General features: G+C 41.6%; 9 protein-coding genes across 12 annotated transcripts; 4 read left to right on the forward strand and 5 right to left on the reverse strand.

The window, feature by feature from the left end:
- Nucleotides 1-3972: 3972 nt before the first annotated feature.
- On the forward strand, nt 3973-8347 carry prss23 (serine protease 23). Its single transcript, XM_079556896.1, has 2 exons — nt 3973-4167; nt 7040-8347. Exon 2 carries the CDS (start codon nt 7056-7058, stop codon nt 8151-8153), a length of 1098 nt encoding a protein of 365 aa, XP_079413022.1. The 5' UTR covers nt 3973-4167; nt 7040-7055; the 3' UTR covers nt 8154-8347.
- A 2535-nt stretch (nt 8348-10882) lies between these two features.
- Nucleotides 10883-15118, reverse strand: cfl1 (cofilin 1). Its single transcript, XM_079556579.1, has 4 exons — nt 14997-15118; nt 11949-12259; nt 11796-11872; nt 10883-11715 (listed from the first exon to the last, which is right to left on the reverse strand). Exons 1-4 carry the CDS (start codon nt 14997-14999, stop codon nt 11603-11605), a joined length of 504 nt encoding a protein of 167 aa, XP_079412705.1. The 5' UTR covers nt 15000-15118; the 3' UTR covers nt 10883-11602.
- Nucleotides 15119-16679: 1561 nt separating this feature from the next.
- On the reverse strand, nt 16680-22543 carry LOC306963115 (atlastin-3-like). 3 transcript variants are annotated; one of them, XM_079556578.1, is made up of 14 exons: nt 22286-22543; nt 21376-21580; nt 20960-21094; nt 20773-20877; nt 20654-20704; nt 20450-20506; nt 20283-20375; nt 20036-20174; nt 19804-19931; nt 19675-19731; nt 19525-19596; nt 19258-19449; nt 18937-19176; nt 16680-17092 (listed from the first exon to the last, which is right to left on the reverse strand). In XM_079556578.1, exons 2-14 carry the CDS (start codon nt 21577-21579, stop codon nt 17030-17032), a joined length of 1536 nt encoding a protein of 511 aa, XP_079412704.1. In that variant the 5' UTR covers nt 21580; nt 22286-22543; the 3' UTR covers nt 16680-17029. The 3 variants fall into 3 exon arrangements, with proteins under 3 accessions (XP_079412704.1, XP_079412703.1, XP_079412702.1); XM_079556577.1 differs by having other exon boundaries at nt 21376-21617; XM_079556576.1 differs by having other exon boundaries at nt 16681-17092; nt 21376-21598; nt 22286-22542.
- A 596-nt stretch (nt 22544-23139) lies between these two features.
- On the reverse strand, nt 23140-25781 carry LOC306963353 (uncharacterized protein). The gene is made up of 4 exons (XM_079556898.1): nt 25140-25781; nt 24409-24530; nt 24239-24294; nt 23140-23944 (listed from the first exon to the last, which is right to left on the reverse strand). The coding sequence occupies exons 1-4, from the start codon at nt 25740-25742 to the stop codon at nt 23625-23627; spliced, it is 1101 nt and encodes a 366-aa protein (XP_079413024.1). The 5' UTR covers nt 25743-25781; the 3' UTR covers nt 23140-23624.
- Nucleotides 25782-27867: 2086 nt separating this feature from the next.
- Nucleotides 27868-31070, reverse strand: yif1a (Yip1 interacting factor homolog A). Its single transcript, XM_079557202.1, has 9 exons — nt 30965-31070; nt 30566-30617; nt 29755-29987; nt 29384-29488; nt 29170-29248; nt 28824-28881; nt 28590-28745; nt 28357-28450; nt 27868-28243 (listed from the first exon to the last, which is right to left on the reverse strand). The coding sequence occupies exons 2-9, from the start codon at nt 30594-30596 to the stop codon at nt 28094-28096; spliced, it is 906 nt and encodes a 301-aa protein (XP_079413328.1). The 5' UTR covers nt 30597-30617; nt 30965-31070; the 3' UTR covers nt 27868-28093.
- A 1932-nt stretch (nt 31071-33002) lies between these two features.
- Nucleotides 33003-35908, forward strand: fosl1a (FOS like 1, AP-1 transcription factor subunit a). Its single transcript, XM_079556667.1, has 5 exons — nt 33003-33180; nt 33285-33373; nt 33622-33879; nt 34541-34648; nt 34735-35908. Exons 2-5 carry the CDS (start codon nt 33290-33292, stop codon nt 35299-35301), a joined length of 1017 nt encoding a protein of 338 aa, XP_079412793.1. The 5' UTR covers nt 33003-33180; nt 33285-33289; the 3' UTR covers nt 35302-35908.
- A 465-nt stretch (nt 35909-36373) lies between these two features.
- On the reverse strand, nt 36374-38736 carry ccdc85b (coiled-coil domain containing 85B). The gene has a single exon (XM_079556461.1). It carries the CDS (start codon nt 38045-38047, stop codon nt 37445-37447), a length of 603 nt encoding a protein of 200 aa, XP_079412587.1. The 5' UTR covers nt 38048-38736; the 3' UTR covers nt 36374-37444.
- Nucleotides 38737-41532: 2796 nt separating this feature from the next.
- Nucleotides 41533-44694, forward strand: fibpa (fibroblast growth factor (acidic) intracellular binding protein a). 2 transcript variants are annotated; one of them, XM_079556459.1, is made up of 11 exons: nt 41533-41710; nt 41784-41868; nt 42084-42282; nt 42637-42763; nt 42876-42976; nt 43075-43208; nt 43515-43623; nt 43698-43761; nt 43832-43918; nt 43990-44087; nt 44559-44694. In XM_079556459.1, exons 2-11 carry the CDS (start codon nt 41784-41786, stop codon nt 44626-44628), a joined length of 1074 nt encoding a protein of 357 aa, XP_079412585.1. In that variant the 5' UTR covers nt 41533-41710; the 3' UTR covers nt 44629-44694. The 2 variants fall into 2 exon arrangements, with proteins under 2 accessions (XP_079412585.1, XP_079412586.1); XM_079556460.1 differs by lacking the exon at nt 41784-41868.
- A 1159-nt stretch (nt 44695-45853) lies between these two features.
- On the forward strand, nt 45854-53052 carry efemp2a (EGF containing fibulin extracellular matrix protein 2a). The gene is made up of 11 exons (XM_079556726.1): nt 45854-46035; nt 47826-48046; nt 48731-48779; nt 48843-49031; nt 49414-49536; nt 49625-49741; nt 50068-50187; nt 50255-50374; nt 50454-50580; nt 50821-51016; nt 52249-53052. Exons 2-11 carry the CDS (start codon nt 47951-47953, stop codon nt 52420-52422), a joined length of 1311 nt encoding a protein of 436 aa, XP_079412852.1. The 5' UTR covers nt 45854-46035; nt 47826-47950; the 3' UTR covers nt 52423-53052.
- The last annotated feature ends 1085 nt before the right edge of the window (nt 53053-54137 follow it).

Genomic DNA, 54137 nt, shown 5'->3' on the forward strand with positions numbered 1-54137 from the left:
TACTTGGATGGGAGACCGTTTGGTAACACCAGGAAGCCTAGCGAATGGAGTGAGTGGTTGGTGGTGGTCGGAGGGGCCGATGGCGCAGACTGGTTGCCTCGCTTCCCTCAGTCTACCCCAGGGCAGCTGTAGCTACAATAGTAGCTTACCACCACCGAGTACGGAGTGAACGAATAGTGCAATGTAAAGCGTCTTTGAGTGTCCAGAAAAGCGCTATATAAAACCAATGCACCATTATTATTATTATTATTATGTGACGACATCGCGATACAGGCGGCATCTCGTCATAGAAGGGGGCGTGGCCTTGGAGAGTGGGAAAATAGAATCTTTTGGGAAACACAATTTTTGACTCTTTTTAGCCATTTTCTGGCAAAATATAAACGTGTCTATCACATACAAATAAAGTCAAGTCTAAATCGGGTTCATATGGATGTTTATTGACAGCAGATTGTTCAGTAGAAGTGAAAAAAACGGCAGTCGTAGCTAGCGCTAGCTAGCGTTAGCATTAGCATGATGCTTACATGAAACACCATGTTAGCATTCTCTGTTATTTATGTATTTATGGGCTGTTGAACCGCTTCATTCCTCTCTATGTCTTTGTATCTTTATTTAGTAGAAAACTATATTCATAATTTAGAATAAGTTAAAGTAGTTTTTGAATAATTAGAGAAACTGTAGGTTTTTCTGCAATTTCCCCCCTTAACTGTTTTAAAAATGACCATATATGGGCGACTCCAGAGATGCCATCCGTATCTATGGGATTAGCAGCAATTGTAAACTAATGGAGATTTTAAAAGTTAAAATATTGGAGTTATTGTTCACATTACAACACTTGGACACCACAGTGTGTTAGATGTATTTACCAGCAGTAACTCAGCAGCTAACGGAGTTGTTCCACAGCTTTTTTCTCCACTTTTTGTAGCTACAGTTTTTAGCTAATGTTAAGTCTATGGAAATGTAAGCTAACAGCTGCAAAGATGGCGGATCTCCATAGTAACTGTGGAATTTCCTGAACTCTATAAGATTAAACTAAAAAAATAGCGATTATAAGTGTAAAAATGTAATTGAATCGTAAATAGAGTTTTTTTTATATAAAAAAGTCGCTTTGCTCTAGGTAAAAGCATATGTCAGTATGGAAAAACAGTGGCCTATTCCTTTAACCAAGTGCGTTTTCTCCGGTTGATCTTTACCCAAATCTAAAAGCTAAGTTTTTGTTTTGTTTTCTTCATCGCTTTTATTTCCTTGCTTTTTGACGCATTTTTATTTTGTTTTCGTCACATTTTCATCACTCTTTTTTGTAGCTCTATTTTTACCTTTCAGACCTGTTCCCGGTGCGTGTTGGTCTCCGCCAGGGCTGCCCTTTGTCACCGGTTCTGTTCATAACTTTTATGGACAGAATTTCTAGGCGCAGCCAGGGGCCGGAGGGTGTCCTGTTTGGGAGCCTCAGGATCTCATCTCTGCTGTTTGCAGACGATGTTGTTCTGTTGGCTTCAACGAACCAAGACCTTCAGCGGCTCTGGGGCGGTTTGCAGCCGAGTGTGTAGCGGCCGGGATGAGGATCAGCACCTCCAAATCTGAGACTGTTGGCCCCGCGACCCGGCCCCGGATAGAGCGGAAGAAAATGGATGGATGTTTTTACTTTTTCATCACTTTTTACTCATGTTTTGATGCTCTTTTTTTGCTCTTTTGTCATATTTTCAGACATGTATTTGTCGCTGTTTTGATACTTCGTTCAAGAAGCTTTTAGATTTGGGAAAATGTGCTCGGTTCAGGTGGGGGTAAAGAGGTTAAGTGGCCAAGCAAAGACAAGTGTGTGAGTGAACTGTGAAATGATTTCTTCTTATTAAAACAGTATTAGCCAAGTGTCTAAGTGATCCCTGCTTTGACTTTGAATCATGTAATCTTTACCCTTGTACGATTGTTCTCAACTTCCTGTTCAAGCCATAACTTTTCTCTCACCATGAGACTCTAAAAGCAAGGAATGAAAGGAGGAAAAATATGCAGATGAACCTGTGGTCATTCACACATACCTCCAGGCTGAATCACACACAAACTGTCCTGCTGTGGGAATATACTTTACACGTATCTGTCAGTGGTACCTTAGTGTCGGCGCACCACCAGCTGCAGTTTTCATTGTATTGAGAGAAGCATTTGTGAGAGAGGTGCAGGTCAGTGACTCTGGATCCTGGGACAGCCCGTGCATTGTGTGACAGCCTGGCTCAGTCCCTGTTGGGAGATTCCATAGCATTCCTAAACGTACAATGACTGTAAGTGACCAGAGCTCTGTTTCATCACCTCCAAAAACCTCTGGCCGCAAACTCCTTCACAAATTCCTCAATCATCTTCACATGGACCCTGAATGCGGCACAGGGGCCTGATGGAGAAATGAAGCCTACGTGTCCCAGCAGCCTTTCTGCCTGGAAGCTGCAAATACAGAGTCTGCTCTTGGCACGGCTGGTGATGCGTGTGCACTGAACAAGATGACACTTGCTCTGGTCTAACCAATGAGATGTGTCAAATGTTTGGATGGAATATAATTATCCACAATTATACAGTTGTAAATTTGAGAGGGGAGTTACAAAAACAACACCCTCAGTCATGTCAGTACATTATTTCAGGCTTGTAAACATTTTAAACACAATTTTAAAAACACTTACGGCTGAGTGAGCGTTTAAAGGTTTGAACTCACACCAGATGAACAATCATCTAAATATGTGTTTATGTAACTGTGGCATTATCAGTTTTATGCATTTTATTCCAATAAAACTTAATGTATTTTAAAATAACTATTGGACAGCAGATGGCGCCAGCGCGTAAAAGGTATAAAAGCCCACCCTGGCACTCACTGGCGTCTCCCGGCTGGTTGGGCTGTGCCCAGGCTGTGCCCAGGCTGTGCGTGTTGTTCCACGGGTCCAGCGTCGCGAGTGGCCGACAGCTTCACGCGCAACACCTCACGGCGTCCAGGGCTCTCTCGGTGTGTTTGGTCCGGGGTCTGCTGGGGCCCTCGCGTAACCGGGAGGCTATCGAAGCACCGCACCGGCCGAGTAGGGCTAGAGATGGGCGTGCGACGGTGGACCCATCTGCTGCTGTCCTGCTTTGCTTGTCTTGTTTCTTGTCCTGCTTCCTGTTTTCGTTTTGTTTGTACGAACTGAGAAGCGAGTGACCAAATGAAAATACTGTGAACCGACGGAGATCTAAAGTGTACAAACTGTCCAAGTGAATGTAACGAAAATGGTGCAATGTTTAATGAGAACAAAAAGTATGAAACAAGGAACTGAAAGATAAAAGAACCTCCATAGAAATAAACTAAACCTGTGAAAAGGAACATGATGCCTCTGTCCTTATGGGTCGAACCTGTGCACCTTAAAGCACATGTTTCCAGTTTTACTGGATGGCGTTGTCTGTTAATTTAATATAATAAAGGCTACCACTACCACTGTCATGTCACATAACGATGAAATACAGCAGTTTTCCAAAACCAGTCACAGGTGACGTTGGCTGATTGAGCCTTTTGCACAAATGAATAAAAATGTCAGATTTGACAGATTGGTCCATTTGACTCTTTACATGTCAGGTCTGGCCCCTTGTTCCAAAGTGCAATTATATGGATTTTATGCAATAAATAAACTGGACCGATAAACCCCTCTCGAGGCCTGGCAACTTATCATATCCTAGAGTTGTTTCGGGAAGCCCCCCCTGCACGAGCTGTAGTCAGACCGACCATGACTCTTTATTTATGAACTGAATGGTCTGAAACCACGATCTGAGGGAAGTAGATTTTTATATCCGCCCCGACATTGTAGCCCCGTCGCCTCCTGTGGCGGCTCGTGGCCGCAGGTCCGCTCCAGCGCATGGCGCATGAGGGGGCGGGGCGCCACCACAGAGAGGCAGGACCACTAGGACTCCCAGCCGCACTCGAGCAAATAGTTTTGCTTTTGAAACGAGGGCTTTTATTAGTGCCTTTCTCGGCGCCATGTGGATATTTCAACATCACAGTTTTATTTCTTGAACACTCAAGAGTTTGTGAGATATTTCTCTTCGTGCGTAACAGGAACTTCGCCGAGGAGCAACCTGTCACCGGGAGGATGAGAGGACTCTGGGACACAGAGATACAGTGGAGTCAGTGTGGAGAGTGAGCGATGTGAACACGACTCGATCCAGGAGGAGGTAACCCTCGTTCGTTTGTTGCCCGTATCCCATTTACCCATGAACTGTAGCTTAGACTGACTGTTAGAGAACCTTATAGATCTGCTCGCCTCATTGACCTACACGAGATGCTTGACATTCATGTCATAGTTTACCCTTTCACGCCTCAGAAAGCACAAAATAAGTTTCCTTTCACCAACATCCTTCTAGACCAAAATAAACTAAAGTCCATCTCTGTTCAGCAGCCAGAGCGAGTCATTCTTCTGGTTAATGTCTGTGGTTTGTGAGCTGAGCTGTGGCCTCTGGTTTTGAAATCCACACGTGTTTCCTCTATTTGTTTCTAAAGGATTTTGTTCTCAGCATGTAAATGCTGATGTTGTGATATTTAACTCTTTACACTTCAGAGGTATTTAGCCTGTCCAAGCTGTCAAGAAGACAGTGCTCGAGCCCCTCTTTCTCACTGTTTCCAGAAGTGGGATAAAGACTTTGAAGGCTTACGGACCCACCCTGGCTTTTGTCAGACATAATGCCTTGTTTAGGTGCTGTGCCTTGACTTGTTGCTTTTCACTTCTCCCACACACCTGCTCAGTTCGTGCCATGACCGCTCCAGGCTCCACAGTCTACTGAGGGGATTGAGTGTCTCCTCCCTGTTAATCTGCCCTAAAAGCCTGAGGACACTGAAAAGTGGTTAATGTTTGATGGGCCACGCTGTTGTAACACATACTTGACTGGAGCACACCTACTGTAAACTCTTGACTTTTCATTCACCTTCTCTGTGATTGTAGATACATGGTAAACGGTCACACTTTTCTACCTACATTGGCACTCAGAGCTCTTTACATTAAGGAACCACTCACTCATTCACTGTCTTTCATTCACTAGTGTCAGGCACTGGTAGCAAGGTGGGTGAAGTGTCTCAATGATCAACCCTTATTACACGTGTACAGCTCAGACATTACAGCAAGTCTTCAAACATGTCCAAATAATCAGTGAGTACTTTGTGGATGAAAACAGTGATTTGCTGCAGAAATTACATGTAGTGGTTGATTATAATACAACTAACCCCGTCGGCCCTTCTTTTGATTTCAACAAGACAACTCCTGCTCACTGGATAATTACATATTTTGGACCATTCTCTCCTCCTATCTAAAGCCTGTTTGCTCTGTGATCTGTTGATTAGTTTAGATGTGGATAAGATGAAATGACTCTGTGTTTATCAATTGACACAAATACACTTCTGTTGATTTATAAGCCCATTTTGCTGGTAACCTTCATGTGTGTATAGCTGGAACAAGGGGTTCATTGTTGCCCAGCTGCCCCAGATGAGACTCGGGCCTGCATTGCAACATTTAGGCCTGAAAGCTGACCTCGCTTGTATTCACTCATATTTACAGTGGATCTGTGAGAGGCCAGAGTTATTGGGGGTAGTGTTTGTGAGTTTGTCAGGTCTCTTGACCAAGCGCTAGTGAAGTATGCAGCACACAAGATTGTTTTCATCACTAACTTATTGTCTTTGTCATTTTTTGCCACTGTCTGTCCCGTCTTACCGTGAGACAGACAAATTTCCTCCGAGACGGACAATAAATTAAATCTAATTGTTGAAAATGTCTTTTTTGATACACACATATTAAGCTGCCTTTAAAAGCTTTTTATTTTTTGGCCTAGAAACAACATCTCTATTTTTACATTTATTTAAACAATTGGCTTTAAGCTGAACATTTTAGTTTCTTGACAGTGATCACACAGGGTTTTAAAAAAGAAGCAAATTACAATTACAACTGTTACTTTGTTTTTAATAATAACAAATGCTTATTTTGAGGTAATTCATGTTTTCACCTGCGGTTACTGTTTTATTCTAGCCATTAGAGCACCCGAGTAACAGGTCCCAAACCTAAAAGTGTGGATCAGCATTAGCCATAACATAGGTCTGCACAATGTAGCAAACAAATTATCATTATCACAATATTAGGTGATGCAATATCCACATTTAAAGAAGCTACAATGTTTCAAAGTCACTGAGGTCTCACATCTGACTCACATTCTAGGCAAGGAAAGTTTATTTGTAGAGCACAATTCATACACAAGGCAATTAAAAGTGCTTCACAGTTGCATAAATACAAGAAAACAAATAAAATCAATAAAAACATCAACATAAAATTAATCAATTACAGTAAAAGGCGAGAGTGCAGATAAAATACTTTCAGTCATATGCATCGGTAAAAAGAACTGTTTTCAGCCTGGATTTGAACATTGTCAGAGTTGAGGCCTGTCTCACATCCTCATGAAGACTGTTCCAGATTTTAGCTGCATGAAACTGAAACGCAGCCTCACCGTGTTTATTATTGACTCTGGGAACCACCAGGAGGCCCCTCCCTGAAGTTCTCTGGGCCTGAGATGGTTCATACGGCTGTAACATGTCAGAGATGTACTTTGGAGCTAAACCATGAAAAGACTTTTACACAAGCAGAGCTGTTTTAAAGTCTATTCTCTGAGTGACAGGAAGCCAGTGCAGAGACCGGAGCACTGGACTAATATGGTCGTATTTCCTGGTTCTTGTCAGGACTCGAGCAGATTTGTTCTGGATTCTACTCATGGTAGCTTTTTTAAGTCTTGATCAAACACACTTTTTGTTAATTTTCAAAAGGCTTGTACAGCGTTGAAATGGTTTTGTGATTATACAATACAATGATTTAATGACACACAATGACACTGTTCTTGCAATATTCAAAACGATGATTCAATATGACATTTTTTCTCGTATACTACAAACCTATGTCAAATAAAAAGACAAATTGTTAGATTGATTATCATGTGGACCTTGGGAGGAAAAAGCTAAAAGTTGCGTTAAACCGTTTGCCTTTTGCTGAATGTTTCTGTGTTTGTCGTCTTCCAGTGTGTCCATCTCCACCATGCCTCCACATGATCGATCCAGGCAGAAGCTGCTCTACCTCATGCAGCTCTTCCTGTCCCGGGCAGTGTCCCTTCTACAGCTGCCCCCCCACATCCCCATGCTGGTACCCCACGCCCCCACCCCCCTTACCCGCTCCCACTTCAGCGCCCAAACCCATCTGGACTTCACCACCCACTGCAACTCCAGCTGCTTCCACACCCACGAGGGGGCGCCGTCGGACATGCTGGCTTTCGAGACACTTTACTCGGACGGTTCCCGCACCCTCACCACCGTGGATGTCGAGGGTGACCCAGAAAACCCTGTCCCGCCCCTGTACAGGCCGAAACGCAGGCGAATAAGGCGACAGATCTACGGCGCTGACGGGCGTTTCAACATCAAAGGTGACAACTTCCTGCTGGATTACCCTTTCTCCACCGCGGTCCGGATCTCCACGGGGTGCACCGGGGTTCTTGTGTCCCAGCTGCACGTCCTGACAGCGGCCCACTGCGTCCACGACGGTAAAGATTACGTCAAGGGTGCAAGAAAGCTCAGAGTTGGATTTCTGATTAACCCTGTGATAAACAGCACGAACCCAGCACTCTCTTCGCCTAAGAAACCTCTTGTTCGGTGGGTGAAGGTCAGACGGACTCGCGTGCCCAAAGGCTGGATCCAAGGTCCTCAGGAAGTCAGCATGGACTTTGACTATGCCCTGCTGGAGCTCCGCTGGCCCCACCGCCGCCCCTATATGCGGCTCTCCATTGCCCCCTCTTCTGAAGATTTGGCAGGGAAGCGTATCCACTTCTCTGGCTTTGACAGCGACCGACCCGGGGAGTTGGTGTACAGGTTTTGTCCTGTGGAAGAGGAGTCCAAAGACCTCATTTATCAGCATTGCGACGCCCGTCCCGGAGCGAGCGGATCCGGAGTCTACGGCAGAGTGTGGGACAACATCCTGGAGAAGTGGGAGAGGAAAGTCATCGGGATCTTTTCAGGGCATCAGTGGTTAGAGATAGACGGAGAAAACCGGGATTATAATGTGGCAGTGAGGATTACCCCGCTGAAGTTTGCTCAGATCTGTTATTGGGTCCATGGGAACAGACTAGACTGTGTTCATGGGTAAAACTGCACCTATTGCAAACATCTGTTTAATTAAATGTCTGTTTCTGGGTCTAGCCCTCAGTCAGTCTGAAGACAGCATCGTGTTCGCGTGGTCACCCCAGACTCTGCTCAAACAACAACATACAACACTTTTACACAATTTAATCAGTACTGACATGTTTCTGCTTAGCTGTAGAGATTACACAACAGCTAGGCCTAGAATAGGTGTACCGTGTTTAATTTCATTATTGCATACAAAATCAGATCTACTTTCATTAAACTCTACAGGCCGCAGTGGCTGGTGAGCATAAAATGGTGTGTTTGTGCGTTAATGGTGTTAATGTTGTGCCTTTGTTACTACTGTGAAACTGCACTCTGCTTTTTTCCTATTCTGAAAACCAGTCTGTTTTTAATGGATTTAACTTACAGCACCACAGTTTATTCATCTATAAACATTAATAATTTGAGTGTATGTACTTTCAAGAGATTCTATGCCATTGAGAAGAGTGTTAAATTTATTTTTGTGATAAATGCTTGATATATTTTAATAAAGAGATTTATTCCTGAGTGAGTGCTTTTTGGGGAAGGCGTTGGCTGCCCTCTTGTGTTGGTAAGTAGAAGTGCACCCTGACTTTGTTGAGGCAAAAGAATCCTGCAGAAACACAGTAAATAGAAAAGTAAAATAAAATAGAAAGCTGCAGGGCCGGAGACGGGGCAGATCCATGACGGTGTGGCGAATTTACTGTGATAGTGCGCCCTCTGCTGGTAGGAGCGGATCCACGACGGTATTATTTGTTAACGTTTTATGTTTGACAATTATTGTTTAGTTATAGTTTAGGGTCATTAGGATTAGGGTTAGGATAAGATTAGCGTTAGGGTTGGTTCAGAAACAAAAATAACAAGCAATTCCTATGCGGTTAGAAGTTATGTTATCTTTATCAACAGAAAGAATCTAGTTACACTTCCCAAATTGGTTCATATGTTGTTGTTTTTTTAATGAAAAAATCCTCACGTGCCTTAAAGGAACAGGCCACCGTTTTCACATGCTGAGATATGTTCTTACCTGAGCTTAGACGAGCTGATGATACGTACCTGTCTGGTCTTTGTGCCCGTGGAAGAGCGTGGTCACTTCCAACTTCACCCCCGTTTGCCGCTATAAGAATACATTGGGAGAGGCCAAATGCTAACAACATCTTCAGTCGTTTTCTGTGACTAAGCGCACACACTGAGGCTCCTTCGGAAACCATCAGATTGCGAAGAGCTCTTATGCCAAACCGGATGTGCGTCAGCGTCCGCCATGGCAAGTTGCTTCCGAATTGGTGAGTCAGTTAGGAAGTAGTTAGGAAAAGAAGCCTTGATGCGAACTATCATGGCCACTTTAGCATAGGGACCTCTGATGCTAACTAACCAGTGATTAGGAGCTATGTGCCATCCCACAAGCCACTGCGCTAAACCCCCCCACCCCCCTCGCCCCCACCCTCGTGATTCATGCGCAACCACTGTTGATTGACAGGAGCACATTTAATAATAAAAATAATATTAAAAATTAAGATTCTGCACAAGCCAAACTTTATAAAAGTGATAAATCAATGTTGTCGTCCCCACAGCTCAGTCACATGTCAGTGTTAAAGAGTAAACTCAGGAAACAGATTAAATGCTTCTGTTTTCATTTAGCAGAAACTTAAGCCACATGGATCATTTGCATAATGTAGCTTTATGAAACAGCTGTTTGTATGGATCATTTGGATTTCTTTTCTCCTTAAATGTTTTTGTTTGGACACTATGTTGTTGTTGGACACTGTACACTAGGGGGCGACATGCACTTTTGTTTGGCCTGCACTCCACCAATAACTTTAAAGAAGAAGAAAAGCAGCTGTTGGTGATGTCACTTCCCTTTCCCCTGTTTAAGGACGGACGGATTGTTCAAATGCTGCTGAAGCTCTAGTTCACTAACTGCATAGAGGTCTAACAGTTGACCCCATGAAAGGTTAAGGAGTTAGTTGCTAGTGTTAGTGCTTAGAGGCTACAATTTGATGGTTTCGGACGCAGCCAAACCCAGACAGGTACGCATCAAGCTCAGGCAAGAACATATCTCAGTATGGAAAAATGGTGGCCTGCTCCTTTAAGTACATCAACGTCGACCTAAAAGCTGATCGGTCGAGATCCGTCTTTTCCAGCAGAGGGCGCACTATCACTGTGGATTCGCTTCATATGCACCATCTGTCCCGGGTCTGCCGCTTTCCCCTACTCAGAGTTTGAGGAGGCAAACTTTATAATAAAAATGATGCACTCATCATACACAAATGACTTGGAGATCCGGTTTGGGGCTCTGCAGGTAATCACAATATACAGGAGCCTATACAATCCTTTGTTAACGCAAGATCCTGTATACATGAGGTTGTATCGTATTACAAAGGCTGCAAGACCTTATGCCAACCAGTTCAGACGTGCAGAGAGGAGACTCTTGTTTTGGGATAGTGTTAGGTTCTCTGAATAATGGAGGCTCCCAACTAGACCCGCTTGAAATGAGAACCGGCCAGAAAATTCTCATTTTATATCACCATGCAGTCCTAGCCCTGGTGGGAAAATGCAAGTAGAGGCTTTAAAGTATTTACCAGCTGAACAATAAGGCTAAGATGAGGTTCAAGTTACCATCCAGTAAAGTATCTGGATCGGCCACTCGCTTCATTCAAGTCTCAAACTAAAGCATCCTAATAACCAAACATTGTCATATTGAGCAAAACATCTTTATTACATTAATGTATTTTAACTTAATCAGACATCTGGAGTGCAAAGGTGATAAAACAACAGGGTTCAGTAGTTTAGTGCTTTTTTTTTATTAGATACAAGGAGACAATACAAAACGTCAATCAAAATGTCAGCCCACGCACTGATGGCTGGTCCTTCATTTACACTTCACTCTCCACCTAACCTTCACTAACACAACGCTTTGAGGAGATCCCGTTTGTAGGAATGTGTTTTACATCGATTGCTGTTTGACCCTTAGCTGGAAATGAAAGGAAAACATTGGAGTTGAAAGTCCAAGACTGTAGGTATAATAAAATAACCACCCGTTCCCCCGAGAGAATGGTTTAACGTTTGTGCAACAAGTGAATTAGTCCATACTACGCTAACCTCAACTAGACAAACTAAACTGAACTCGAAGTTTGGCAACAGTGTACTCGGAATAATGCTCTTAAGGTTGCACAGCTTGGAATGAGGCCCTGTCCCTTTCTTGAAATCGAACATGGGAACAAAACAAAACCCTTTTTTTTTTTTTATAACTTTATCCAATCCAAGCTCATAGTATTAGCTTCATGTTTTCAATGTGACAGGTCTATCTATCACCTGACCTACCCCACCCCCAGATGTCCCTCCCACCATGTCCCATGAACAAGTGCTGGTTCTGCTTTTGCCCCTCAACAAACCACTGGAATGAACCCAACAGATGTTTTTTGAAAGCTCGTGGGTTTATAAAGGAGATCCTTCCAGGGTGACAACTGACCCGCCGCCAAGTCTCTGAGCCAGGGTCGCTCTGTCTTTGAGGTCCTCCAGGCCGTTCACCTGCCACTCGTGCTTGATACCTGACATCACAAACACAAAGTCAGTTGTTGTTTCGTTCGGGTTACTTATCTAGAATCCATGACACAAAGAGAAAGCGCACCTTCGAACTTCCTCTTAATGGCATCTTTTGAGCTGGCATAAATCATCTTGCTCTTCAATGGGGCACTGTCTGGTGCCCTGGAAACACAAACATAAAGGGAACATGAGAAATGACTAATGACACACAGAAGAACACATGTGAAGGCCATCTCACCAGAAAATGAAGACCAGGTCCTCCTTCTTTGTCTCTTTGGTCTCGTAGGTAGCGTCATAAAGAGCGTAGCGACAATCGTTCGGGGGGAGCATGGCCACAAAGTGCTGGTATGGGTCTTTGACGGTGACACCCAGGTCGCCCTGTAGGATTTCTCGGCCCTCCTCGAGGATAATGTTCTTCAGGTCTTTGCTGAGGCAGAAGAGGATGGCCTTCTTCCTCTTTTTCTTCTCCTCCTCATTTGCCTGAGCCTTACGCACCTTCATGTCATTGAAGACGGCAATAACTTCATCTGTCACTTTAACACCGGAGGCCTAGAACAGAGATATGAACAAACCACAAACTTCAACACTTGAACTATATTAGACTAGAAAGCTTCGCTCTCTCTGATTGGTTGATCCACCTTTCAAATACCACCCACTGTTACCTGTGAACCCACTGAAACGAGGCTCCAGACTCTTCCAAAGAAGGAGAAAAGTAGTCCCTTGGCTGGGACTACATTTAGCTTCAGATCTAACGGCGCAGTCGCAGAATAGTTGATTAATATAACAGGACCCAGTGCTCTCAATTACACGACACGAGTCACATCGCAGGAAGAGAAAATCCTCAGTCTTTTGTTCTTATGATTTATGTTTCGTTAGCTCACTGTATGTATATATCCTCTATTTGCACATCTTTTGCACTGTCATACACCTTCAGTCAGAGTGTTCAGGAGGCAACACTCAGCTGACCAATAGGAGCAGTAACTTACACCAGAGCAAACACTTAAACTGACCAAGTAAAAGCTTTCACGCTGTACTTGTCACAAATATAAATATAGCCATATTTACGAAGTTCACGATGTGGGGATAAAAATGTAAATGACAAGTTCAGACAAAGAGGTGCCAATACTGTCATTGTAATCTGCCATAGCTATAAAAAAAAACATCTAAAAATAATTGTTTTATGTTTTAGTCATTAAGGCTCAGTAAAATATATTGAGCTCCATCAAATATTTTTGCTGATGAGGCATATATAGATAACCCTGAGTTTCTGACGTCGTCATGTGAAAGAGGGACATGTGACGGTCACAACAGAAGCCCTGTTCATATGGATGAACCATGCATGAACGTGTAATGCTGGGGCTGTAGCGAGCCGTTAGTTATGGTCCGCACAAACATCAGCAATACCATGGATTGTGGTTTGAACAGTAGAGCTATTTTTGCTGATTCTAGGACTTAGACATTTTATTCAAATCTTGGCTAAAAAACAAAAAAACAAAAAGATCCTCCACTATTATTTAATGCACAAAAAAGCTCCCATTGTCTCATTCAAACTCCAAAACTAGCTGCGGTTTCTGTTGAGAAATGGCTGCAAACCTGACGACTATAAAAACCTATGACGATTGCGATTTTGATTAGATTGATAAATTACCCAGCCCTAATGAACAGTGAGTGAACAGCCAGTAAGGAAAAAAAGGCTTTTAGTGCTTGTCCAAAGTCCAGTGAAGAACTGGAGCCAGAGCCAACAGGTGTGTCCGAGCTGCTCTGACTGAACTTTGAGGAGTTACATAAACCCTTTCTGGAACCATAAAGATGAGCATGTGGATGACGGCCTGGTCTGAAATTAAGGCTGAGTCAAACAATGAGGCCTCTGTTGAAATATATAGACTGAGCTGCTGTATGTAGTCGACTCAGCCCGGTCTTCTGACTCCGTTTAAGGCAATCACAGGAAAACAACCTCTGTACAAGATACAGAAATAACCACTGTGTTGCAACAATGAAAAGGAAACAAGGGCAGGAAAAGTCACTGCGCTGACGCTCACTGTGTTTGCTTTGGGCGTCAAACCATTGTGATAAGTGTCAGCACAATTTAGTAATTATTAACCAGCAAACACTGAATCTTTCAATGTCTTCTCAAACACTGCAACAAACACCACTATGAACCTTACAAAATGTTTAGGGATTATGGGGTTAAAAAAAGTCAATTTCTGACCAAAAATGACAAAACAAAAATAGCTGTTCACAACCAATGCATCATTTCCTTTAATGAATTCAAAAATAATAATAATAAAATGAAGAAAAAAATAGACTTTAAAAAAAATGTGGGGTCAGTTTGTGGCGTTGATATTTTATTCATTTGCAACTGGATGAAAAAAAAAACTATTTTGGGGAAAGTACAAATGGATGCGCCACAGATCTTCACAGATCAGCCCCGTTAGCTCCGATTAGCTCATTCAACAGATCCACGCGCCGCAAAACGAGTAAATGTGCGAATTTGTCTAACATCCAATTATTAAGGGACTATATGTACAACAAACGTGGATGCGAGAAGATGTGCGTGTGATTGGAGCCAAGTACCACAATATCATCTTTGCACCAAATTCAGGGTGGGGCCATGAATGCAGCACAGGCACATGTGTGCACCAGTGTGCACGAGCTCCTATAAGGGAAAACTGGGCTCGATCCAACGGTACAATCCAGTCCGAGAGTCTAACGCCCCAGACCGCACTTCATCCAAAATGAGCGTGAATAAAGGTGCGCGTGATGGTCTGACGTCGTCTGCTGCTCAGGAGACGCTGTGGCCGTGGCCCCGCTGACAGACAAAGAACTGCACAATAACAGCCAGCGCTGGGTTTAGGGGGATTCATCTCAGCCGAGGCTAAAGCGGCTAGTGCTAACAATACAGTGGCCCCTCTGCACCTGCAGTTTACTGAGGAGCAGCGTTAGCCTCTGAGGCTCAGGGCCACGGGCTCGTGGAGGGGATGCGCCTCATGCTTTGGTGAATCCAAATGGAAAAAGACAGTGTGGATTTAAACCGCTGGTCTTGTAACTATAAGCTGAAGGTAAAGTGAAGCCATCCGCTAATTCTGTAAGGAATTGTACCACATAATCCACTAATAAAGTTAGCCATTTACAAGGCCCTGCCTGTAGCACGTCTCTACCTCGAGTTGAAATCTATCAAAATGTTAATTTACCAAATCCTCTCCAGCAGAAGGAACAGCTCACACAGCCGCTCGTGCCCCGCTGGAGAAGATAAAACCAAGTAAAAAGTAAAAAGCGTCAGACCTACCATGGCTGCAGCAGTGAGTGGGTTGAATGGTCTGATGATGAATGTGGCTCAGTCTATGCCGATGGTCTATGCGCACGAGCTCACTCACGACACCACATGAACGCGCCTGAAGCGCGCCACCGACCCTTATGCACGAGCACGAGCGCGCGTTTCACAAGATCATAGTTTATTTTTGTTTGGTTTATTTATTCGAAACAGAATCATCATAAAAAGCGGAAAATCATGAGTGTGGAATTTTAAATTATGATCAAACACAAACAACTGTTCTGTCGAAACATGTGAAATATAAATGTAAGATATAAACATAAACAAAGGGCGCGTGATTCAGCAAAACACGCAACAAAACCATTTCTAATTATTCTCTAACAAGCAAAATATATTTATAAACTATCTTTCTATGAATTATTGCAGTATATGTTTTATTTTTATATCTTGTAGATACATTTTGATAGTGATAATTAGGTCCTAAAAGAAGAGCAAGAGCATTGATAAATAAATGAAAGAGCGGCTGTGACCGACAAATGCACCAATAGGGAAGAGTGAGGCGCTGCGCTGGGCGGAAACCTTTCACTGTGGAGAACATCGAGTACATCCATGGCAGAGCCGGGGAGAGCCCCCTCCGCTGCTGTCCTGTCGGCGCGGGTGGGTGGGTTTGGCTGAACTCACTTCCAAATAAGGAAGTTTACGACGACGGTCAGTGCACGCGCCCAGACGGTCATCACCATATAAGGAAACCCGAGACGCTAAATTCATTATAGCAGCTTTATGTGCGGTTTTAGAGGAGACACACAGGGGTCACTGTGGGGACGACAATAGGAGCAGTAACGGAGACAGGCAAGATGATGCTGCACAAGTGCTCAGCCCGCGCGCGCTCTCTGAAGATGATGTTGCCCCAAACCGCCACTGACAGCAGAGTGGAGAGCTCGGAGCAGCACTTTTGGTGCATTTGTGAGAAAATGCTTGTTCATGCCTGTTTAATGCTTCTATTTTTACATTACTCTTAATCTTTTCCTGTTGAAAAGAGTCATATTCTTTTAGTGTTGAGTTTGATAAATGAAGACAAGCTTACATAGCACATAAAATAAGCGTCTTTAATATTCCAGAGCCCTTTAGTGGGAGAAATGGCAAAGATAAAACAGTTTGTTTTTAATTCTACAAGCTCCCTGTTATAGTGAGCACCATGTGGAATTATGAGCCAATCTTCATATTCCCCAATTAAATTAATTACATTCAGTTAAAAAAACAAAGTCATTTATAAATTGTTAAATCTTTAAATCTCTTAAGTCCTCACAGGGAACAAAACATACAACATACTTTGGTCAGCAAAGCCATGCTTCGTGGCATTGTTTTTTAATTGTAGTGTTCCTTTTTTTGAATGATGAAAGTAGTTCATACTGTACACAAAAGTAAAAAGTGCATATTATTTTCCTTCTAAATAGGTTGTGTTCACGTTAATAAAGAATTTAAGAAGGAGGGACTTTATAATTACTTGATGATTCACTGAAGAAAATCACCAAACTGAAAAACCCACCATCTGATCATCCAGTCCCCCATCGTCCAGGTCCTAATGGTGTAAATCATCACCAGACGGCAGTAGTTGCTGAAGTTAATAAATCAGGACAAAGCGTGTGCACGTTGACAGTTCAACATCAATAAACTCATCAACTTCAGCATCACACTACACATGAACACAATCTATTTCTAGAAAACATTAAGTCTGTAAATTTATATGGAATGCTTTTTAAGATTTGGAACAAGGCACTGTTTATGCTACAAACGTACGACAAACACCGACAGAAATGAAGTCTTTCACTAACATTCATGTAACATTACTCCATAAACACAAAAGCACATAAGAGCAACTGTAAACACACTCAGCTGTGGATTTAGAGCAAAGAATATTTTTGATATTATACTGCTGGTGATATGCTAGTACACTGCACCAGAGTACAAGTTTGGTCCAATAAATGGCATTGTAAGGCTTTCAGGCAAGTGATGTGATGTGTAGATTCTAAAAAGAATCATGAGATCCTCTAAGTGGACTTTTTCTTCTCAGTGATGCTTGTTCCCCTCGACTTGTTCAACATCTCAGTAGTCTGCAAACAAAAGAGAGAAGACTGGTAAGTGTTTCTGGCGACATCTTGTGACGTTTGTTCCTCACAGTCTCCAAACCTCTCAACTGCTAATAGTGTGGTATTGCTTAGAGGCATACCTACGTTCACATGCCTTTTCTAAGGACCGGGATAAAGCGTGACTTTATCAAATGCACATGTACACACACATGTACATGTACACACACATGTACATGTACACACACATGTACATGTACACACATGTACACACACATGTACCGATGTTCCCCACATTGGTGTATTTCCAGACTCTGACGTGAAGCAGTTTACTCTCACACAAATCCAAATCCTACTCTTAACCCGCACAATGTTCCATGGAAAAAACAGGGCTGGTACGCGGCAGGGAAACATTAGCACCTTTGGCATTGTGAGGGGAATTAGGGCATACTTAATTATTTACTTTAAAAGTTTATAATAATGTCATAAATGACATTTATGACCTCATAAAAAAGACCCGTCAGAGGTCTTTTCCGTCAGGCTGGGGGCTTCATCACTACTTCACTATAGAGTCCCCCAGGGATCTATGCTGGTACCCATCCTTTTTTTTCCTATACCTTGTTCCAATTGGAGACATTTTAAAGAGGCATGGCCTGTCCTGCAAGTTTGATGTTGACCAATTTGAAATAACCAGTGTCCCCTGACACCCCTGCTTAATTGTATATGTAACGTCAAAGCTTGGTTAGCTGAAAATGTCTTGAATAAGTTATGGTGTTTGGACCCGTCCTCACTGACGTGGGGCCACTAAAATCATCCCACAGTCACCAGCCTTGGCGTCACCGTAGACATTGATTTGAAACTTGCCACACAGATCAACGGCGTTTCAAAGTCGTGCTTTTATCATCTTAATTTTTTATCAAAAATAAAGCAATTGGTTCATGCTTTTTTTTCTGGACGTAACGCACCTTATTCTGGCATCAGTCACAAAGCTCTTTCCCATTTGCAGTTAGTCCAGAACTCAGCAACACAACTTAAAAGGGGCTAAAAACCGTGCACATAAGTCTCACCCCAATCCTTGCATCTTTGCATCGGCCTTATGTTCATTCTAGAATTGATTTCAACATGTCTGTTTATTTGAATGGACAGGTCCCTCAGTACATCATGAACCTTATCCAAATTTACACTCCAGCGTGAGCACTGAGGTCCGAGGGCCAGTCCCAGCTCGTGGGACAAGACTAAAAACCGAGAAGGGGGTTTAAGCAGACCGTTCCTATGATGTGGAACGCTCTGCTTCTCTACGACACAACAGTCAAGTGTTTTAAGTCTTAAGACCCACTTTTATTCTTTTAACGCTGCGTGTTTATGTTGTTGTTGTATGTTTTATTTCTATTCTGTTTTTAATTATTTTCTATTGGTTTTATATCTACTTTCCGTTTCTAATCTGTTTTTTGTTTCTATTTATTGTTTAAATGTACCGGTACTTATTTAGACGTGAAGCCAAGTATTGCACTTGTTTTGTTTTTAGGATCTTTTGTGCAGCACAAACGGTTTTGTTGAGCTATAGTCCTATAAATAAAGTGAATTGGATCAGCATAAGTCTGCAATGTTATTAATTGATTGATTTCAATTGAGATTTAAAATGTGCATAATCTCTGTAAATTACAATTGTTAACATTTTAAAAATATGAACTGACTCAGACGTTCCTTCCTTGATGTTAAAAGTTACTGCAATTGCACCCTCTAGTGGATCAGAATCAGACTCTGATCCAATTGCACCCTCTAGTGGATCAGAATCAGACTCTGATCCAATTGCACCCTCTAGTGGGTAGACCTGACACACAAACACAATACTAGGCAGTTTGTGGCCTTACCTGTTCCAGCACAATTCCAGCTGCCTGGTCAATGGCTCCTCCAATCGGGCGGTAGTGGCCCGAGTAGCGGATGAAAGCCCACGCAATCATGGCCAACATAACCACGCCAAGAATGCAGTCACACATCAAGGCGAAGCTGGTCAGGCCGATGAAGAAAAGAACACCGGACAGAATGTAGAGGACGCAGACCAACACAAACAGCACAGCGGGGGTGCGGAAGGCGCTGAAGAGATTTTTGGACTTAAAAAAAAAACAAAAAAACTGTCAATAACCATCATCTATAGACATTAAATCATCGTCTCACTGTTATCCGCACAGCACCTCATTGGTTTTTTGGTACGATTGCCACATTTCATCCAGCTCCTTCTCCAGCTGGCCTTGGTAGCGGTCACAAAACTCTTGGCCACCCATCTTTTTGGTTGACGAGAAATTATGCAGCGCCTCTCTGAAAAAAAAGTGATGCTTCTCTTCCAGGGACTCCGGAGACACATAGGGTAAGTCCCCGCCACATACCTACACACAAAATGATGATCACATAAACCGACTGAATTGAGTAAACATTAAAACATCTGATAGATATAGAGGAACCTTCTCCATGCTCTTGTAATATAGTTCTTTAGATGCTGCAACAGCTGCCAGGTTGTTTGCTTCTGCAGTCGCCTGTGGAGAAATGTACACATGCATTAAAATAGACATTGCTGGAAAAGGTTTTCATTTAAGTTTATTCCTATAAAGCACCATCAGCATAGTCTTTGGTTGCGGCAGATCCTCTCCCTGGTAAATCTTGATGTACGCCTGAAAATACACAATAAAATATTAAAACAAAGTAAACAAAAAGGAAACAAGTTAACAAATGAATGACGTTACCTTAAAAAACTCAACCAAACCCATGCAGGTGACTTTATTCCCATTGATTTCCTTTTCAGCCAGATTGTCTGGATGCAGAAGAGTTGGAATAAGATCCTTCAGCTGCTGTCGAAAGTCTGGTCCCACTTCTGAAAGAAAAAAGAAAAAGAAGGAGGAGCACTTTGTTGCTGAGTAGCTGTTTAAAGCATCACACTGCATAAACAGAAACAGTCTTATCTCAAGTCATTATTACCACTGAGCTGTCCTTGGAAAGATGGATTTGTGGCAACCTTTAATCCAGGGTGCGGCAGCAAAAAGCAGGAGATGTTGGTAAAGCAGGAATATATGTGCTCTCTCACTGTCTGAAGCTCTTCATGCTGGGCCTCTTTGACCTTTGAAGATAAAACACAGCATAAAGTATAGCAAGTATTCACAGCACAGCATTAGCCTAACAGGCATAAACTCAATACATTTCATTTTTACTAAACAATAATTGGTACCTGCAGCCGCTTATCCAGGAAATCACTGCCTCCTTTGAAGCCATAAGTGTATTCATAGGGAAAACTCCAATCCCTGATGAGAAACATCAAAGACTACAAAAAAAAAAAGTGTTATGCCACAAATAAAAGTACAATTCCCTCCCCCTTGATAAATTAATTTGAATCACCTGAAAGGGTTTCAGAAAGATCTCATCCATGGCGAGACGACCATATTCTGTAAAAAGCTGTGACACAAAATTAAAACAATTACAAACTATGCCCAAATTATTTCTTTCCATTGCATTAATCTAAGAACAACTTATGTTACAAACGCTCTATAAGCAGTTTTACATTTTAGAGAGTAAAATACATAATGAAAGCCAATAACAAACCTGTAACTGTTGTAGGTCATCCTCTTGTATGTTCTGTGACAGATTGTAGATCTGGAAAGAAGATTGGGGTCAGCATTGATGAGGGTAAAAATGATCATTACAGGAACAGCGAAAGTCACCTGTACTGAGCTGGTCATAGTGCTGAGTGCAAAGATGGTGGCACAGTCCTTTACGGTGGACTGGTAATCAAAAGCACCCTGGGTGTCCATAAGCACGACTGCGAACTACAGGAGAGAATATCGTGATTTAGTTAAGACTACAATTAGATGAAGAAGTCTCCAGCAAAAACAACAACAACAGTTTTACCTCAGTGCCATCGTGTTTTTGGACAAGGAACACCTCACTCCACAGCTGGATACCAGTTGTCTCTGGCTCAGAGCCTCCCCTCCATGAAAACCCTGTCAGAGGCTCATCCTCGTTACCCAGCCAGTTCTCATCACCCTAGAAAGAACACAGATTCAGAGCAAAAGGTTTTACACAAATAATCTGACATGTTATTGTCATGTCTGTAATAATAAACATTTGTGTAAACAAAGTTAAAATTGAGGCAAAACATTGATCAACAATTGGACACTTGTGTGAGTGTGTTGTTTGTGCAATGTCAGTGTGTTGTGTGTATTTCAAAATTGACCATTGTGTGTCTGACTATTTAATGTATACAGTCAGATGCAGTAACATACTGTCTGGAGTCTGAGAATGAAGTATCAGGTTACAAGGCTCACCTTTCTGTTCATGTAACGAAGCATAAAGTCAAGTAGGAAGCTCTTTCCCTTTCGGAACGCTCCAGCCACAGACACCACCACCACATGTTTGTCTCGGACTTCAGGGGCCAGTAAAACCTTAGATAAAGCCTCGATGTCCAAACCGAAGGAGTGATCCTCCTTACTCACAGTGACAATCTGAACTGGTTTGCCTCTGCCCACCATACTTCAGTTGTAGTGGTCCCTGCAAAAATCACTGGTCACTGTCCACAGAAACATCACATCACCACAGTAAACATGGAGTCTAATGTTGTTTGCTTTACTGTTCCTTTCACGATAATGTAAACTACTTGTAAGCTGTCTTAACAAGTCATGTGCTGTGACTTGGCACAAAACAAAGCCAGGCTGTTAAGATTGGATGTGAGAGCTCTTGTGCACATCACGTTGCTTTGCCTCCAGACATAACATTTGGGACATGGTTTGAACCCATTAGTCTCACTAAAATGTGTGATGAGGATGACACCCATTATGAGTAAGACAGGGAGGTGCCTTCACTAAATTGCTGTAGTAGGCACCCAAACTCGTCTTTCTGTTATATCAAGCCCAACTCCCAGAGGCGTGGCATTTCTCTAGAATAACAAATATTTAAAATATTTCACCGCACCTGAACTGCTCTTGCAATGCAAAAGTGCATCAACATAAAACATATACGTAAAACACTTGAGCTTTAACAGCTTACAACAGCAACGCAGTGTATAACACATAAATAACACGAATCCGCTGCTCGAATAAGCAAAGGTAAAAAGGCACCGTAGAACAAAACAGGTACAAATCGATACAAACTAAAATAAAAACGTCCAAACTATAAAACTATCGCGGTGAAACGTTACAAACTGACGCTAGCTAGCTTCAATGCTAACGTGATTGTTACCTTAAGTCTTCTCTGATGACTCCAACAAAGTCGAGAACAACTCAAAACGCCAACTTTTTACTGTGTAGTTGGCATAAACGCGACCATGAGAACTTTTTTCCACGAAGAAACTATTTCCGTGTTTTGCAAGAGCAGTGCCTGATGGGAATCGGAGTTCAGTCAGGATATCCTGTTGCTCCATTTACTCTGGGCGGTTCCCAGTCAAACTACACTGCGCAGGTACACCGGGAGTTGTAGTTTAAACACGGCACCACAAACACGGAACTAGACGGATTTTGCATAAACAAATCAACAGTATTCACCAGACCAGTGCAAAAGACCGCACCAGTGCAGTACAGCACTCAGATCGCACGTACAGTAGGAGTACCATGAGTACACCAGGAGTACACCAGGTGTACACCGTGAGTACACAATGTGTACACCGTGAGTACACAATGTGTACACCGCGAGTACACCATGAGTACACACTGCGAGTACACCGTGTGTACACCAGGAGTACACCGTGAGTACACCAGGTGTACACCGTGAGTACACCAGGTGTACACCGTGAGTACACCAGGTGTACACCGTGAGTACAGTGAGTACACCGTGAGTACACAGTATATTATATCTATGGTACACAGGCGACACAGATGAGCGTGTTCGCCCTCCGAGCAGCACATGGTGAATGTGGTGGAAACACCCTCCCTCACGAAAGCAAGAAAAACAAGAAAAACAAGAACCGTCCATACATACTATACATTTGAGTTCACAACAAGAATAAAAATGGTTTATTGTTATTTTAAAAATATATCTTTTTCCTGTAAAATGTACTTACACAATCAATGGCAGTGAATTACACACACATCTCTGGAAACAGAGCACTTGGTGAAATATCTTAGCAGTTTCCTGGCTAAAATAAACCATAATTCTACTCAAATACAGTAAGTGGTAACAATTTAAACTGATACATATATATATATATAAACAAAATGAAATCCTTTCTTACAACTGAGGCCACTAAATCTCAGCAAACGATGTATTAAATTAGTTTACTTTGTACAAAAAAGCATTAGCCCTGAGGTAAACTAACAGTTTTGTTTGAAATTCAGAAATACTTTCATGTTAAATATGTACAACTCAGACACATTTGTATGGTTTAAGGTAAATATAACATTAGACAGATCAAGTTATCGTTAAAACTGCATTTTAAGTGCCTGAATACAAATCACACTGTTTCATTATGTCTTATATTTTTTGATACATACACCATGGGGCAGTGACTGTTTCTCACAAGGAAGTAGGTGATTTAACTAAACTACGAAACACCATGGTACTCCTACTGTACGTGCGACTCATTCTAATATCCCCCACCAGCCAGGTCCAACAGTGATCCAGCGGCCTCTTGAGCCTCAGCATCAAGCTGCAGAATCTCCACAGTCTCCAGGTCCAGCTGATGGTCCCCGGGCAGCACCAGGTACTCCTGAGTGTGGTAGTAGTGCAACTCAATGTAGCCACTATCTGACAAAGGGTCCTTCTCCATCTCCTCACACACATCCTCCATGGTGACCAGCTCCTCGTGATCCGGGGTTAAATGGCAAGTTTGGTTTTCGGCAAAAGTTGAATTTTCAGAGCTCAAGGTTTGGGGGTTGGGCAGGAGAAGACTATTTGAAAGTGAATCTGCAAATGTGAACAAAAATGATGAACACAAAAGAGCACTCCTTCATGCTAAGACAAGCACAGAAATGAAAAGAGAGTACAAAGAAGGGAAGACTGGCTTAGCATTTGTGGCGTTGTCTAGGTTATAAAAGGTTGTTCCTATGCCAACAGAACACCAACACATTTACAATGTTGCATGCTGGGAAAGCAGGGAAATGGTGTCAGGTAATGAACATGTCAAGAAAGGCTGTTACAATGTTGAAATTTGTGCTTGACCAAAATACTGTGCTGATCAAGAGACATGATTTTACTGACCTGTAATTTCCACACTATCACAAATAGGAAGACAATCATAACCGCTCTCTTCAAACCTAAAACATAATTATTATTATTATATTAACCGTATTAAATTAAAGTCATTAGATACTGATGCTTGAATATTTCAAACGGTTCTCATAATATTTCAGTGTTCGTACAGTACTTACAACTCAGGCTTCTTTATCAAGTTACTGTTATTGCTGTGGTAACTATGGGTTTTTCTTAAAACCTCAAGAAGTGCTGGTCGGTACTCAGGGCAAACACACCAGAGAGAACCTTTTCCAACAGACTAAAATACAAACAGACGTCAAAGAATAAAAAAGTGATTACAACCAAAGCACAGCATAATGCTTGTTACCTTAGATGAGAAAGATTCATTAAAGAGGGGGTATTATGCTTTTTTCAATCACATAGAACCAGTCTATATAACACCACAATGATGACAAAACCTTCTGTTGGTCTGTAAATGCAGTAAATTAGAATAACTGCCTTGTATAAAATTGCTCTCTCAAAATGGCTGTAGTGAATGTCTTGAAATAGGCCTCTGTCTCTTTAAGAACCTCTGACCCTTTCCGACACGCCCCCTCCACACTCTGTCTGTGGCATCAGTGGGGAGGGGGTTCTGCTGAGGAGCAGTGGTTGGTTACTCGGCTGGCGACGAAAGCTCGGAGGCGTCTCCAGGAGGTGGGGGCGTTCCTAGGAGGACTCAGGGAAACCTATCCCTAAAATGGCCGCCATCAGAGTTTTTACAGATTACTCAAAAATACGTGAATGTGCCAAGGCAACACTTCAGGCATGTTTTTAATGAGGGAATGACATAATAACATGAGCTTGAAAAAGTCGATTTTGCATAATACCCCCCCTTTAAATAAAGTAAACTGTGTTTGGATACACTCACCTGACTCTTGTCCCTCTGAATGCGGCGAAAGCTTTTACTCAGTGACAGATTGTGACGGACTGAGTTTCTCCACCCCCCAGTGGCAGTTTTGTAGTATGGGAAATTTCTTACAATCCATTCATAAATATCCTTTACAGGTAGCTTTTTGCCAGGTGAGTCTTCAATGGCCATAAAGATTAGACTGCTAAAAGAATAGGGTGGCTTGGATGAGGCAGAGGATGTGGAGCAAGTGGACACAGATGACTCAAGTTGGGGCAGTGGTGTTACTTTGTGAAGAGGCTGAAGCGGTAAAAGATTGCACCTCTGATGCAGCCAACTGAGACAAGTGAGGTCATCTTGGTCTGAAATGTTTGTTGAGCTCACACTTGATATAGTTTGTCCATCAATGACCTGAGTAGAGGAGTAATCAAGTGGGGATGAAGAGTAAGTAGACTCTGCAGTTGCTGGTGAAAGCGAGTTTGGGGAAAGGGGGAAAGAGATAGGAGACAGCGGCAGTGAAAGCCGGTCATTGGTGCCGGTGTGCTGTGGTGAGGATGAGAAAGGCCCTGTAAGAGAGGTGGGATATGGAGAGGAAGATGGCAGTGAATGAGTGTCAAACTCCATCTTAGAACAAAAGAGTAAACCTTTCCTCTGATCAATTTGTAGATCTGCAAAAAACAGCAAAAACACAAAGATAGTCATGTTTAGTATAATAATAAAATAATGTATAATTTTGGCCCTGATGCCAAATACCTCAGTTCCTCAGGATTACTGCAGAGTATAGAAAAATAATAATAAAAAAAAGCCTTTTAAATCTTACGTTCCTAATCTGAATGTATATGAGTGGCAGAAAGGACCACAAAAAACCTCTTTTGCACCAATTTGAATGACTTGTGACGACTGGGGCATATCCGGCTTATGGGCATAAATTGAACACCAGTGTCTGTGGCTCTCAGCAGCAGATGTATTTTAAAATGGATATTATCCATCACTGAAAAATGACTTGAAAGGAGTATGTCTTTAAGCCCTCAAGCTTTAACTTTAACTCCGTTTAAACATGGTTTAAACGAGTTAAATGTTAGCGACGCCCGTCCTAGAAAATGCGTCCAAAGTCTAGTTAGTTATGCAGCACATACCACGATGTGTCAAATAAACAGTGAAGAGACAGGTGCACCCAAGGCTCTTCAATGAAGTCTGAAATAAGAGGCTTTAAATGCAAGCCACTACAAATGCACTGGGGGTGTGAAGGGGGAGTACATTTGCGCAAACTAAAGTCAATAAACAGTCGGAAACAGTCCCGCGTGGCTTTCCGAGGCAAGTTAGCTAATGGCGGAATAATATAAAGTTTCATTTAGCCGCCTTTTCTCCTGCAGGTAAGGAAATCAATACTGTTGAGGTGAATCTATGAAGTCTTCACTTACCTGGTGGCAAAGAACGCATACACAGAAGTCCCAACTCTTTTGGAGACAGCTTTTGTGAAGTTACCAAGTCTCATATGATTTCTGGAGTAAAATACCGCGCGGTCCTTTCTCAGCAGAGGTTCTGTTGCCCTCTGTCTCCATGGAAACACGACAGACGCTGGGAGTCGCGCGTTCACAGAGGCGCGCGCACACTCAGCTCAAATGCCTGTTTGAATACTCTAAAAATGTGCAAAATACTTTCAACATTTCTAAACAAAACACCCAATTAGGTCACGTATTGGGCGGAGTACCGTTCAATATCTGAACGATGCTTTATCCGATATCTATAATAAAATATGTGTCGTCTGGCACCAGAAACAGAACAATTATGTGTGGAAGATCTGCACATTTACAATATCGGGTTCATCTCCAATGACAGGAAATGTGTGAAATTTGGGGGGAAATATGTGGCTAAAAATAAGGGGAAATCGTGTAAAAATAGTTTTGGGGGGAAAAAAGGGGCAAAAATAGGGAATCATTTTGGGAAAATTAGTAAGAAGGAACTCCAGAACGGAGATCGGGTAAGGAGCTCAGTTACCCGGGAGGAGCTCGGAGTAGAGTCGATGCTCCTTCACGTCGAAAGGAGCCAGCTGAGGAGGCTCGGGCATCTGTTTCAGATGCCTCCTGGTCGCCAGACATGTCCTATTGGGAGTAGGCCTCGCGGAAGGCCCAGGACACGGTGGTGGGACTATGTCTCCGAGCTGGCCTGGTGTCGCCTCGGGGTCCCCCCAAAACAGCTGGAGGAGGTGTGCGTGGATCGGGAAGTCTGGGCATCTCTGCTGAGACTGCTACCTCCGACCCGGCCCCGGATAAAGCGGAAGAAAATGGATGGATGGAGTAAGAAGGAAAAAACAAGAAAAAAAATTGGGAAAGATTGGGTGAAATGGGCCAAACATTGGGCAAGAAATTGAACAAATAGCAAAAAATGGAAAAGCAAATAATTTGCTTTGAGCTGAAACAACAAAGACACTTCCTTTAATATTGTCCCTGGACCAATGGCATCAAAGCTTGTTTTTTTTTTCATGCCTGCTTTAGAGATCAGTAGAACCTAACCTAAACCTGACTGATATCGTTTAACGGTATGGCCATAATCATGTACAGACAATGCTGGCATTTGTAGAAAATGGTGCTTTACTTTGGCCTAAAAGAAGAAAACTTGCCTACCCCTGGTCTATGGTCTTAACCACTGACACGCCTGTCCAACCAAATTACTTATATCTTTGAATAAAAACATTTACAGTAATAACGAAGTGAGCAGTTTATTTTCATTTGGCGAATTAATACAAACATAATCAAGCCAAATACAGGAAAAACTAAAGTGAAATAAGAAAACACAAGCCTTTGGTGGAAAAAGGGAGTGGCACATTTAGACTTTCAGTCATACCATAATACATAACACTCATAGAAAATTGTAGCAAACGTATGTACAATCAGCCAAAAAAAAGCATTTCACTTCTACATAATATATAACTGGCGGTACAAACACATCTCAGATCAAATATTTGGGCTCCTCAGTCACCTGACTAAGTGAGACGTTAACCAATAAATAATTATTGGTTGAAAAACAGCAGTGGCAACAGTAATATAGAGGCGAAGTTGTGGTTTGGCGCCTCCCGTACCCATAGAGTCAGTGGAGGGAATTATTTTTATCTTCAAAGACCGAACCTATACAAAAAACAAACAAACAAAAACTTTCATGGATTCCATAGTAGCAATTACGGTTTACTGTATGATTATCAGTAGTACACATACAACACATGTGAAATGAGTTGACTTACTATAAAGAACATAAGGGAGCAAGAGGACCATAACAGGGCCACATAATAACCGTCACTACCAAAGAGTAAACCACACAGCACCGTGAAGATCATCCTGGGGCAAAAATACACACCAAATAGATGAATAAATACAAAGCATTTTCAGTCATTCCAACTTCTTCTACAATTTGGATAGACATTTTGATGACATTATGTTGGTAGACCAGGTTTTAGGTTGACACAAGTAAACTTACCCTACATACTTGTATCCACTGTATGCCACGAGATCAAAGGTTGACAGATCACTGTGGACTGTAAGTAGATACAAGCTCAACAGCATCACCAAAACCTCAATGATGACCCACACGAGGGCAGTGCTGGCACACAAACCAAGGACTTCAGGACTAAACCTAGAAAACAATAAAACAGACTCAGCCCCTTTGTCACTTTGATCAAGGCATGAATGCACTACAAGGACAGATAAAAACCTTTTCTGAATTCCCAAGGCCATTCCAGCAAGTAAAATATATGTGATGAAAGCCATTGCTGAAAGAACATTTACAACAGGGATTAGTAAATTAAACATACAACTGCTATACTGTACATGTAATACATTATAAAGGGTTTATGCAGGCAGCAGAAAGACACATTTAAAGGCCCAATGGCTGTTTTTTCTACGTAATAAAATAGTTTTGACCATTGTAAGCGCAGACAGTTTCAATTTATTTATTTACTGTTGTAATTAAATGTAGCGCATGATGTTATTCAAGGCACTAACCCAATTTGTTTAATGAATTATAATGCACTGCAGAAAGCCTGTTTTATTTTACTTACTTGGTATATAGAGATCAGGTGCATTGACATCCTGCCTAGGAGTTAAAGGGCTGTCCCGGTGGTATCTGACTTCCCAGTCCTAGAAAGAATAAAAGGGAGGAGAGAGACAGGATATTGTAGAAACTTAAGCTTATACAAATACCCATAAAACAGTAGTGAGCAGTACAAAGATGACAGTTAAACGTTCAGTTCATAGTAAACAAATGAAATATACCTGATGTGTGTAAGGAAACATGAGGATCAGGAGCTTCTTTAGCACGTATTTGGTGTCAACAGCAAAGAAATACTTCAGCTTGTTCAGAGACATGAATCGACTTATCTGAAAGGCAAGTGAAATTAATGAATCGCAGACCTGAGGCAATACGCTGAGTCAGAGATTCAAATTCTATCTCCCTAATGCATCACCCTGGCTTTGAGTCATCAAGGCATGTATCAATCGTATTTTACAGTGAAACCACAGTTTAGATAACAGCGTCAGTTTAGTCTAGAAAAAGCAAATAACTTACCGAGTTAGAGAACAACTACTTTATACAATCAGTATAAAAAAAAAACATTGATTTGTAGCGCTTTATTAACACCCCTCACCTCTTTGTTTACCATATCCTTCCCTTGGTTTGCTAAAGATGAGCCATACATCATTGCAGCATTGGCCATTGGGTCATCAAATAGGTTGTTCACGCCAGAGCCTCCTTGCATGTCAGCTGAAGGGGTGTACGCAGGGGTATAGTATCCTTGACTGTTCATCGGTGCAGTGGAGCTGGTGTCATCAAACAGAACAGAGTCTGAAGAAGGGCCCCCCCCTCGCGTCCTCTGTTTGGCTACAAAATGCAATAAAAAAACAACACAACTTTAAACATAATAGGTTTTTTAGTCAGAAGGATAGTGTATTCCTTTAGCTAGCAAGTTACTGAACACAGGATGATGTATATTCACATAGAGTTCGGGAATGTGACGTCATATCGCTAAGCATTATGGGATTAGCAGCAGTTGTAAACTAATGGAGATTTTAAAAGTTAAAATACTGGAGTTATTGTTCACATTAAAACACTTGGACACCACAGTGTGTTAGATGTATTTACCAGCAGTAACTCAGAAGCTAACGGAGTTGTTCCACTGTTTTTTTCTCCACTTTTTATACTGTTTTAGCTAATGTTAGTCTATGGAAATGTATGCTAACAGCTGCAAAGATGGCGGATCTCCATGGTAACTGTGGACATTCCCGAACTCTATTATAAAAGCAGGGAGCACAAAAATGAACCTCAAGAGTTAAGTAATAAAATGATATTTGTGGTGCAGCTGCCACTACCACACACAATCTTAATCCACAGAAGACTGATTGATAAGCAGTAAGTAACTTTGCTACTACATAATTAACACAATAAATAAACAATCTTACTTGATCTGTATCCATGATGTGGCAAATCCATCGTGATTCTGTCCTGGTTTAGCTGAAACGAAATGACACGTTAGCAAATGAAGCAACACCCCGTCCATTATTTGTCCAGTTCCGACAAAACTCATAGCAAAACCAAAAAAAAATCATCGTTATCCAATGTTGTCGATCTAACTGGGAAATTATCTCAAACTTGATCCAATCTCGGGGTCGTTTGCATTACATTACATACTCGATTAGCCTGAACAACTTTAGCTAGACAAGAGATGTGTTTCCCCCTCAAACCAAGTTAAGCTTCTACTATTGAGTTGAATTATGTTATGTTATGTGATATGAAACAACTGACGCTACAAAGGTGTTGCACAGTTTTAATACAATTAAAAACGGATGGATTAAACTTACCAACGCAGCTAACACCAAACATCGGAAAATAGCTTCGTGGCTACAGAGACAAGCCCCGCCCCCTCGCAGGGATTGGTCTCCGCCTGTGCACGTGCAGCTCTGTGCCTGCGTGGCAGCTCAGCGCTCTGGGGCTTGACCTGAAGGGAGCAGGAAAAGAAAACTTACATTATTTCAGCAGATACAACAAAAGGCAAACGCGCTCACAGACCATAGACCGCTATTTCAAAAACTCATCATCATATTACCATTACACCATTAATAAGTAACACTAATAATACAACTTTAATATCCATGTTACAAACTTATAAAACAGACCAAATCTGATGGGCTGATTTATAATAATAATAATAATAATAATAATAATAATAATAATAATAATAATAATAATTATTATTATTATTATTATTATTATTATTATTATTATTATTATTATTACTATGATAATAATTATAATAATTATAACAATAATGCATTGATTTCATATAGCTCTTTTCTGGACACTCAAACAAGCTTTACATTGAATTATTCATTCACTCCGGGATCGGGCAGAGCAAAGGTATATTTTAACCATAGTAGCCTTGATCAAAAATGTGTGCAGTGACTGTTGTTCAAATGTCAGCCTCTACTTTCTATATTGCACAATTGTATCATTGATCTGGTAATGTGACCTGAAGCAAAAGAAAACAAAAGTGATTCTGATGCATTTCTTAATAATCACATCAGCATGTGATGATGAGTACAAAAGGAATGCAATATTTAATACCTCACAGTCTCAGTTCCTGAGTTTAAAAATCATTCACACACACCTTAATCCTACATATTGTACTGCATTAGGCAAATGAAACAGTTACTTATTGTGTTTTTAATGCTTTTTAATGTGTTTTTAATGCTTTTTATTGTATTTTTACAGTGTTTGGTGTTACTGTGAGGCACATTGAGTGTCATGTACATGAAATGTGCCACACAAATAAACTTGCCTTGCCTTACTCTGATTGTGTAAATTAATCCACAAACTGAAATGTGTCACACATATGTTCATGGTGTAACATGGTTGATAGAATTGTGCCATCACTGCATTCCTGGAGCTGTAGTCATGCGTGACGCTCACCTTTATCCCACATTTCTTCTATGATACTATCAAGTACTGTACGCCACAAAAGAACACATCCCATGTGTGCCGTTCTTATTACAGAGTGTGTTGTAGTAATCTGAAACGTGATAGCAGAGAATGAAGTGAGCAACAAGGCTGCTGGGTGTTTCAGTTGTTTCTTTTGTCATTGTAAACTTACACTGTTTATTTTTAACATTAACATGAATATTACACTAGTTATTAGCACAAAATGAAGACTTTAACAATGACTTAATTTGAACAGTTGTTACAGCAACAAACTGGAGAACAGCTTTTACCAGTAACTCTGTCCCAACGGACTAAGGTCAGCAGCTGCTGTGGTAGACTAAGACTAATGCTTATGGACTCATCACATTTCTGAGTGTTTACTACTGAAGTAAAACTGTAGAAAGTGTTGGTAAAATAATTGGCTGTGTCCTGACTCATTCCCACACTCAGTGCCACAAGCATGCACATTGATGTGGTGTAGAGAAACAGGAGCGTGCCAAAACCACAGGACAGCATGGTCCGGCTCAGTGGTTTAGACTCCCTCCATCAAATATCCTACTATAGACTACAATTATATATCTGCCAGTTATATCCTATGCTCGTTACAGGTCTGTTTGTTTACATGTTTGTTTACTGGTGGAACAAAAACTACTGAATACTTTTTAGTTGATGAATCGATGAAGAAAAAGGCCTCCACATTCGCAACTTCTAGATATTAAACTCGGCTAACAAGGCAGTTTCACATGAGGGGTTATTTGACTGATTGAGGAATCCCTCGCGCTGCTCTCAAGAGGAAACTTTCACCAAATATGGTCAATGACGTCACAGCACGTGGTGAAGTTCGTGAGAGATTCCAGACGACAGTATTTCCCGTAACAGCGGAGGGGCGTGGCAACAAGTGGAGTCGCGCTTTAAGAGTTTACAACTGTACAATCATTTCCAGACGCCGGATTTTAAGGACATGGCGAAAGACGTGAAGATATTGTGATCATAGTTTTAGTGTGTCTTAAGACCTTTTCGGATAAAGGAACTGATACTTTTCTTCCTTGTTCCCCCGCAACAAGAAGCTTTTTGGACTCGACCGAGTTACCGCAATAAGGTGGGCTTGCCCGAAGTTTGAATTGACACACAAGAATTTAGTTGGAACTAATTACAGCTGACGTGAAACTTAAATCACCTGGATCTAATTTTTACTTTAAACAGAAAGGATGTATCGAAACTTTGGGAATCAAGGGAGAGGAGACCCAGTGTACAGCAGCAGCTCTGGATCACTTGCTACTACACAGGAGCAGGTAGGAGAATGAGGAGCCTATGATAATCGTTATAATTACCATATTATGCGGAACCCATAAAGGTGTCCTCAATAGAATCGTTTTACTTGAATATGTACAAATTACAATGTAGCTAAAGTTTTAATAAAAGGACAAACTTGTTAGTCAACTATGTAGGCCTATGATAAGTCTTGTTTAGGATTTTTACTGTGCCAAGTTTAACTGCAGCCAATCTCAAACCCATAAACATGTATTTTTCTGTTGAATAGAAATTCACAATGGCTGGCAGCAGTCAGTTTGTTCCAAGCCTGAATGCCATTACTACTAATGAGAACCTTCAGTGGCTGGTCCAGCCCTCCCTGATGCATCCACCAGGACCTTCACGCTCTCCTGTGCCTCCGTACCCATCTCTCTCTGGCTTGCGGAGTCTGGGACATGGATCATCTCAGTCCCACCATTTGAGACCAGGGGTCATAAGAGCAGCAGCAAACACCACCACATCCACGAGGCGTAGGAATGATGAGCATGTAAGGAAAAAAAATCTACAATTGGCATAGTTATATAGGCTTAAGACTGAGGAATAATGGCAATTAGACGATACTATATTATAATATTAATACTAAATACTATAATATTAAATTAACTTGATTTCATGTACACTGTGTAACAACAGGTTTATTACAATTAACAATTATAATTTAGAGAGAATACATCACTACATAGGCTTATGTGTATACTTATGATGAGTAAAAATCAGAACATCATGCTTTTGCTTACACGCTTGATAGATTTCATAATCGTTTCCTCAGACACATTGACACATTTCCTGGGTTACTTTCTTGTAATTTCATGGCACCGGAAATGGAGTGTCATGTGATTCACCAGGGCAAGTCATAGCAGATGACTCACACCTGAGTCACTGCTGGGGTCCCAGTGTGACTCATCAACCAGAACGGGCGGGAAATGCTGGATCAGAGACAGTTTTTAACCATTCACTGCCTGCTCCAAATTAGCCTCAAAAGCACCACTATTACTTGATAAAGAAACCAGTGGCCAAGATTGTCATGACTAAAAGGAAACACTTGGTGGTAGAATTTCTCCATTATGGGTTTTTGAGTTGCGATTTGGCCAACAAGTACAGTAATGCAAACCTTTCCCAGTGGGGTAAATGTTGTATCTGCTTTTCAGTTGTCTCATGAAGAGATGGAGAGACGCAAAATAAGAAGAGAAAGGAATAAGTTGGCAGCTGCAAAATGCCGCAACCGCCGCCGGGAACTGACCGACACCTTGCAAAATGTGAGAAACACAGTAACAATATCTACATTCTGAAATGTAATATCTCCCTGCCATTTATAAAATGTGTATTATTCTTTGATCAATAGGAGACCGACGAGCTGGAGGATGAAAAGTCACGTTTACAAAAGGAAATTGCCGACTTGCAGAAGGAAAAAGATAAGCTTGAGCTGGTTCTGGAGGCTCACCGTCCAATCTGCAAAATAGAGGATTCTGATTCTGATTCTGAGCCCCACCCATCACTTGCCACTTTGGAGGGCATCAAGCTGGAGCCCGCGGATGAAAGTAGACCTGGGCCCTCTTCAAAGCTGATAGCAAAGATAGAGAAACCCAAACCCAAACCAAAGATAACCATCCCACCTAAACCCATGGCATCTGCAGCAGCAGCTACTGTGGCTTCTGAGTCAGAGTCTCTCCACACCCCAGTCCTGATATCTACACCTTCTCTCACTCCTATCACATATGGCATGGTTTTCACCTATCCAGCCAGCGTTTTAGATAGCAGTGCCCCCAGCTCCTCCCATGGTGCATCACATCATGGGCACGTCCATCAAACTCAAGCTGCTCAGCCATGTGGAATTGCTCATCGCCGCAGCAGCAGCAGTGGTGACCAGTCGGATCAATCGCTGCACTCTCCAACTATTCTCACCCTTTGACCAATATGATGGCATGTTTTAGCATTACTGACAACACTAATGGTTAGTTTTTTTAATAATGTATTTTGTGGAATACTTTTGTTGCAAAAGCATTTCAATATGTTTCACAGTAACTCATTTCAACTCTTTAGAAAGTTCTGTGTCTGTAGCTTTCTTTGTTACACTCTAAAGATTTAATATTTATAACTTTTATATAAAATATTGACTTTTGTATGTGTTTGAGGAGATTAGATGATGATACTGCATGCTCAATAGGTTTGATGATGAATTTAAGGGACAAAAAAATGCATTTAAAAATATGTGGTTATCAGAGGCACATTACTGAGTAACACTACCTATGATAACTGTGACTTTATATTGTTACTGAGAAAACCCGACTTTAGCTATTTTGTTTTTTTTAAGAGACCAACAGTTATCTGTGAGAGTGACTGACCACTAAGGCTGGACCGTAGGTGATGAATGACTTATAAATATTTATTTAGAGTGTAATATATTTTTGATAATGCCTTTTCTGGTACTCAAAATGCTTGTTAGGCAGTGCCTATGCATCTTTATCACAACAGTACTATTTAGTTAAAATAAACATGGAAATGGATCAAACTTGTTTGAAAATGTGTTTTGTTTGAATTAGATTTATTCAAAGCGACTGAGCTGAATGGTTCCCAGCCTTTTTTATCTTGTACCACTTGAGTCTTTTATTTTTACTCTGAGTAAACCCTACCTTGAGGAGTTTATTTAGAAAGAGATCAACCAAATGCAAATTCATAATTATTTAGTAATGTGGTATGTTCAAATACTCTTACCGTTTACTGCAAAACATCATTTCATCAAATTTGAAACATTGAAAATAACATTGAAATACCCCTCAGTTTCTTTTTTTTAAACAGAAATAATACCAATTGCCCCCAATAAGCGCTCGCAAAACCCGAGTTCCCCCGGCTGGGAAACACTAGTTTAAGTTTAAGTTTAATGGTTTTGTATAGCCCAATATCACAAGTTGCCTCACTGGGCCGAGTAGATTTACCATTTTACTAAAACAAATCCTGTTTTTAGAAGGTGGTTGGATATCTCCTCAAACTGATGTCATTCTCAAATGAAGTGTAATTGCTAATTGTGTCGTACTTTGTGTTTGATACAAGAAATACACATGACAAGGTATCATATGTCCACTGTATTTGTAAAGCTCTATGGGACTATCAGTATAGCCCAGAAACAACTAACAAAACAGATCTTTTAAAACTGATGTGCAGCTATGACTTAATATAAAATCAATTTAATACTATAGTTAAATTAGAACACATGTAGGTCAAAGTAATCTTGGAGTTACACAGGTAATGCAAGAACAGAAATTGTCGGTGGTTGTAGACTTAGCAGTGTAAATAAGCATCCACAACAGTCGAAGAAGAAGTCAGTCTGAAACATGAACGCCAAACAACAGAGGCCAGAGAAACTGTAAACTATCTCGCCTTCATTTAATATTTTACTTTAAATTAAAAAAAGTGCTTGGTGGACTTTTTAAATGTGAAAAAAGGTCCAAAGACATCAGTCAGGTCCAGTTAAATTTCACACCAAGCAACCACAGTAAACCTGAAAGGACCCAGAGGCTGTGATCATCATGCACACATAACACTCCACTCCTGTCCTGAGGATGTGAGTGCATAAATATTACACATTAATGGGAATCTAACAAAAGCATTTTACCACAACTGACCACTGCTATTGTTTTTCAGTAGAATAAATAGAATAAATATGGCTCAAAACTGGATTGAAAAGATCTTCAGATTTACAAGTTAAAGATCCGTGCCATAGTCCAGTGCAATAACAAGGTTCTAGTAGTAGGTTAGCCCAATGCAGAGACAAATGAATGTGACCCACTTATTTGGTCCCATTTCAGATTTCGCCGTTATACCACTGAAAAGGAATAAATCAGCAAAGTGTAAAAACACATTTATAAAACACTGAAAATTTAAGATACATTATCAACTGCAAAATGTCCTAGGAAAGTCCTGAATATGTCTGTGGCGACGATTTAAAACAGTGGCACTCCGATTGAGCAGCATTCAGAAAACCCTTATGCCTTTGCACCATAAGTCTGTTCAGTCCATCACATTATTGTTGAGTTGGTCCTGGGTGTAACATGCCCTCAGTCATCGGGAGAGCACACCAGGTGGAGCTGGTCGGGGCTTCCGACACTGCCCGTGCTGGAGCTGCCGTCCCCCAGGTCTCGGGCCACCATGCAGGGCAGGTTAAGCTCTGTCGATCCCCCGGGGCTAGAGTCACTCCGGCTGACACACTCCTCCTCAAGCACCAGGCACAGCTCCTTGAGATCCAAGTTCTCCTTTACCAGCCCGTCTTGCAAGCGTTCCAAATCAGCAAGCTTCTTCAAGTAGCCCCCTAGATCCTCTCGCATCACCTTGGCAGCATGGTGCCCAAACAGCTGCCATTCACGGGCCAGCTTTTTCACTTTTAGTCTATCGTCGTCAAGGAAGCAGCACAGGTCTCTCAGCTCTACATTTTCCTCCTGCAGGCGTTGATTGATGACTTTTAGTTCCCTGATTTCAAGAAGGTGTCCCTGCAGTTGTTTATTCACTTCTTTTATTAGTCTTCCTCGCTGAATCAAAGCTGAAATCTTCTCCGTCTCCTCTTTGCGGAGACGGTTCACCAGTTCTTCTTTGGAGCAGGACAGCAAGTCTTCGTCGGACACCTTTGACAGCTCCCTATTCAACACCTCGCCTTCGCTGCTCATTTTGGGATATATGAACTGACTTGTCCCTGAGAATAAATGCGACGCGCCGACTCTTCATCTAACCCTACGAGAACGGAGCGGAGACCACAACCATCGGGCTCATCCTTTTTGCCATGTCGTGTTTTCCAGACGCCACAGTCCCCGTATCGCTCACTGCCAGGCGAAATCGATGCAAAAAACGTGTGATCATCCGAGTTCCGTCCGTCGTGGCAAATCAAACCTGATGCGCACAAAATAAATCCCTGATTAATTCGGGGAGGATAACGCGCCGCAGACCCCATTCATGTCAATTGTGCATGCTCGTAAAGAAGCGCACTCCGTTGAAAAGGCCTCTGAGGATGTGACTGCCCTGATTTTACCTCGTCACAGTGGTCTATCCTAATGGCTTTTCTGCACGATATAGAAAGGCCCGCTGAATCCACCAAGGTTTAATCCAGCAGCCCGAGCGCGCAGCCTGCAGATGTTGTTTTTTTTTACGCAGCTGACATCGCGCTCGCTTGGTTGAATAAAAAAACAACAGCAACAATTACGTCTTTCCATTCAGCGAGTCCAAGCAAAACGAAGGGAAGCGTAATTCAGGGCTCTACACGCTCCTCATCGCTGCTCATCGCCACTGACCGGAGCACCACAACAATGTCCGCCTCCGCCACTTTCTCAGCTCTGAACCCAGCGCGGAGTGTGTGCGTAAAGCTGCTGAGAGACGGAAACGCACCGCTCCCCTAGTCATACAACATAAAAGCATAACTCGTTTCAGTATATTATATCGGCCTAATACAGAGTAGGTTTTCATAAACATACCGAGGAACCTAATATCATACATAAATAATAACTTATAGGGCGGTGCGACCAGGTTCCCCAAGCACAATAACGCTACACATTTTATTTTATTAAATGATGAGGAAGTTACAGAGGTAGTAAAATGTCCACGTTTGATTTGAAGTGAGTTTGTGCTATGACACATCCGCTTTCTAGCGTGGTCTGGTCACCATCCAAATAATAGATTTGCTAACTGACAGGGATGATGCGCAGTCAGGACTCTAGCGCACTTAAACTATATGATGTGCCTCATTGGAGAAAATCACATGGCATGACATCCAATGAGCTCTCTGTTACTGACTTAACCATTCAAGTTTGAACTAAAAAGGTGAACGAACGCAGCCCCTTTCTATCATACCTATTAGGGCAAATGTTAACAGAAATAGGCTTCCCACTGGTTGAGCCATGGGCAGCAGCGGAAAGTGTGACGGCAGCTTTTTCCATGCTTTTCTGCTGAGGCATTCAGCCACATCCTTCCGCCCCGTGTCCCAACTTCATTGTTACACTGAGGCCACAACAATGCAGGGTGTTAACGGCCAAGTGCAGGCCGTGGATAGAGTCTGATCTGTATGTCACATGAGGTCAGACAGAGTGCAGCTATGAATTCAACAAAAAACACTGCAAGAATTTGTTGGTTTCACATTTTTGATTGAAAAGTAAAGTGCTGTTTTGGTGTAATGTCATTTATTTAATGATTGTGGATTTTCCTTTTGAATAATGCCAATGTACCCTTAAAGACTGCTTTCTGTCCCCAAACTGAGGGCGCCTGAAATTATTTATCTCCATTGTTTAAAATTTGTTGGAGATTGCAGGCAGAGGGGTTTAGCTGAGGGGTTTAATCTGACTACTCTAGGAGAAAAAAGATTTGATGTGAACAAGGGAGAGCTCAAACTTAACAGTGGTTCTACAGATCATAACCACAAATAGGACCACAGACACAGTTGTGGTGGCTCTATTTCAAACAGTGCATTTATTGATTGTAGAGTTGGTCCACAATGGTTCTCAACATGGTATTTTCTGCCATACTACCTTGAGAACCCCCAATCAAAGCGAAGCAAGGTCGGAGCTGGCCTTCCAGTATGGGAGACATGGGATTAGCAGGTGAGTCAAGAGTTAGAGCAATGAACCACAGAAGCAGTTTGAATCCACCTCTAAACTATATACATATTGTCACCTTGTCCTTGAGCAAGGCAGTTTACCTATGTGGTGTGTCTGTGTGTGCGTGTGTATGATTGATTAATGATTGGAACAACCGATGGCATAGTTTTGCTTCCCAGTCTGCCTCACGGCAGCTACATACTGTGTCTTGCCAGTGTAAGATACAGATGACTCTCTGGGAACGCCCACAAATGGTCAAGGCTGACTCAGCCAGAGGGAGAAAACAAAGAAGGAAATATAATACTCTTTCACCTAATACACCACTTTAACAAATGCTGAATTATGCATGTTATTTTCTACCAAATAAAGATAACATAGAGAGGTTTCAATTGTGAAGATCCAGACCCTCTGTACGAGATGAGTACGAGGATATAGCAAGACCAGGCAAGGAGCCAAGTGGTTCAATTGCTCATAAGTATGACACGTTGCCTTCTCTATGTAGTTCACTGTGAAGCCATATGTCACAAATTGTGGAGGGGAAAATAAGCTCTAGATCAGGGGTGACCAAAATAGGGCCCGGGGGCCAAATGCGGCCCTCAGGCCAAGTTTCATAATTATACAATTATAACCTCTAAACAAACTATTGTGGAAATGAGATGGTTTTAAGGCTCCAAACCTAAATAAAGGTGTGGGACTAGGGTTAAAATTCCGCTACGCACACTTCAATATGCGGCCCTCAATGAGAAAGGTTTGGACTCCTCAAGACAAAGAAATTAAATTTGAGAAACCAGGTAATCACAGTAAAACATAAGATTTCAAACATTTGAACATCGCTCATTGAAATTAAATACTCTTTTTTAGTTCTGATTTGTTTATGCCACAAATTTTGGTGTATTTTTGTAATGTCTTTTACTCACTAAAGAGTTTTTTAACAGCACTTTTCCTCTACCCAGATTTTATTGTTGTTATTTATGAATTTTGGACATGCCAAGGGCGCAGTGAGTCAGATCAGCTTTATCTAACTCTAGAACCTACAGTCTTTACTTTAAAAAAACAACATTTGACTTTGGGTGTATAATTCTATTTTTTGCAAAGACATACTCACATTAAAACATGGTAACACTAAAATCAAACAATCAATCTTTTTTTTTCATTTTTCAATTGTCAAGTGTAATGGATTAAACAATTATTTATTATTATTATTATTATTATTATTATTATTATTATTATTATTATTATTATTATTATTATTATTATTATTATTATCATTGTTATTGTTATTATTATTATTATTATACAAAAGAGAAAATGAGTTTATTCCGGGCAACAATGGTTAATGTCATAAGCCCTATGAAGAAAAGTCTTGTTAAAAAATCTCATTCACGTGAGTGCAGTACTTTCCTGTGACGTAAGCGAAACCGGAAGTATGTCCTGAGCGTCGGCTGTTGTTGACGTTGATATGATATTATACTGCTCAATGTTGACATTGCGCTTGTTGAGGGGTTTCTTTTAAGAAAGCTAAGTCTATTCTAACGAACGGCAGCGTCATCTAATTTCTAGCTTAACTACTGGGCAGTATTCACGAACAATCTCAGTATAACCGCTTTAAACTCGCTAGCACTGCAGTTAGCGATCACAGGAGCTACAAAGCGGCTCAATAAACTATGAAAATCAAATTGTAGGTCTACAAAGTTTGAGTCCGGGCTTGTCGTTTGATCTGTTCCCCAGCAGCCTGTGAACTACTTAAAGGTATGACCTGGTGGTGAAGTTTGTGCATTTATAATGGCTTTACAACGGCTAACTGAATGTTTTACGTCTTTAGATGGCTGTGGAGCTGGATGTTTTTGTGGGCAACACCACTATTATGGACGAAGAGGTCTATCAGCTCTGGTTAGATGGTTACACAGGTAATGGCAGGACGGTACAGCATAATCATTGCCAGGTTCTTCAGCTTCATCAAGCTGATAAACCAAAATATTCAATTAGACTCGATTTGAATGTGTGTTAAAAATGCCTTCAAGTCAGCTATGCTTACTCTCAAAAGTCTCACTGTCTAAAATCAGATGAATTGTAGTCTTGACCTCATTGTCATCATATGTTTTGCTTGTGTTGTGTCTTACAGTGAATGATGCTGTGAGGGTGCGCATGGAGGGGGGTGTGCTAGAGGAGTGTGAGGCCACTGCTGATGTGCTTCACAGTGACACAATGGATCAGTACAGGACCTTTCAGATGTGTGAACGTCTTTTGCACAGTCCTGCCAAACTCGCCAATCAGCTGCTTTTTCAGATTCCTCCTCATAGACAAGCAATGCTTATAGAAAGGTACTGCTGCTACTGCATGAAACTTAAATGCTGGACAGAATTATTTGCAATGATGGCTTACTTTTGCGCTTCTCAAGCCAGAGGTACCAAGTTTCTCAAAGCACGACACTGTAGTCTTTATTCATTCACATCAGTTGTGGTAAGCTTCTATTGTAGTAGCCACCACCGACCACCGCCAACCGCTCACACTCTCTTTCATTCTGGTCTACTGTGCATGTTTTTAGTGGTGGGAGAGAACATGCAAACTCCAAACAGACAGGCTCCTCTGGCCGGGGATTGAACCTGGGACCTTCTAGCTGTGAGGCACAAGCGTTAACCGCTGCATGTACTGTATGTCTTCTTTGTTTTCTCCAGATATTATGCCTTTGATGATGCATTTGTTCGTGAGGTGCTGGGAAAGAAACTTTCCAAAGGAACCAAGAAGGACTTGGATGATATTAGTAGCAAAACTGGTGTGACACTCAAAAGCTGCAGAAGACAGGTGAGCACAGTCATATTTGATCAAACTAGAGCCTGCCTGACAAAAAGGTTTATTTTTGAACTATCAGGAATGATAAACTGTATTTATATTATGTTGTTGTGCTCAATTATAGTTTGACAACTTCAAGAGGGTTTTCAAAGTGGTGGAGGAACTAAAAGGACCCCTAGTGGAAAACATCAGGCAGCATTTTATTTTGTCAGACAAGTTAGCCAGGTAAAGCTCAAATATCTTTTAATGCTGAAGAATATGCACACATAAATGTTATCTTCAAAAAGAGTGTGTAGAATAATGAAATACGTGTTTTTGTTCAGAGATTATGCTGCCATTGTTTTCTTTGCCAACAATCGTTTTGAGACGGGGAAAAGAAAGTTGCTGTATCTAACTTTCCAAGATTTTGCCTTTTGTGCTGGGCAGCTGATCAACAATTGGACTGTGGGTGCTGTCGGTGAGCATGTTTCTTTAGTATTTACTATTATGTCACCACTTTTAAGTTAGTAATATAAAATTGCAATAATAATCAATGCTACATACGGAAATAACCAGATTTATTGTTAAATACCTGTAATAGCTTTTCCCCCCCACACAACAAATTTGTTTTATGTTCTTGGGAAAAATATTATGTATTGAGAGTACAGCGCATTTCTTGTAAATGACCACTAGAGGCCCACATTTTCATGTCATTTAGACTGTTTTACATAAGATAAACTGGGTGAATCGGTCAATTTTTCCTGATACAAACGTTTTGTTACAGATAACATGGTGGAAGATATGGATGTTGATCTTGATAAAGAATTTCTACAAGAGCTAAAAGAGCTAAAAATATTGATAACTGACAAAGACCTACTGGATCAACACAAGAGGTCCTGAATATTTACACTCAATATAAGGATTATTCACACAAATCTAACCCTTACTGCTATATTTTTATGTTTAGTCTTGTTTGTACAGCTTTACGGGGAAAGACAAAGGCATACAATGAGATGGAGGCTACTTTCAAAGTAAGGAAAGTGCTCTGCTCTGTCATTAATTCACGCTCACCGTGCTTAACTGTTTTACGTCCTTTTGTAGAACCTTTCCAGAGGTCTTGTCAACATTGCTGCGAAACTGACCAACACAAAAGATGTGAGAGACTTCTTCATCGACCTTGTGGAAAAGGTGTGGTTTGACTGTCATGAGTAACATAACTAGTCATTAGAATTGCTCCACATCGTTTGTTACTCCCTCAGTTTATAGAGCCCTGCCGTTCAGACCGGTGGACAGCTGCTGACATGAGACTCTTCCTAACGCACTACACCAACTCTGCACACATACTGGATACATTCAAGTAAGTTCTGTGTGTAGCTTATCAGTTGAAATATGGTGCCTGGCTAGACGCCTGCGATATCCAGAGCTAAAAATACAGACCATAGAAACTTTAAAGACACGCTGATGATGACAGAAACATATATTCTTTGGCTGCCTGTAATTGCTGCCTCACTCGTAGTTGCTATATTTAACCTCTAATATTGGCGCCCCATTGCTGCCAGTGGGTGTCACACTATTTTGCCCTATTTCTTAAACTGTAGTCACCTTGTTTCTCTTGCAAGCTCTCAGGAATGTAGTTACGGGTTTACACAGGCTGCCACCATTTGACACTTAACAAAGAGATATTCATAGAAAGAAATCGGCTGTCAATCACTTGCCAGAGAGAGAGGGCCTCACTCTTTTAGTCATCACCCACATGTACAATACTAGTTTTCAAAATACAGCATTGTTTTTCTTAATTTACCCTGTTTACTGTCTTTCTACCCAACAGACACCAGAATGTTTGGGACCGTTACATGGGTGTCGTGAAAAGCTGTATCTTCAAAATGTATCATGACTGAGATTTGATGAACTCCCCTGTGCTTCCCGACAGTTTTCCTCTCCGGTCCGCTTTCATTTTGCCACTGTTTAGGTTTATTTGTTTTGTTTTTTTGCATTTATTTGTAAATAATATCAGATTTACATGAGTGTTGTCTATAACTGTATTCATATTATAATGACGATATTTTTTAAACATGGCAATTAAATGATGGAATAGATCCAGTTTGTGTGTTTAGAAGTGTCATTATTACAATTACAGAACTACAGATGTTGTCACAAATGTGTAATAAAACTAGTTCAATGGTTAATTGTTAAGTTTGGTCAAAGGCGACAGAAACTGGGGGATAAAGCTGGCCAAACCTGGGAAGATTTTAACAATGCGATTTTTAACAACAAGCCATGTAATGTCAGCTGTCATCTCTCCACCACCCAGACAGAGAACAGATAAACTGTTGGGGGTTGTGTAAAGATTTACATGGACCCCCACACAGTGGGCAGCAACAAAATGCATTACGTCAATTACTCCCACAGACGGCAAACGTAAACATGCATACAAATTACGATTGCGGTAAACTCTTGGCAACACTTCGTAAATAGATGTTGGACATTTTGTAAAAAGGAAATGATGAAATATCTCAAACTTTTTGCAAAACAATGGTCCGTAAACAGAAGGAAATGACATAATGCACTAGTCATACAAAGAGGATGAACCGGGAAATTGGTCAACATTATAATGCAGGTTTTTTATATGATTTTTACACCAAGATTCTTTGTTAAGTTTTACCTTTTTATCTACTGTATTTTTGTCTACATTCCATTGACTTCTTTCTTTGCAGCTAAAAATACTCTGCTTGTCAGATGGTGAGCAAGGGCTTTAGTTGCTTTATGGAAAAAAGGGAGTGATTTGGGCTGTATAGATAGATGGGGGGTAAGTGGTAAAGGGAGGGAGAGCTTTGGGGTTTTGCAGAGGTTTAGTTTAAATGGAACCAGGTGTGTTGTGGGACCAGAGGAGGGGGCATTGGGTAACAGGACGGGGGGTGCATGTGGCAGAGCCCTGTGCCTGAATCTGAGAGCTGTTGTTCCGCGATTTGGACAGATTCGGAATTGTGGTATTTGGGCCGCAGACCAGGAATTTGCATCCTGGGGGGTCAGGCCAAGGGGGTTTGGAGAGTGGAGGATGGCAGTGCAGGGGGGCAGGGGGGGCAGAATGGGCCGTCCCTCTCTCTCCATGTCTGTCTCCTGCTCGTTGGTCCTCCCTCCCTTTGCATGTGTTCAGCTGCTCCAGCTGTCCTGCTCCCCACTCACTCTCTCAGGGCCAACAGGCAGGAGTTCAGGGAGCACTTCTGGACACCAGTTCTGCCGGTCAGTCCCAGCTACGACCAGCACGGATAGGCCAGTGAGATACAGCTCGCCCTGACGGCAAATCTGTGAGTTCAGTGTTTATTTATTTACTGTGAAGAACCTTACTTTCGCATGTAAAAATGTCAGATCATGATTGCTGTAGAGGAGGTAAGATGCTCACCTAACATGCTACAGCTGCACTGATATGTTTGAATGTTGGGATGAGCTGCTAATGTGGCCTACAGTCTGCTTTTGATGGTATTTCAGGAACTGTAATGGGGTAGACAGGAAGAGGGTCAATGACTCAAACTGTATATTGCAAAACAAGTATATTTCATTTGAACACACTCACAGTCATAATTTCATGTCTCAAGTTACTCTCTAGTATGACACGTACGCAAACAACAGTCATGCTGAATGGTTAAACAAGAACATGCTACTTAGCAATAGCGCAGTAAGCTCACTATAACCAACTACAAACACAGATGTCAACATCCTACAGGCCGCCAATGAGTCAGTCTAAAGATGGAGGAAAGTCCATCCGGTGCACTTCAGCACCTCTGAGCACTTCGGAGCATGTTTACAGAGCGAAGGGAATGGAACGAGTTCACCAATAACGGCACAGGTGCTATAGGTCACTTGTAATAACCAATCAGAACAAGTTTCACTACAAGACAAGGTGTCAGACATGTCAGTCATGGAAGTGTTAATTTACAGTAAATGTTCACTGTTCAGCAGGGGTTTTGTATCAAAATGAAGCATAAACGGTATGACTAACAGGTGTTGGAACAGTTCTCCAGGATGATGCTTTGATTTCAAAACTTGAGCTATTTCAGTGACCCCTCCAGCACAGGAGGTAGTGGTGAGAATAAACAGCAGACTTGGCTGCATTTGTTCTCTGAGAACTATGGGGGTTTCCCATAAGTCTGGGAACCACAGTGGTGGCAGGGTATCCCATCTTGACAACAGCACCCACATCCTCACCGCGGGGCATTCCAGAAGTCCACCCTTCTTTAGTCTGCACTGGGACCAGGCCAACACCCGGTCCACATCCAATGGCCAGTCAGAGACTAGACTCTGACTGATCCTCATTTTTCTTTTTGAGGTTTTGAGTCACATTGTTTCTGGCTGAAAGGACTACTGAACCAATCCACGGGGTCACACTTGTGGCTGTCTGGTTGCATGCTGGTACGTTTCACTGGTCACTGGACATGCTTTATTTCTTTTTGCAGCTTGAGGATCACAAATGGCTGGTGAAGTCATCCAGTTAGTATGTTTAGAGTGTCCACGTAACCCTGTGGCCTTTTGTTTGTCTAAACATGCAGTAAAACAATAAGCCGTGCCACAAAAGTGGTGTGTGGCGTACCAGCGTGTCTCCACGCACGTACACACTATAACTTACAATTTACAGTTTCCAACTGCTCTACTTTGTGCAAACTTACACTACACTTGGTTTCACTGTGTATCTGCACCGGTATCTATTGTTGTATTTGTTCATAAAACGCTAGTTTTAGTTTTCAGAAAACTCATTGACTGAGGCAAGATGATTTAAATCTTGTTTCTGGTGTAGGTAGATGCTTCAGTCCTGTTGTTGTTTCAAAGTTTTCTAGTAGCAATAGCAGCAGTTAGTAACAAACATTTCTAAGAAATCACACCCTTTGTTTTTTTTTGGGCTGAAAGGATAGAGCTCATCATTCTCAAATCATGGCCGCAGTTTGGTTGATAAACAGTGAATCAAATCCAACAGCCAGTGTTTCTCAGTGTCAGATGTCATGTCTCCATATTGTTAAACAATTGACTGACACGCAGTTCAGGCATTACACAAAGATAAGCCTACATTTCTGACTCTTTTCTTCATTTTTTCTCACTCGGACAGGTTCCCCACTTGGCAGCGGTGGACCTCACGTGCTGCCTCTTGTCTGTGAAGGGCTGCAGGCCGTCGGAGCTGCATGTTTGTGTGTCGTCTGCTCCTTTTTATCACCCATCAATTAGCACATTAATATGCAGAGTGTGTGTGTGTTGGCGTTGTGCGTATGTGTGTCCGTGCTCCTCCACAGTGCTATTTCACAGCCGCCCACAGAAAGTGACACCTACACGGTAAGGATGGATGACTCTTCTCTAATGTCTTTCTTTCTCTTATGATAATATTACCTGTTTATCATTTTAACTTGCTGTTAATGTTTGGAGTTGAAGGTGGGGTATTAAGTGAATAAATCAACATTACAATTGTTATCAGTGAAGTCAATATTTGATTTGATTTACCTCTGGGGACATGGATGGGTGATGGTTATGAAATATTCATTTAAATTCCTGCATACGCTACCTTTAAATTATTCCTCACTTGTGTCCTCCTCGTCGTCATCTCACCCATATTTCCACAGCCTTTTCCAGCCTTTGAGAGTTATAGCAGGGGGTAATTTTAGTTTTAATTCCATGTTTCTTTCAGTCGTTCATTTAATTTTCCATGCAGGTTGCAGCAGTATATTTTCTTTTAAATGATCGTAACTCCTTTTTTCCAAACATTGGCCTTAAAATACATCTGTTCACAGTGACATTTTGGCCAAAGGAGAGTAGTTGAGAACGCCACATTCACTTAAGCTTGCACAGGCTCCAGTTCACTTTGGCTCCGCGTTGCTACATGAACAACAAACCCCTCAGTGAGCTAGTGTTGTTTTTCATGCTGTGCCAACAGGAATTTATTATGTCTTATGAACATATTTTGCAACTCCTTGGCTCACAGCAACTTTCCACACGGTTCTCACACTCTTATTCTCTCCATAGGAATGCACAGATGGCTATCACTGGGACCCTCAGACTGAACACTGCAAAGGTAAAGACTTTAAAATGCCGAGACTGTCTTAAGTATTGACCGTAACATATTTTTATCTGGCAGACATTAATGAGTGTGAGACCATTCCCGATGCCTGCAAAGGGGAGATGAAATGCTTTAACCACTATGGAGGGTATCTGTGCCTGCCACGCTCTGCCTCTGTCATCCCTGCCCCAGAACCTCCCATCACACCCACAGAGGCCTTCAACCCCTGCCCTCTGGGGTACGAACCGCAGGGCGACAGCTGCGTTGGTGAGTGTCTTTCGTCTCCCCGAGGGGCAAAGGTAACAGGTGGCCATAGGACGAGCCACGAGAAGTCCTGCTGATGTCGTCGTAAGTGTGATTTTACTGTGAGGGACATGTGGCAGGTGTTGGGTCTGGGGGAAGCATGCTGCCAAGTTTGTAGGTGTGAGTGAGTGTTCACAGGGGGTAGACACACAGTCAGACTGGAAGAATCTGAAAGATTTCACACAAGGGCAGCTGCTGTGTTTTGGGGCGTTCATATGATTTGTCATCTTTGTGTTTCTTCTCATCAAGTCAAATGGGGACAAGCGTGTCTTGTCTTCTCAACCAAACCAGATGATGCTTTGCTCACAAAGTGATTATTCCTCAAAGCTTCTGTGTCTTTGGACAGATGTCGATGAATGTGAGAGAGATGAACATGACTGCCAGCCCAGTCAGCAGTGCATCAACACGCTAGGTGCCTTCACCTGCCAGTGTCCTGAAGGTTACCGCAAAGTTGGCACTGAATGTATTGGTGAGTTTATTGGTCTTGCAGACGGCCCGATTTAGTAACTGCGAATGTTGTTGTTGGAGTTTAGTAAACTGAAGTCTTTCTCCCGTAGACATCGATGAGTGCAGGTACAGGTACTGCCAGCACCGCTGCGTTAATGTGCCCGGCTCCTTCTCCTGTCAGTGTGAACCTGGCTTCCAGCTGGCAGGAAACAACCGCTCCTGCATCGGTCAGTCTGACCACATCCCACATCATTATGAGGCTCCCACACTCAATGGCTGAGTTTAACCCCACATTTGGCAAAAATGTATTCTGAGTAGAAAATGACCCAGCATATTTTTGCAGGCTACACTTACTCTGTTCCAATTATTGGCTACATCATTCTTAAGTGTCTCATTTACTATGTTCTGTTCATTCAATGGAACAGATTATAGTAACTGACATGGTACTATGCCCATACTCAAGAAAACAATTAACTAGACCTTTAACTTTATCAAGAGACAAAGTGTGCATCAGTATCACCCATGAGTGCTTTTTTTCCTCTTCAATTTACAGATGTGAATGAGTGTGACATGGGTGCCCCCTGCTCACAGAGGTGTTACAACACGTATGGCACCTTTCTCTGTCGCTGTGACCAGGGCTACGAGCTGGGACCGGATGGTTTTGCTTGCAATGGTAGAAACTATGCTGCTATAGGACTGTGTTTCCAAGTAAATAATAATTGCAAATGGTTTATTTGCAGATATTGATGAGTGCAGTTATTCAAGTTACTTGTGCCAGTACCAGTGCGTCAATGAACCTGGGAAGTTCTCCTGCCAGTGCCCGGAAGGATACCAGCTGCTAGGCACCAGACTTTGCCAAGGTAAGCACCTGTGTCTCTGTGAAACATAACCCTCTTCGGACGATCTGTCTCAAGTCTATGTATCTACATTTTTCCACAGACGTAAATGAATGTGAAACAGGTGAGCATCAATGCACTGACACACAGACCTGTGTGAACATACATGGACGGTATCAGTGTGTCGACACAAACCGCTGCCAAGATCCCTACGTCCAAGTGTCTGAGAAGTGAGTGACACCCACCAAAGCAAAACATTTCACTATTTAAACTGATAAAGGGAAAAACAAGTGTATTGGTAGGTGTAAACATATTTCCTCATTAAGGATGCTGGAAAAAAAGGAGAGAAGCAATACAGTATTTGAGGGCTAAATGTTTCAGTCATACTGCTCCATCTGCTGGTTAATTTATGAAGTGCCGTTTGTGTAATGACCCATTAGAAAACACAGTTCTCTACTGTTTCTGTGCAGCCGTTGTGTGTGCCCTGTCACCAAACCTGCCTGCAGAGACTTACCATTCTCCATTGTTCACCGCTACATGAGCATCACCTCAGAGCGCACCGTCCCATCAGACATCTTCCAAATCCAGGCCACCAGTGTGTCTCCTGGCGCCTACAACACTTTCCGTATTCGCTCTGGAGATGAAAATGGTGATTTCTACATTAGGGTAAGGAAACCATTACACAAGTTATACATAGATCAAATCATATACACTGTGTATCCAGAAGGGGTCTCCAACGTTTAGCTCAGGAGCTTTTACCAGTAACTCTGCACCCTTAATAAAGTAGCCTCCCAAAGCCTTTATGAAACCAATGACCTGATTAACCAACTGTGGATGTATCCAGTTAACAAAGGTACTCGAGTGGCCTCTGTTGGTTGTACTTCACAGCCATCTAGGACTCTGTCCCATCTTTTTATTTTTTTGTGATACATTTTTTATTTTTGCACTTTACACACAATTGTAAAGACAAATAAAGCAACAAAGATAAAAAAAAATGTCACCCCCTCCCAAAAACAACATCTTCTTTTGGATATCCCCCAGTGGGCAAAAATATACATGCATCTCGCTGTGTGACATTTTTGTTGTTAAACGCTACTATCTTTTAGTTTATATATTTGTGAGGTTTTTTTTGTGTGTTTTTCTTTTGTTTCTGTATACTGTATATACACTACGATTGAAACGTTTGTGGTAACTTAAAATGTCTTTATTTTTTAAAGACAAGCCCTGCCTTTTTCCATGAGGATAACAGTAAATTAATCACAAATACAGTCTATTGTTAATGCCATGAATGCTTATTTTAGCTGAAAACAGGATTTTAATGGAATACCTACATAGGTGTACAGAGGCGCGTTTCTAGCAACCAATAATGTTAAATTAATAAAAATAAAAATAAAAATAAAAATAAAAATAAAAATAAAAATAAAAATAAAAATAAAAATAAAAATAAAAATAATTGTGTTAAAGGGTAATTGTTGAGATAAAGAGTATTATATGCAAAAGCAGATACTAAACTAAAAATAAATGCTTACTTTAAGATGTGACACCATATTTATACCAACCATTTGCCCATGTTTTTGCTTGGGTAAATGTAAAGGAAAACAATATGAACTTTCTATGGGCTGATGTGTCAGCCTTGCCACTAGGTGGCTGCTGTCTCCCATGTAAACGGCCTAAGCTCAGAATGATTAGTTTCTAGAATGAGCCTGTGTCCGTAATAGTAAAAACTGAATACAAAAATACATATTCCACAGTTTGAGTAGTTCCATCATTGTCATTATATAAAGTCAGCTTTCCTGGTGAAAAAAGCTTGAGACCCCTGATGCTCTGTCACTGAAACTTATTTCATCCATCTCATTAATCTGTAACAGACACTCACTGATATTCTTGTCATTTTGCAGCAAATAAATAACATCAGTGCCATGCTTGTTTTGGCCCGCGCAGTCTCTGGGCCTCGGGAGTACACGCTAGATCTGGAGATGGTGTCAGTAAACCCACTGCTCAGCTACCAGGGCAGCTACCAAAGCAGCTCAGCCTTGAGACTGTCCATCTACGTTGGCCCATACACCTTTTAAAGAAGTAAACAACAATCAAAACTCAAAAAGCAGGTTTTTAAAGCGGTCGAACCAGTCACTGTGATGTTTAAATTGTAACTTCAAACTGTAACCCTCAAGTTGAATATTGAACTAGGTACAGTGTACAATGATTGTGTAGTGTCTTACATACATAAAGCAACACCAAATACTTTTTAGCTCCGCCAGACTTTGTGTTTAATCTGCTTGTCCTTCCTCAGCACAAAATGTCTACAATTCATCACATCGATATAAGAGCTATGTGGCCATTGTAGATTAGAGGGGATCCTGTAGCTGCTCACTTCAGCTGTGGGTGAGAGTAAATGAAAGTGCGTGGCATTTTTCTGCTGCCTTCAGGTGAAATGATTCACGCCGGCGTCACCACAATCATCTGTTTCACCAGTTTACATCCTCATCTTCTGCTCTGCCTTGTTTGTCATTTTGAAATCCTTCAGCTCTGTTTCCTGTTGACACACCTGATTCAGTAACCACTTATATCAGACCTCACGACCTCCACACTTGTCATGTACACCGTCACTGCTGTCCCGCGCATCTCTCATTGTGTTTTACTTCGTATTTTTGTTTGTAATTGGAACTTTAATAAATACTACACTTTTCATTCTTTGTCTCATTTGCTCTTGCATTTCGGTATGTCATACTGTGAAAATGTAGCTTATGTGCTTTGGGGCAGCTTCTGTTTTCCCACTTCTGACTTTAACTGCAGCCAAAACCTGATTGATAGAGACTCTGCTGGGTTTCTATTTATAGAATTATGTCCACTGAGCCTGAATCCACAAAACCAGGGGAAAAAAACCTTAAGATACAGATGGGGGAGAGAAGAGAGTGGGGAAAGCCCTTCTTCCAGGGGCTATATTTTTTTCTTCGCTCCGCCCCATCCCACACAACCTCCCATCTTCCTTCACTGAGGGGGGGTGATGACTCACACTTTGAAACTGGTTTTACGTAATCGAAGACGCGGTGAATGGCCACCAGGGGGCAGCAGACACTACAGCTGTTCTCTCCTGAACCAGTCTGAGTATGAGATGCCACAACCTCAGAGCTGCTAAGTGAGCTTACAGTTGCTGCTGTTTCCCCTTTATGCAGCTGTGGGATGAAACTTTGATGGCAACTTTGTCCACTTTGAGCAAATGTAACAGCACAAATCGCGGTTAAAGCAATAGTCATCAATGAGGCCCGGACAACAGAGAGCGAACGCAAACATGCTGGGTATTTATTTAGCGTGGTTGTTCAGAGATCTATTTTTTACACCATCTTTAAGTGGCTGCTTTGTTCGCTGAGATGAGGTGTCTTACCCAAACAAGTGTCATCCAGCTCCATGGTAAACGCTTAACTCACCACACAGCTACCCATTTACCGAAAGAATAATGTGGTATATTCAAAATGTCCTTAAATGGATTAACAAAATGTCACTTTAACTGATGGACTAAAACTAAAGCACTTGTGAATAGGCTATGATTTAATAGCATAAAGGAAAGATATTATTTCGTAAAAATCCATGACAACTGTGGCTACGGATGCTTATCAATGCGTTATCAATAATTGTAAATAATAAACGAACACCTTCTCTATAGTGTATCTGAAATGGCAAGGCAAGGCAAGGCAAGGCAAGGCAAGTTTATTTGTAGAGCACAATTCATACACAAGGCAATTCAAAGTGCTTCACAGTTGAAAACAAGTAGAATCAATAAAAACATCAA

This window comes from Gobius niger (assembly GCF_951799975.1).
Source record: "Gobius niger genome assembly, chromosome: 5".
In the NCBI taxonomy this organism is placed as follows: Eukaryota; Metazoa; Chordata; class Actinopteri; order Gobiiformes; family Gobiidae; genus Gobius; species Gobius niger.

What these genes read in the sequence shown, in the direction of transcription:
- prss23 (XM_079556896.1), top strand. Translation starts at nt 7,056, where the DNA reads ATGCCTCCACATGATCGATCCAGGCAGAAGCTGCTCTACCTCATGCAG.
- cfl1 (XM_079556579.1), bottom strand. An exon ending in GACCTGGTCTTCATTTTCTG is followed by an intron (nt 11,873 to 11,948) that starts GTGAGATGGCCT and finishes TTGTGTTTCCAG; the next exon opens with GGCACCAGACAGTGCCCCAT. An exon ending in CATTAAGAGGAAGTTCGAAG is followed by an intron (nt 11,716 to 11,795) that starts GTGCGCTTTCTC and finishes TTGTGATGTCAG; the next exon opens with GTATCAAGCACGAGTGGCAG.
- LOC306963115 (XM_079556578.1), bottom strand. Translation starts at nt 21,579, where the DNA reads ATGGTGGGCAGAGGCAAACCAGTTCAGATTGTCACTGTGAGTAAGGAG. An exon ending in AACCAAAGACTATGCTGATG is followed by an intron (nt 19,597 to 19,674) that starts GTGCTTTATAGG and finishes ATTTCTCCACAG; the next exon opens with GCGACTGCAGAAGCAAACAA. An exon ending in ATTACAAGAGCATGGAGAAG is followed by an intron (nt 19,450 to 19,524) that starts GTTCCTCTATAT and finishes TTTTGTGTGTAG; the next exon opens with GTATGTGGCGGGGACTTACC.
- LOC306963353 (XM_079556898.1), bottom strand. Translation starts at nt 25,742, where the DNA reads ATGGAGTTTGACACTCATTCACTGCCATCTTCCTCTCCATATCCCACC. An exon ending in TTCAGAGGGACAAGAGTCAG is followed by an intron (nt 24,531 to 25,139) that starts GTGAGTGTATCC and finishes TTTGTATTTTAG; the next exon opens with TCTGTTGGAAAAGGTTCTCT. An exon ending in TGATAGTGTGGAAATTACAG is followed by an intron (nt 23,945 to 24,238) that starts GTCAGTAAAATC and finishes TCACATTTGCAG; the next exon opens with ATTCACTTTCAAATAGTCTT.
- yif1a (XM_079557202.1), bottom strand. Translation starts at nt 30,596, where the DNA reads ATGGATTTGCCACATCATGGATACAGATCAA. An exon ending in ACCTGATCTCTATATACCAA is followed by an intron (nt 28,882 to 29,169) that starts GTAAGTAAAATA and finishes ATGTTCTTTCAG; the next exon opens with CAATGGCTTTCATCACATAT. An exon ending in GCTCCCTTATGTTCTTTATA is followed by an intron (nt 28,244 to 28,356) that starts GTAAGTCAACTC and finishes TTTTTTGTATAG; the next exon opens with GTTCGGTCTTTGAAGATAAA.
- fosl1a (XM_079556667.1), top strand. Translation starts at nt 33,290, where the DNA reads ATGTATCGAAACTTTGGGAATCAAGGGAGAGGAGACCCAGTGTACAGC. An exon ending in TTGCTACTACACAGGAGCAG is followed by an intron (nt 33,374 to 33,621) that starts GTAGGAGAATGA and finishes TCTGTTGAATAG; the next exon opens with AAATTCACAATGGCTGGCAG. An exon ending in TGACCGACACCTTGCAAAAT is followed by an intron (nt 34,649 to 34,734) that starts GTGAGAAACACA and finishes TTTGATCAATAG; the next exon opens with GAGACCGACGAGCTGGAGGA.
- ccdc85b (XM_079556461.1), bottom strand. Translation starts at nt 38,047, where the DNA reads ATGAGCAGCGAAGGCGAGGTGTTGAATAGGGAGCTGTCAAAGGTGTCC.
- fibpa (XM_079556459.1), top strand. Translation starts at nt 41,784, where the DNA reads ATGGCTGTGGAGCTGGATGTTTTTGTGGGCAACACCACTATTATGGAC. An exon ending in TTGGACTGTGGGTGCTGTCG is followed by an intron (nt 43,209 to 43,514) that starts GTGAGCATGTTT and finishes GTTTTGTTACAG; the next exon opens with ATAACATGGTGGAAGATATG. An exon ending in CTACTGGATCAACACAAGAG is followed by an intron (nt 43,624 to 43,697) that starts GTCCTGAATATT and finishes TTTTATGTTTAG; the next exon opens with TCTTGTTTGTACAGCTTTAC.
- efemp2a (XM_079556726.1), top strand. Translation starts at nt 47,951, where the DNA reads ATGCAGAGTGTGTGTGTGTTGGCGTTGTGCGTATGTGTGTCCGTGCTC. An exon ending in GCAGGGCGACAGCTGCGTTG is followed by an intron (nt 49,032 to 49,413) that starts GTGAGTGTCTTT and finishes GTCTTTGGACAG; the next exon opens with ATGTCGATGAATGTGAGAGA. An exon ending in AGTTGGCACTGAATGTATTG is followed by an intron (nt 49,537 to 49,624) that starts GTGAGTTTATTG and finishes TTTCTCCCGTAG; the next exon opens with ACATCGATGAGTGCAGGTAC.